Source organism: Salvia hispanica, chromosome 3 (genome assembly GCF_029641045.1).
Source record: "Salvia hispanica isolate PSC_SH4W2 chromosome 3, Shi_PSC_v1, whole genome shotgun sequence".
NCBI classification, from domain to species: Eukaryota; Viridiplantae; Streptophyta; class Magnoliopsida; order Lamiales; family Lamiaceae; genus Salvia; species Salvia hispanica.
This window is the reverse complement of record NC_142694.1, coordinates 21,953,634-22,015,728: the sequence shown is the minus strand read 5'-3', so window position 1 is coordinate 22,015,728 and position 62,095 is coordinate 21,953,634. Positions and strand designations below refer to the sequence as shown.

At 37.0% G+C, this 62,095-nt stretch overlaps 4 protein-coding genes and 1 non-coding gene across 6 annotated transcripts; all 5 read right to left on the bottom strand.

Moving 5' to 3' along the window:
* Positions 1–22,014: 22,014 nt before the first annotated feature.
* LOC148930373 (uncharacterized) lies at positions 22,015–23,187 on the bottom strand. The gene is made up of 2 exons (XM_089067303.1): positions 22,612–23,187; positions 22,015–22,052 (listed from the first exon to the last, which is right to left on the bottom strand). Exons 1-2 carry the CDS (start codon positions 23,150–23,152, stop codon positions 22,015–22,017), a joined length of 579 nt encoding a protein of 192 aa, XP_088923429.1. The 5' UTR covers positions 23,153–23,187.
* Positions 23,188–27,036: 3,849 nt separating this feature from the next.
* Positions 27,037–34,918, bottom strand: LOC125213555 (flowering time control protein FPA). Of its 2 annotated transcripts, XM_048114169.2 has the most exons (5): positions 34,735–34,918; positions 33,692–34,003; positions 28,457–29,676; positions 27,662–28,308; positions 27,037–27,580 (listed from the first exon to the last, which is right to left on the bottom strand). In XM_048114169.2, the coding sequence occupies exons 1-5, from the start codon at positions 34,735–34,737 to the stop codon at positions 27,195–27,197; spliced, it is 2,568 nt and encodes an 855-aa protein (XP_047970126.1). In that variant the 5' UTR covers positions 34,738–34,918; the 3' UTR covers positions 27,037–27,194. The 2 variants fall into 2 exon arrangements, with proteins under 2 accessions (XP_047970126.1, XP_047970125.1); XM_048114168.2 differs by having other exon boundaries at positions 27,037–28,308; positions 34,735–34,917.
* Positions 34,919–37,265: 2,347 nt separating this feature from the next.
* Positions 37,266–40,324, bottom strand: LOC125212312 (putative amino acid permease 7). The gene is made up of 7 exons (XM_048112439.2): positions 40,107–40,324; positions 39,621–39,857; positions 39,280–39,373; positions 38,622–38,836; positions 38,318–38,451; positions 38,006–38,233; positions 37,266–37,821 (listed from the first exon to the last, which is right to left on the bottom strand). The coding sequence occupies exons 1-7, from the start codon at positions 40,228–40,230 to the stop codon at positions 37,420–37,422; spliced, it is 1,434 nt and encodes a 477-aa protein (XP_047968396.1). The 5' UTR covers positions 40,231–40,324; the 3' UTR covers positions 37,266–37,419.
* Positions 40,325–48,779: 8,455 nt separating this feature from the next.
* On the bottom strand, positions 48,780–50,143 carry LOC125212878 (myosin-G heavy chain-like protein). The gene is made up of 2 exons (XM_048113162.2): positions 49,886–50,143; positions 48,780–49,215 (listed from the first exon to the last, which is right to left on the bottom strand). Exons 1-2 carry the CDS (start codon positions 50,076–50,078, stop codon positions 48,851–48,853), a joined length of 558 nt encoding a protein of 185 aa, XP_047969119.1. The 5' UTR covers positions 50,079–50,143; the 3' UTR covers positions 48,780–48,850.
* Positions 50,144–55,920: 5,777 nt separating this feature from the next.
* LOC125217207 (small nucleolar RNA Z247) lies at positions 55,921–56,056 on the bottom strand. Its single transcript, XR_007175626.1, has one exon. It is a non-coding gene; the product is annotated as a small nucleolar RNA Z247 (small nucleolar RNA).
* Positions 56,057–62,095: the final 6,039 nt, after the last annotated feature.

Here is a 62,095-nt window from a genome sequence, read left to right as displayed (position 1 = left end):
ATTTAATGTAAATAATATAAAAGTTTTAAAGCAACTGTTAAGAGTATCTCCAATGGCGGCTAGCGGACCAGCTAGCGGCTCCGCGCGCGCTTGCCGGTCCGCTAGCCGACCATTGGGAGCGGCTAGCGACATATCGGCTAGCGAATCGCTGATTCGCTAGCCGATCCGCTGGCCGCCATTGTAGGCTCCCGATCGGCTAGTGGTTGGTGAGTGAAATTTTTTTTTTGTTATTTTCGAAACTCTATATATACGCGCTTTTAACGTCATTTTCATTCGCACCTCTTGTGTTAACGAGTATCTCTCTCTCTTAATTTCTGTACAAAAGCAATATCGCTAAATGGAGAACAACAACGACTCCACTCAGGGACGGATGTACATGCATCCTACAAGGGGCAAATGCCCCACCTCAAAAAAATTCACTAGTGCTATTTTGATCATTATTTTTAAATTTTTTTTGAAATACCATTATAAATGCCACTTCTAAAATCCTTGAAATGTTTTTGTATGGAATTTTGCCCCACCTATACAGAATTTCTGGCTCCATCCCTGACTCCACTCCAACTACTCCAGTGACGTCCGGGTCGCAAACTCCCACGGTACCCGTGGGAAGTGGATGGAACCCGATGAGCAGGTTCTACAATATGTACCCTTGGCCACAGATGATGCCGGGAATGGCAGCCGGGGGTAGTAGTATGCCGGTGTGGCAGGGCGGACAGGGGATGCCGGGGGTTCCAGTGATGCAAGGGTGGCAGCCGGGGATGATGGGGGTGCAGCCCGGGATTCAGGGGATGCCAGGGGGGTGCCGGTGGTGCAGCCCGGGGGGGACAATGTCTATCGCACCAGTCTTGACTTTTTGACTGTGTCTTCCCACACATCGACCTCAGTGGAGACTCAATTCACTGGAGATGACGACGGTATACGGAGGAAGTGGACGGATGACGAGAACGTCGAGCTGTCCAAGGCTTGGGTGGCTGTTTGTGATGATCCTCTCCAGTCGAACAATCATAGGATCGTCAACTTGTAGGTTAAGATTGCAGCAGCCTACAAGACACATTGCCCGCATGGGAAGACACACAGCGGGGAGGAGTGCCGGAAGTAGTGGGAGCGAATCAGGGTTGCGGTCTCCCGATTTGCGGGGTTGTACGCCAACAACCTCCGCATGAATACCAGCGGTCAGAAGGATCGCGGAGACGCAGTTCCCCTTGAAAGGGGTTTATAAGGAGTTCACCTTCTGGAATGCTACGTGGTGTTGATGGATTCTGAGAAGTTCCGGGCAGGTATCGATGCGTCTGAACTATGCCGGTGACTACAGCAGCAGCGGTGGTTCCCACGAGCTCCCCGACGATGCTCTGGAGTTCCCGTCCCCTCCATCATTTACTCCCCGCACCCGCCGGTTGGTCAAAGGACAGCGCAACGGGCTCGTTCTAGGGGAGTCGCCCAGGTCCCTGGAGGTCTAGTCGGCATCCCCCCCTACTGGCAAGTCGACAGGCGAGGCTTGTTGTGTCATCCTTGTTGTGTTGCAAAATCACATAGGCTTCCTTATACTCCTTATGTTTCCAGCATATTGTTCCTTTGTCTCTAATTCACTGTGATCTTTGGGGACGCTCCCATGAACTCTAGAAATGGTTTTTTCCTATTATGTAACATTCATTGACCACTTTAGCAGATTTACATGGTTATACCTTTTGAAATCCAAGGGAGAAGTTCTTTCTGTTTTTGAATCATTCAAAGCTATGGTGGAAAATCTCCCCTCTTGCAAGATTAAAACATTACAATCTGACTGGGGAGGAGAATACCAAGGTCTAACTTCTTTTTTGCAAGAATCTGGTATTGCTCATAGGGTGTCTTGACCCTACACACCTCAACAAAATGGACTTGCGGAAAGGAAACATAGACATGTGGTCGAGATGGGATTGGCCCTGATGTCTCAAGCAGGATTGCCTCCAAAATTTTGGGATGATGCATTCACTACAACTTCCTTTATTATCAATAGAATTCTTGCTAAAACCATCTCATACAGCTCTCCTTTTGAGTTGCTGTTTAAATCCAAGCCTGACTACATCCAATTGAAGGTCTTTGATTGCTTGTGTTACCCGTTCTTGCAGCCCTATAACAAGCACAAACTGCAAAACAGATCCGAAGCTGCTACTTTTATTGGTTATAGTCCATCTCATAAAGGGATCAAAGCCCTCCTTCCCACCGGAAAAATTATTGTTACTCGAGACATTATATTTGATGAATCATCTTTTCCATATTCTTCCATTGCTACTAATCCTCAATCCCCCTCTCTCACTCATTTTATACATGTATCTTCTGTTCCACAGTTCCCTATATCACAAAACTCCCCTGTCATTTCTAATTCCCAAAATTCTATACACCCTTCATCAACTCATTCCCCACCACAATCTCCTATCTTTAGCACTCCACCAAACTCACATAGCAGCCCCTCTGATCCTCCTTTATCACTTCCTAACCACACACCTTTCATCATTTCTGATCATGCTGCAGTAAATTTCAGTAATGATCAAAATCATTCTCCTATTCCTACATCACCCATCGAAGCTTCACCATCTTCTATTCAATCAATTCCTCTTATCATAAATCAACATCATATGATCACTCGTGCCAAATGAGGGATTTTTAAACCAAAAGCATACACTATATCTCTAAACACCCTTCCTAGATCCATTTTGGCAGCTCTTCTCATTGCAGTTTGGAAAGAAGCAATGCTAGCTGAGTTTTTGGCCATTCTCCGCAACAAAACATGGACTCTTACTGTTCTTCATCCCGGCAAGAATCTGATAGGTTGCACTTGGATTTTCAAAATAAAAAGGCATGCGGATGGGTCCATTGCAAGGCACAAAGCAAGGCTTGTAGCTCAAGGTTTTTCACAACAACCGGGATTTGACTTTACAGAAACATTTAGCCCGGTTGTTAAACCTACAACCATCAGAATTATACTTAGTCTTGCAGCTTCTTTCCAATGGAAAGTCACCCACCTTGACGTGAACAATGCCTTCTTGCATGGTGAATTACATGAAGATATATATATATATATATATATATATATATATATATATATATGAGGCAGCCTCCTAGTTTTGAACAAGGCAATCCTCAATTGGTGTGCAAACTAAACAAAGCCATTTATGGGTTGAAACAAGCATCAAGGGCTTGGTTTTTCACCCTACACACTGTTCTTCTTTCCATGAGTTTCTCTCAGTCTAAGGCTAATGCATCATTGTTCTATAAGATCCACAAGTCCGAGGTAACATATCTTCTCATCTATGTGGGTGATATTTTGATAACTGGTTCTAATTCATTGGATATTCGGCATGTCATTGATCAATTAAGTGATCATTTCTCACTAAAAGATCTAGGGGAAGTGAAACACTTTCTAGGTGTTGAGGTTTCTAAAACAGGAGAAGGTCTTCACCTAAATCAGGCCACCTACATCAAGGAGCTGCTGAATAAGTTAAATATGCAAGAAGCCAAAGGGGCTGCCACACCAATGATCTCTAATTCTCAACTCAGTAAATCAGATGGAGATCCCATGGCCGATGGAAAGTTGTACAGAAGTACAGTTGGAGCGTTGCAATATGCGACAATCACAAGGCCTGAAATCAGTTTCAGTGTGAATAATGTCAGTCAGTTTATGTCTTGTCCTCTTGAGACTCATTGGAAGGCTGTAAAACAAATTCTTAGATATCTTGCTGGGACCTTGGACTATGGTCTGCATATTCAAGCTTTAAATACAACTATTACTGCCTTTTCAGATTCTGATTGGGTGGTCGATCTTGATGACAGAAAATCAGTGAGTGGTTATTGTTGTTACCTGGGAAGACCTTGGTATCTTGGAAATCAAAGAAACAGTCCGTGGTTTCGAGATCAAGCACGGAAGCAGAATATCGCAGTTTGGCTCAAGCTGCGTGTGAAGTCACATGGATAAATTCAATCATGGAGGAGCTGAAGATAAAAAGAAAGGATACTCCCACAATCTGGGTAGATAATCTGAGCGTTACAGCCCTTGCATCTAACCCCGTTCTTCATGCTAGGACGAAACATGTGGAAATCGACTTGCACTTCATCCGTGATAAGGTGGTCAAGAAAGAAGTGGACTTGCGGCATGTTCCCACCTTGGATCAAGTTGCGGACATCATGACTAAACCGCTTAGTCACCAATTCTTCACGAGATTCAGGAACAAACTTGAAGTGTGTCCCCTCTCCTCGCTTGAATTGAGGGGAAGTGTTAACATTGCAATCAAACAGCTTGATTCACAAGCTGAGCTTGATTCACAAGCTGATGATGTGAATGGAATACATGATACTGCAATGAATAAAGTAAAGATCCTAGAATGCAAGAATGGTATGCCTCTAGTGCACAACACAAATCCTAGCTGGAAAGACATCCTTGTTGGTACTAGAGTGAAATGAGGGACCACAAACACAGCTGTTGAACAGCACCTAAGAAGACAGAGAACGTTACCTAGTTACTGTTACAACAGTTCGTCTGTAGTGATCTTTGTTGTGTAGCTAACTAGGTCAAAACTCATCTAGTCTAGATGATTCCATTGCATAGTAGATAAGTAATGCATCAGCAGCTGAAAACACAATTCGAAAAACATTATCAATTCATTGCATCTTCTTCGTGATAGTTTTCACAGTTGCATTATTTTCAACTACACAAATGAGTTCTCAGCCTTTCATTTACTACCCAGCACGATTTGACACCCTTAACATATATGATCTATTTATGGGATCAATTAATTATACAATCAATTGCATACAAGAACGCACATAATTCATGCTCAAGTAATTAAAACCATAATTCATGAATTCCTACGGTTTAGAAATTACCGATTTGATTCTTCAAAGAATAGTCGATTGTTTTGGCCTTCTCCACATGATGTTTTCCATACTCAACCACGAATCTTCTAATATGTATCCCGTACTAAAATAATGACCTTTGGATGGGCAAATCTTGTCAGAATCGAAAGGACTTGACTAAAAAAAGACAAACTTCAGTTCTGCTAAATTTTTTCTCCACCGGTCAAAAGTAGGCCACGAAATTTGCAAGTAAAATTAGGTCACCAATCTTCTTTCTAATCTCCTTTTATATAGAGTTATAGTAGGCCAAATTAGGGATCCATAGAGGTTACACTTGGACAAATATTTTGGTCTTATACAAATTAAATTGAGCCCCAATTTAATACTCCCTTCATTCCATAATAGTGGAGTCATTTTTCTATTTTGTTCTGTTGCATAATAGTGGAGATATTTTCACTTTTTAGTAAAAGTCAACACATTTCTTCTCACTTACTTTATTCTCTCTTCATCTCTTTACCTTTTTCTTTTCCTACTTTATTCTTTCTTTACTCAACTTACTTAACACAATTTTTCTTAATCTTCATGCCGAAAAGAAATCCATCCACTACTATGGAATGGAGGGAGTATAAGCCCAACTATATATTAGCATCAGCCACTATAGTAAAATAATATTGATTGTCCGTCCAATCCCAAATTACGAGTAATTCGGCTTTGCTACTTTAATTTATTATTTCCTGTGTTTAAGATATAAATATCCATTAATTAATTTAAATATGTTATTTGAATTTAATTAATTAATACTATATTTTTTCAATAGTTCTCTAGTTTGAAATCTTTATTTATTATTCTGAAATAAATTCCAACCGGTCTGGTTTTTGAATAATAAAGTCTTTTTCGAACACATCTTGAGGATAATATCAAACTGGACTCTCGCAACTCATGATTCATTGCAGTAACAATACTAACAACTCTAGATATTGATCACCACCCAAGATATGAGTAGACTCATTTTCTATTATAAAACCGATTTATCAAGTGTCACATTCCACTAACTTTTTCAACCCACTTTCCTTCACATTTCTCACAACCTGCACCAAATCAAAATGACACTAAATCATGGATAGAGGAGGTAACTAATAAGGTTTGTGATACGGGCACAACCACGTCACCAACCCGTGACGAGCCTTTGGTGCACGACAAGGACCACAATGAGGAGCAGGATAAGATAGTGCAGCCGGAAGTAGGCATGGAAGAAGAGCCGGGTGTGCAGGAAGTTCTCGAGAAGAGTGGACGTCCAAAAAAAAAACCGTCCAAGAAACTCGGCGAAGTTTAAAGATTATGTTTCACGTTAATTTCAGCTAATTAGTATTTTTATTATTTAATTTCCAGACTACTTAAACATTTATTTTTTGTGTCGAGCATAATTATAAGCTCTGTTTCAGGTTTTCTTTGTTAGCTCTTTCTCGAGACGTAGAGTCGAACCAACCCTAAGTTCCTTAGTTAATAATTTTAGAATTTACCTATTTTCTATACAATTTATCTTTTTCGCAATTTTCCTTTCTCGCCTAACCCTAGTAGGGTGACTTGTTGGTTGCTCGACAGAGGCAGAATACGTGTTGTCCGCCGCGACTTTTCTCTACTCCTTGTTGCCACAGGTGTTTCCGACGGTGTGATTCTGATGCAGGGTGTCATACGCCACCCTCAACAATTTTAACCAAAAATGGTTGTCTGATCGTGTGCCTTTACAGCGGCCACCGTTGGTAGACCCTTCCTCTTGCTAGCCCCTGCCGCTTAATCAACCTCAGTTTGGTACATTCGCCTATGATCAGTAGCAACATAGGGTCAAAATGGATCTGCCACGTTTTGATGGCTCGGAAGTGAATAATTGGATACGGGGAATACAATACTATTTTGATCACGTGGGCACACCTAAAACGCACTGTCTTCACTATGTGATACTATGTGATCATGCTCTTCGAACCATCCGTGGCGGATTGGATTTGGAACTATTGCTCGAGCCATGAACATGTCATGTGGTATGAATTTTTAGATGACGTGTGTCAACGCTTCGACCCACACTGTTATACGAGTCATGTTGGACTCCTCAAGAAGTTGATACAGACAGGTACCATTTCTTACTATTACTGGGATTTTGAAAAATTACAATATAATGTTGTCAGAGTTCTAGACCATGTTCTCCTAGATTTGTATGTCGCCGGACTGAGACAACCGATCTAGGCAGAGGTCCTACTGCACAGACCGTCAACCCTAGCGGCGGCTTTCGTCCTGGTTGTTCGGATCGCCTCTTGCCGACTGGAGTTGAATCAAATACTGATCAGTTTTGAACGTCGTCAGACAGGTACTATCTATGACACAGATAAGCACTGTTTCTGACTATTAACTGGCTTTTCAAAAATTACAAAATAATGCTGGCAAGGTCCTGACCATGTTCTCCTTGATTTGTACGTCGTCGAACTAAGACAACCGATCCAGGATGAGGTCCTACTCCACAGACCATCGACCCTAGCAGCGGCTCTCGTCTTGGCTATCCGGATCCCCAAGAGCCTATCAGAATTGAATCAAACACCGAGCAGTTTTCAACGTTTTTAATGGCAGCCTCGGGATGACCGACAGTCTACAACCTCGCTTCTGAGTTCTATAGGCTAGGCATCGCCGCCTCCGGGAGTGCGTGGCCAGAATCCAGCCCCACGAATTATAAGACTTTCGGCAATAGAAAGAGTCGATCGTTCCCGATGTGGTCTATGCTATTATTGTGATGAGAAGTGGGTTTGTAGACATGTTTGCAAGCATATATTTTTTGCTTATATGGGTGCGGATGATGATAAGGACGACATCATTGACGATAATGGTGATGAGTTGCATAATGAGGGGTTCGCCGCAGACTTATCACACCTTCACACGATGGACGGCGCGAGACATTCCAAGTCGCTCACTGGATGGAACCCGCACCGGAGTCCGCTCAACCCGCAACAGACCTCATCAATTGTGACACGAGCTTCCTTATTCGAGATTTACGAGTTGGTACAGATTGAACCCGCGTCGGAGTCCGATCAACCTTCGACAAACCTAGAATTTCCAGAGGCTCTGGCGAAAGTGATCAAGGCCATTTTACGTGCCCATGTATTGGTTTTTCAGCTGCCGGAAGGGCTAGCGCATATACGTCAGTTTGATCACTGTATCCTCCTATTACCGAACTCCAAGCCAGTCTATGTCAGGCCATATCAGTACACCTACTTGCAAAAGAATGAAACTGAAAAAACAGGTGAAGGAGATGTTGGATCAGGGAGTAATTCAATGCAGCCACAACCCGTTTTTGTCTCCAGTCATCCAGGTTCGGAAGAAAGACAACACTTTCCATTTCTGCATCAACTATCGTGCTCTGGACATGGACACAATCTCATATCATTTCCTGATCCCTACTACATATGAATTGTTCTATAAATTGGGAGCGGAGAGATTCTTTACAAAGCTGGACCTTTGTTCGGGTACCATCAGTTAAGAATGCATGAGAGGGAAGTTTATAAAACAGTGTTCCGAATACATGACGGGAATTTTGAGTTCCTTGTGATGTCGTTTTGGTTGACTAATGACCCATCCACCTTCCAGGCTCCATTAACTGTATCTAACAGTCCCTTCTTTCGAAGTCCTTCAGAGTTTTCTTTGTTGATATATTGGTATACAATCCGACTTTGGAGTCTCGCGTTTAGCATTTGGGTAGGGTCCTTTTGATCCTTTAGAATCACAGGTTTTTTGTCTAAGCTGTCCAAATGCACATTTGGTACCACGACCGTTAATTACTTGGGTGACCTAAGCATTGATGGACAGCTCAAGGCGGACCCATAAAAGATTGTTGCAATGGTCGCTGGCCCACCCCGACGACAGTAAGCAGCTCTGCAGTTTTTTGGGCCTAGCAGGATACTTGTCGATTTATAGCACAATATGCAGTGATTGTTTCGCCATTGACTGACTTACCGAAGAAAGATGCTCTTTGTTGGTCATACACGGCGGCCGAGAGCATTAACGCGCTGAAGGGCGCCATGACGGAGTCACTCGTACTCTGGGGTTGTCAGATTTTTCTTGCACATTCTATTTGGAGACGGATACATCTGACTTCGGAGTTGGTGCAGTACTTATGCAGGATGCACACCCACGGGCATTCTTACGAAGAAGTTGGGTCCGCATTGCAGGAGTGCTTCTACATATCACAAGGAGTTGTACGCTATTGTTGAGGCGGTGCAAAAATGGCGCCAATATCTTTTGGGGAGAGATATGTTTAGGTTTAGGATTTAATTAAACATGTTTAGGTTTAGGATTTAATTAAAACTATTATTATTAAATGGCAATGCACTATTAATTTTCTTAAAAGAGAGATTAATGAGCGGAGTGGTTCCAGATCCAGCCGCTTCATTCTCAATTTTCATTCCGTCGGTCTTCTTCTCTCTCTGCTTTAATATCATACCTCTCTCTACAGTCTACACCCACTAATACTCCATGAACAATTATATCTCCATCGATTTCTTCCCAAAAATCTCATATAATCGGTTATGGAGGAGAGAGGAGTTAACTTTCACTATTTCCGATTCTGCAATTCCACGAAGTTTCCAACGGGTATAATCTTAATTGTTCTTTACTAATTTTCCTATAAATATATGTAATTGTATTTTGCATTCCATCTTAAAAATGGAATCCACATTTCTTCTACAGTTATTGTTGTCGAGAATCCAATTGTATTTTCCCTACTCCAATTCTCTTATTCTTATTCTCTGCATCCACAGTCATTGTTGTCGAGAATCCACATTTCTTCTAGCCAACTTTTCATCTGGTGGATTTGGTGTTGTCGATAATCTTCTGATCGAAGTATCATTTGTCTAATATGGTGTTGCTGAACTGCCAACAATCACCTGGTTTGTTTTGATTTTCTATTCCTTTTAATTGTTGATTTATTTGTTTAATTTTGCTATAGCTTCATTGCCTGTTTATTTCTTGGCTATTTTATATCTTAAAAATGAAAAGATTTATGGGAATGTCTACTAGTTCATCCTCTAGAACACCACAAAATGAGTCTGTTCCTCTTTTTTCAGAATCTGCATCACAACCACAACATGTAAACTTAGAGGAAGAACAAACCACTGTTGTTGACACCCAAACTTCTATTGCTCTTAAAAAGCCACCAGTTAGATCTAAGACTAGTAAAGTGTGGAATTATTTTGGCTATGTCAAACCAAATTTGCTTTTAAAATCAATTATGGCACTGGTACTTTAACTATGCAAATGAATAATCATCTCAAGAATTGGGAAGAATTACTTGTTAGATTATAGTAGACAACAAAATTTAGATATTTCATCTAGTGGTGTTGTTATAAATTGTGCATATAAACAAGATGAAGTGAGAATTGAACTTGCTAAACTTGTTATAGGAGCTGAACTTCCATTTAATTTTGTGGAAACTCAATATTTTGCAAATTTTATGACAAAAGCTCAGCCTCGTTTTAAAAAAGTTTGACGAAACACTTGTTACAAAGATGGTTACAAAATAAATGAATTTGAAATTATTGCTATTTGTTTTCTAAATTAAATTCTAAAATTTCTTTAACTACCAGACTTATGGCTTGGTAGAAAAGGTTTGCATTATTTGTGTGTTACATATAAATGAAATTTCATGTTGGAAAAAAGAATACTTGATTTTTTTAATTTTTTGAGCATCCACATGATGGTCTATCTATATATCAAGCTTGTTATGTCTTGTTTGAATTATTGGGAAATAAGTGATAAAATTATGTCTATTACATTAGACAATGTTGCAAATAATGGCAATGCTATAGAGTTTTTTATTGAATTTTTGAAGCCAAATTTTGATGCAAAATTTTTTCACATACGTTTTGTTTGTCATGTCCTACATCTATGTGTATGTGATGGAATGAAAAGTATTAGACCTCATAATTATCTTATACCAAATTGTTTGTTATTTATTACATCATCTCCGGTTAGGTTGCAAAAGTATAGGAGAATGGTTAAAAGTGCGAAAATGGAATTTAAAATTCCTTATACTGATGTAAACACGAGGTGGTCTTCAACTTACAGAATGTTAATAGAAGCTAAACCCTATTCTTCAATAATAATACGCTATATGAAAGAAGAAATAAATTGTAACATTAGTGTTTTTAGTGAGAAGAATTGTGAGATTGTTGACGTATTAATAAATCTTTTACAAACGTTTAGTGATATGACTAATGTTATGTCCGGTAGTTGTTATCCTACTTCCATTATTATCTTGCGTGAAATGGTTAACATTATTAAAAATTTTGAAGAGCATAGAAATATAGAAAATGAATGAAATTATTGAAAAGATGGAGACTAAATGGAAAAAGTTTTTTCAAAATGTTCCTTTTTGTGCTATTTTTTCTTATATTTTTTATCCAAGATGCAAAAAGGATGTTTGTGAAGTTTATCTTGAAGAATATTACTCATGTCTTGGTATTGAAAATCCTATAACAAATGATCAATTGAATGATTTTTTGAATTTGTTAGTTGGTTCAAAATAACGTATTATTATTGAAGAATACGGTTTTGCTTCCATTAGCATTTTATAAGTTTGAAGACCATCTAGTTTTTAATCAATATAAGAAAGTTTGAATTTCATTTTTGCATTTTTCACCATCATCCTATATTTTTGCAATATAATCAATTATGATATAAATATAAAGCAAACAATCTCTTATAAGATCTATATGAGGTCTAACGCTTTTCATTCCATCACATACACAAAGACGTAAGATATGACAAACACAATAAATATGGAAAATTTTTGAATCAAAACATTGCTTCAAAATTTTTATGAAATAGTCTATAGCTTTGCCATTATTTGCAGCATTATCCAATGTAATAGACAAGATCTACACTTATTTCCCAATAATTCAAAGAAGACATAATAGTTTGATATATAGATAGACCATCATGTGGATGCCCAAGTGATGAAAATTCAATTATTCTTTTTTTCTAACATGAAATTTTCATTTAACCAATGAGCCGGAACACATAAATAGTACAAGCCTTGTCTCTCAAGCCATAAGTCCGTAGTTAATGAAATTTTCGAAGTTAATTTAGAAAACAAACTTTTCAAGGTTAAGCTTTTTTCATAAATGGGAGTTCAGCTCCTGTGATCAATTAAGCCAATTCAACCATAACCTCATCTTGTTTATAAGCATGATTTGCAGTTGTGCCACTAGAAACATCTAAAATTTGTTGTCGACTATCGTCTAACAAGTCATTATCCTCCCAATTCTTGTGCCAATTATTTAGATGTCTAGTTAGAGTACCCGTACCACTATTAAGTTTAAAGGAGAAATCTGTTTTGCATATCATGATGCACTTTGCTTTATCATCCTTTAAAACAAAATAGTTCCACACCTTACTAGTCTTAGATCTAATTGGTGGTTTTTTAGCATAAGTGGAAGAAGTTTGAGATCCTACAATGGCTTCTTGTTCATCTTTCTCTTCTTCTACTGTTTCAAGTTGTACCATAGACTCTAAAGATGGCAAAACAACGCACGCTGTTGTGGTATTTTAAAAGATGAATTACTATGTTTTTCCAAAAATCTTCTCATTTTGAAACAATTGTAAACAACAAACTAAGTTCTAATAAAAAAGCAACTAACTGATAATAAAAGTAAATCTAACCGACATACGATGGTGAAGATCGTGGTCGACGATTCAGCAATAGACACGTTGCTCTTCTACAACAAATATTAACAAAAGATTAATTAAAATAAGAAGAAACCATGAAAAGAACGATTATAAACAATAAACTAAGTATTATTTTGAAAGCAACTAATTCAAAACAAAAATAAATCTTACCAACAAAAGATGGTGACGACAACAATAAACTCATTTCCTCCTTTACAATAATCAAATAGTGATCCGAGAACAACCAATATCGAATTGTTTGGACACCACAGGTTCACAACAATTAAATGAGAGTTATCACAATAGAACTTAGAAAATAAGATAGAGTAGGAAGTAGGAGATGAACATGCAGAGAGTAGGGATGTCAATCAGGCCAGCCCAGCGGGTTTCGGGCCAACCTTATTCAGGTTGTGGTTCTATCGGTTGCGGGCTAATCGGATTGTGATTTTTCTGCCCTAAAAGCTTGGGTTTCGGGCTAGCCCAACGGGTTAATCAGGTTGCTACTGATAAAATTAACATGCGATCAATCCAATAAATAACGAGGAAAATTAGTTATATTTATAAAATGTAAAATATTTAATTATGATAAATTTGAGATATATTTGAATTTGTGCAAAATAAAACATAAACGTTAAGAAATTTTAAAGCATGTTTTAGAAATTTAAATATTTTTTCAGTGAATTTGAAGTTTTTAATTTATTTATCTATTATTATGTTAATAAAAAATTAATATATAAAATTGAAAGATATTTTTTTAGTTATCTATAGTACTCCCTCCGTCCCATTGAAGATGACCCACTTTCCTTTTTAGTTTGTCCCAACTAAGATGACCCATTACTTAAAATGGAAACACTTTTATCTCTACTTTATTCCCTCTCTCTTACTTTACTCTCTCCTCTCAACACACAAAATAAATTTGCATAAAATCCCGTGCCGCCCAAGAAAGGGGTCATCTTCCTTGGGACGGAGGGAGTATAAAATAATCAATGAAGTGTCTAATTATGAGTCAAATAAATAGAATAAGATTGCAGTCTAGCGTATTGGATATTGTAGACGGACAAAAATTGCAGTCTAGCGTATTGGATATTGCCGACCGAGAAAATTTACCCTTGAGCATTTTTTATGATTGTCACATATGTGGCAGCTGATTATTCGTCCACGTGTACAAATGATTGGCTAGGAATGGTGGTATGGTGTCACCTTTAAGAGGTGTTGTCATTTTAACGCAAACTTATATACACATATATACATATGCATAAGTTATATTTATATATATACTATTGGGGGAGCATTAGGGTGCCACCATAGTTTAGAGTGACAACATGCCACCAATCTCGTGCTGCCACGTGACACATTATCCAGCAATATTAGGGGCGTATCCAACAATATCATAGTAAGCATTTTAGATGGATTTCTATAGATTGCATGATAGTACTACGTGGATTGCTGTGTGGAGTGATGAATATTGTTGTATTAGTTATACAGCAAAATAACGGTATAAAAAAGCAATCAATCTATATATATACTGCAACTGGAACATTCTATGCCTATACAACAATGCTCAACAATCTACACAGCAATCCACCTATTACTATCATGCAATCTTTAAACGCATACCAAATGAATATTGTTGGATATGCTTCTAATATTGCTGGATAACGTGTCACGTGGAAACACAAGATTGGTGGTACGTTGTCACTTTAAAAAGGGTTGTTATCTTAACATAATCCTATACTATGGGTAAGTTATATACATATATATTATGGGTCCTGTTAAAATGCATATAGTATCCGATCCACAACTAAGACCAATCCTACACCATTAGATCTTAAAATGAGTGGAAGAGATTAAAGCTCACGTATTTCAATAAATAGTAGATAAAATATCAACCAAAGGGTGAAATAGTCAATTTGTTATAACATACTACTCCCTCCGTCCCCAATAATTCGTCACCATTTGACCTGGCACGAGTTTTAAGAAATGTAATAGAAAGTGAGTTGAAAAAGTTGGTGGCATGTAGGTTCTACTTTTATATATTAGTTTTATAATAAAATGTGAGTGTAAAAGAAATAGTGGAATGTAGGGTCCACTACCAAAAATGTTAAATGTGAAAGGTGAAATTTTTAGGGACGAACGAAAAAGGAAATAGGTGACAAATTTTCAAAGACGGATGGAGTAATAATTTTCACAGTTTTAACATAGTGCATACAAATCTCAACACAGTGATATGAAAATATCAACACAAGTACCAGAAAATATCAACACAATTATATTGATATTGTACATGCATTATATTGAGATTGTTTGATGCATTTATTGTTAAAAAATCCGTTTATCAACAAATACGAAAATTAAAACATAAATTATTAAATTTCATCTTCCGATCATTGTCGGTACATATGCAATTGAGATCTCGTTAGAATCCTTATGAAAATACTTTTAATTTGATATATTTTTTACGTAAAAATAATTTAAATCGAGAGAGTTGCGTAAATTTAAAATTTAAGATGATTTTGAGGAGAAAGAAAGTGGTTAGTTTTAACTACCATATATATAAGAATTGCATTAATATCCTTTAAGTTTATTTAATAATTTTTTTAATTTAAAATATAATCCACATGACATTATTTGAATCACTAGATCTCTTAATCTAATGACTATGATTTGGTCTTAATTTGTGACTGGTAATTAGTTAATCACCATATATGCATAATTAGATATGATCTATAATTAACACACGCATAATTAGTTTTATATAATCCCACAAAATCAGTAATTAAGAAAGGTCTACTAAAATACACAAAGACCCCGTTTGTTTGCCAGGAAAGTAAAGTTGATAAGGAAAATGATTCTTGGGAATATGATTTCTGATAACTTTACTTTTCTATTTTGGAAACATGATAATATTTTGAATTTTAGATTTTAGTTTAAAAATTAAAATTAAAAATATAATTGTTAATTTATTATAAATATATGCTATAAATATATATTATCGACATTATTATCATGAAATTAGTTTTATTGTATGATTCTTTCAGTATGTACAAGAAAATAACAGCTTGGTCATCATTAGTTAGATTACTAGTAGGCCTTAGCAAAAAAAGTGCGCACAAACTGTGTATAAAATGGAAGAAACGTACTGATAGATTGATACCATAGCTTGACAAATGAAAATTTAACCCAGAAAAAGGATACTACTTGACATCCAAAGCAAATATACAAAATTGGTTTCGCAATTTGCACAATAAATAATTACAGAAAAAGAAAGGGAAAAGGAAATGAAAACCAAAGGAAGAATTAATTCATCAATATGAATAGCCACGTCAAGAAGCAGACATTCAATCAACCAAAAAAAAATTAAATAAAAAATGAACCAGCCAATTACAGGTTATTACAGAAATATTTTTTTGGTGACAATATACACGCAAAGATGTGGGTGTGTGTGCTTTTTGAGTTTTTGATAGTATCAATTACATTCAATTACACAAACTATACATTTACACATGACAATTTATATGCAGACACCTAATAATAGATCACATACACGATATTTATGAACTGAAAGAATTGAAAAAAAAATCTATGGAGATAGTAATGGATATAACCATGAAATTGAAAGATTTAAAAGGAAAAGATAACTCGGTAGAGCTGAGAAATCGAGATAGGTGAGACACGGTAGAAGAGAAATCGGCAAAAATAAGAGAGATCTTATTTTTATCGCATTTTTTGGCCCTTATTTTTAAAATTCACAATTCAGGGAAAAAGAATAATAGCTTTATGCTGAGGAATCAGAATCCCCATTTTTCCATTAACTTTCCTTGATTTTAGGAATCAGATTACATTCCTTATTTTCTTATTATTGTACAAACGCTAGATTTTAAATTTTCAAGAATCAGATTACTTTCCTAGTTATAATCCTAAATAAACTAGGCCGAACTATAATATGTATAAAAAATTTAATCATGGAACAGTGAATCTCTATATTAATGCAAATATTTTTAGTCTAGAATCCACTATTTTGTCAAGAGATAAATTAGTTAACAATCAATCTCTACAATGGTGGAGATGTTGATTAATTCTAGGAGTATGGATCGAATATTTTTATTAAGAAAAAATTACACCAATCACTAAAATTATGGAAATATTATTTTATAAAGAAAAATTAATTAACAATCCTAGAATCCTAGTTTATACAAATCAATTTGTATCACAAGATCACACTATTTCTATGAGTTATCTCCTTTATTATAGCTATCACATTAGTCAATTAGTTCAAAATCCTCTTTATTTAGCTATAACATCCCATTATAGTTATATTATATCGAGAATAGTGACATTAAATAAAAGAGAATACATACAACAATAATTTAGGAATTAATTTCGAAATTTGAATTGCACCCTAAGTGTCCTATTTCCTTCTTAATCTCAGCCCTTGGATCCTTGAATTGGATGGTTGTGATCAATGCATTATTAGTCTATAATGTTGCATTATTAGCCGATGTGCATTATTAGTCTATAATGTTGCATTATTAGCCGTTGTGCATTATTAGAATGAAAATGTGCATTATTAGTCTATAATGTTGCATTATTAGCCGTTGTGCATTATTAGAATGAAAATGTGTATTATTAAATGACACGTGGCATTAATCTAACCGTCAGATGACAAAATCGTGGGGCTAGGATTAAGAAGGACAAAAGATATGAAAAGGATTTGAATACATCCCTATATATATATATATATAGGGACGTGATCAAATGCAAACTCTAAATATTGTACAAACTCCAAACTATGATCTGGACCGTTAGAAAATATCAACAGATCATGAAATAATAGCAACAAAAAATGTCAACACAATGTCAACGGTTGATGTTGTGTTGAAATTGTATTGAAATTGTATTGAAATTGTGTTGATATCAGAATCTTGAAATTTTATACTGTGTTGACATTACGTTGATATTGTGTTGAAAAAGTTTGGAGTTTGTACAATATATGGGTTTGCATTTTATCACTACCCTATATATATATATATATATATATATATATATATAGGTTTGTGTTAAAATGACAACTCCTCTTAAAATGACAACGTGACAACGCTTATACAGCAATATTATTAACGCTACACAGCAATATTCAATACGGTAGACAGCAATCTATAGATTGCTGTATAGTGTGTCGGATACTGCTGTTCAAGAAAAATTACTGTTTAAAGAACAGCAGATTGCTGCCCGTCTTTTTCCAGAATTTTTTTTTTTTTTTTGCCACGTGGCAGCTTATTATTCGTCCACGTGTACAAATGATTGGCTAGAAATGGTGGTATGGTGTTATTTTAAGGGGTGGTGGCACCCTAACATGCCCCTATATATATATATATATATATATATATATATATATATATATATGGAGAAATGATATGCTACATACCTTATGTGGGCTCCTTATATGAGCACCACTATCGTTTGACACACATTTAGCGTTGTTCGTTTCGATTTATCTATTTGGTTTTACTCTAATACATTAAAAAATGTTATTACAATTTTTAATTTCACAAAACTCATATCAAAGCTCGATTTGCTCGATTTCTCTATAATTTCAAATAAATGAATAAAATAATAAATCAAGCTTTGATTTTTATGAATTTTGTGAAATTAAAAATTGCAATAACATTTTTTAATGTATTAGAATTAAACTAAATAGATAAATCGAAACGAACGACGCCAAACGTGTGTCAAACGAGAGTGGTACTCGCATAAGGAACCCACATAAGGTATGTAACATATCATTCCTCTTATATTTGTACAACAACATTATGGCTTATGGGTGAGGCTAAATTAATTATTTTGGTATATTCAGCAAATTGAAATATTTAAATTAATATGAAAAAACTAAGCATAGATTATTCATAAAATACACTATATTACTAATTTTATAAGAGATATACTGGGCCGGGCTTGGGTCGGGCCTGGACTGGTTCTGGGCCCAGCCGGTCCTGGGTTTATAAAATGGCCCTATTGGAGCCCGATTAAACTATTAAGCCCAGCCCAGGCTCGCGCCATTTCACTACCGGGCCGGCCCATATTGGGCGTAGGCTGGGCTGGCCCGGCGCACTTGACATCTCTAGGTACACTACAATTATGGTCGTTGTGGATCGATTGTCCAAGTATGCCCACTTCGCTCCTTTACCGACCTGCTTTGATGCTATGAGCGTGGCGTGACTATTTATTGAAACTGTGGTCAAGCATCATGGTTTCCCTAAGACTTTGGTATCCAATCGGGATCCTATCTTCATGACTGATGTTTGGAAGGATATGTTGACGTTGAGTGGTACCAAATTGAATTTCTCGACGGCTTATTATTGAACTGGGAATTGTATTTCATTGAACTGAATTGATATTTCTGATACAATGTTGAATCCTATTTATAGGATTAGAAAAGTAAATGTACATGGGAACTATATACTTAGGAACTATAACACCATTAATGTTATATTCCTTGAAACTCTATAGCTACTTTTTCCAACATTCTTGAAACTCTAATACTATTAACAACACTCCCCCTCAAGTTAAGTAACGGGATTCCCGATACTTAACTTGCAAAGTACTTCAGTAAAGTTCCGAGCTCCAACTGCTTTTGTCAGAATGTCGGCCAGTTGGTCTTTAGATCGAACAAATGGGAACTCAATAATTCCCTCCTCGATTTTTTCCTTAATGAAGTGCCTATCTACTTCAACATGTTTTGTTCGATCATGTTGGACTGGATTTTCTGCAATGCTGATTGCGGCTTTGTTGTCACAGAACAGTTGGCAGGTTTTCTGTGTTAAAAAACCCAATTCACTCATCAGTCGCCGGAGCCACAATACTTCAGTTAAGCCATTCCTGATTCCTCTGAATTCTGCCTCTGCACTTGATAGTGCTACAACCTTCTGCTTTTTACTCTTCCAAGTAACTAAGTTTCCTCCAACGAAAGTAAAGTACCCAGAAGTGGACTTTCTGTCTATTGGATTTCCAGCCCAGTCAGCATCAGTATAGCCGTGAATCTCCAAATGCTCACTTTTCTTGAACATAATCCCATGGTCAAAGGTTCCTTTGAGATATCGGACAACCCTTAAAGCTGCTTCAAGGTGGTCGGTTTGGGGTCGGTGCATAAACTGACTTATCACACTTACTGCATATGCGATATCTGGTCTAGTGTGTGACAAGTAGATCAATTTCCCCACCAACCTCTGATAGCTCTCTCGATCGGCTAGCTGGGCTCCTTCTGTTATTTTGAGGCCATGATTGACAACTATCGGCGTGTCTGCTGGCTTACATTCTAGCATGCCAGATTCAGTGAGTAGATCCAAAGTGTATTTCTTCTGATTGATGAAAATTCCCTCTTTTGATCTTAGAACTTCTACTCCCAGAAAATATTTGAGTGGTCCCAAATCCTTCATTTCGAATTCTTTCGCCAAATTCTTCTTTAGCTGCTCTATCTCTTCAGAATCGTCTCCTGTGATGATCATATCATCGACATAGATTATCAGGCACGTGATTTTGTCCCCTCTTTTCTTAGTGAAGAGTGTGTGATCAGCATTACTCTGTTGATACTCGTACTTCTTCATAGCCTCTGTAAACCTTCCAAACCATGCTCTCGGAGATTGTTTTAACCCATATAGGGTTTTCTTTAGCTGACAGACTTCTCCATCTTCAAAGTCTTCTTCAAAGCCCGGAGGAGCTTCCATGTATACTTCCTTCTTTAGTTCACCATGCAAAAAGGCATTAGTTACGTCGAACTGGTGTAGAGGCCAGTCTTTATTTGCTGCAATGGAGAGCAATACTCGAACCGTATTCATCTTTGCCACTGGTGAGAATGTTTCACAGTAATCCACCCCATAGGTCTGAGTATACCCTTTAGCTACAAGGCGCGCTTTGTATCTTTCAATGGTTCCGTCGGGCCTTCGTTTGATGGTGAAGACCCATCTGCAGCCTACTGTTCGTTTCCCTTTCGGCAGTCGACATTTCTTCCATGTTTTGTTCCTCTCCAAAGCCTTTAATTCAATCATCATTGCTTCCCTCCAGTGTTTGATTTTTAAAGCTTCTTTCACTGTCTGTGGGATTTCTTCTTCACCATATAGTGCTGCTTCAAATGCCTTAGCCAATTTTGTTTGATTTGCCTTTGCCACACCGCCCACCGGATATCTTGACTTTCTTCCTATTTTTTCTGGAGAGTATCGTTTAGGTGGAACTCCCCGATTAATCCGATTCGGCAAAATATACTGCCCAGTATCTTCATCAATGATTTCCCGTACTTCTTCTTCTGTAATGACAGGGTCAGTGGTAATAACAACAGAGTTCTCAGTAGAATTGTTTACCTCGGATATCGGAGGGGCTGGCGATGGAGTGTCACCTGGTTCCATGGGTTGATTTGTGTTTGTGACTTGCTCGGCGACAGTATTAGCTGGCTCTGGTGGATCCTCAGAATCAAGGTTTGACATAGGCAACCAACTTATCGAGTCAACATTTTTTTCCCTCTCCCCCTGACTTGTAAGTTGGGTATTATAAAAGAACTCGGTTTCTAAAAAAGTGCAGTTCATTGTGGTGATGACTTGACGTTTTTTTGGGTCGTAACATCGATACCCTTTTTGATGGATCCCATACCCAATAAAAACACATTTAGCAGCACACGGGGAAAGTTTGGAACGTTCATGTTTTGGGATATGAACGAACACCGAGCATCCAAAGACGCGGGGATCAAGGGAGAGAGCGGAAGGGACTGTGGTCATGGTGGATAACATTTGGAGGGGATTTTTTAAGTTGAGGATTTTGGTGGGGAGACGATTGATAAGATAAACAGATGTAGCAATTGCTTCAGGCCAGAAATGGTTAGGTACCTTAGATTCTAAAACGAGAGCCCGAGTCATTTCAAGGATGGTACGATTTTTTCTCTCAGCTACCCCGTTTTGTTCTGGAGTGTAGGCACATGATGTTTGGTGAATAAGACCTCTTTCAGCACAAAATTCTTTCATTTTGGTGTTAACATACTCCCCCCCATTATCCGACCTAAGGATTTTAATTTTGGTTTGGAACTGTGTGAGAATCATGGTATAAAAATCAGAAAATTTGGAAAACACATCGGATTTGTTTTTAAGAAAGTATACCCACGTCATACGAGTACAATCATCAATAAATAAAACAAAAAAACGAAAGCCGTTCCCACCAACAACCGGAGCTGGTCCCCACACATCAGAGTGAATTAAGGAAAAAACAGAATCAACTCTAGTATTACTGAGTTTAAAAGACTGTCTGTGGCTCTTGGCCAAAACACATGTTTCACAATTAAAAACGGAGTTCTTAACGAGATTAGGAAATAAAATGTTTAAATAACTTGAGGACGGATGCCCTAACCGCCTATGCCATAACTTGACTTCATGGTCTGAAGTTCCGTGAGCCAGCATTCCTCTGCCAGTTTGAGCTATCCCATCAACATAATACAACCCTTGGTTTTCAGTGCCACGCCCAATCGTCATCCCCGTCCGGATATCCTGCAGAAGACAAAAATTGGGCTTCATTAGAAGTGTGCAATTAAGTTCTCGTGTCACATGACTGACAGATAACAATTTTTGAGATAAGGTTGGAACATAAAGACAATTGGAAATTTTTAAAGATGGTGATATCTGAATGGTCCCTGCTCCAGCAACCGGAACAAGTTCCCCACCAGCAGTCTCGATACACACCCTTTTAGACTTCGTCAATTCTCCAAAATCTGCCCTATCATATGACATGGTGTCCGTCGCCCCACAATCAAAAATCCATCCCCTCTCATCCACAATATTTATATTTTTAACCGTGAAAGCCACAGGAATATCAGCATTTGGTTCTATATCGGGGTTATTGTCAAGCACAGAAAATCTATTTTGGCAATTTATCGGGGGGTTAACATTGTAATTTAACTGAAAATGGGGCTTATTTCGAGTTAAATCACAACTATTGGGGCAGAATTTGGAAAATTTAGATATTTGGGACTCATTTTGCAAGAATTGGGGGTTATTATATAATAAGATAAATTAGAAGGGTTTGGGGGCAAACTCCCAAACCCTATACCTTCAATTGAACGAGTAAAAGAGGCGGAAGACTTCGGCGCCGCTGCCTCCCCTCGCTCACCACCGCCGCCTGTTCCCCACCACCCGCCTGGAATTAGGAGTTCTCCGGGACGATTCCCGTCGCCCCCAGCGCCGGTGGCCATCTGGTTGCCCGCTGGGGCGACAGCTCCTCCATTCCCGTCAACCTCTTCTCGCCCGATAGCCGTTTTTCCTTTCCCGGCACCGCCCTTGTTCGCCTTATGCCCGTCCTCCCACCATTCGGGGTAGCCGACGAGCTTGAAGCACATCTCCTTAGTGTGCTTTGTCATTCCACAGTGGGAACAATGGAGTTTCGATTTGTCAGGTACCTTTCGGTTCGTGAAGTTTCCGCGTGGGGGCAGCGCCGGTGGAGCAGCGTAGGGCGGTGGTGGTCCGCGTGTCTGCATGTGTGGTGGTGGCAGATGGAACCGGGTACCGAAGCCCGCTCCAATTCCGATTTCTCCAGGGTCGGACAGTCTCGCCGACGGTCTCCACACGGCAGTCCGGCCTTCCTCTTGTTTCATTATTCCGAAAGCTTCCTCAGCTGTAGTGTCGCTGAGTTTGAGAATCTCCCACCGCAGGCCATTGTACTTGTCGTTTAGCCCGGCAAGGAATTGGTATAATCTTTTGGTCTGCGTCTCTTTTTGGTAGATGCCAGGACCTTTGTCGCAACATGTATATGGACAAGGCTTCCTTGAATCTGTGTCCACCCAAAGTTTTTGGAGTTCACTCCAGTAACCTTTGAGGCTGTCATCTCCTTGCATAGTTCTTGTTGTTGTGATTTCGAGGTCGTAGACTTGTACAGGATCAACTCGTGCACCGAAGGTAGTGACAAGGCTTTTCCACATAGCCTTGGCTGTCTGATGTTGGGCGAATTGCACGACGAGTCTCGGCTCCATATTCTGGATAAGCCACGAGAACACCATGTAATCGGCAGCTTGCCATTCCTTGAACTTGGGATCGTCTCGTGCCGGCGGCTCATTTTCCCCCTCTATGTGATCCAGTTTCTCCCTGGATCCAATGTTTACAAGCATCAATTTTGACCAAATAGGGAAGTTTTTTCCGTCAAGTTTGATGCCTATAGAAATTGTTTCAATTGATTTGGCCATTGGGATGTGATCTGACTTGATTTTGGTGGCTGTTTCAGGTTTGAGATTTGGTTGAGATGTTTGTTGCTGGATCTTTGAATTTTGGGTTGGGTCGAAAGATTGAAAGAAGATTTAGGATCGAATTGCTCGTGATACCATATTGAACTGGGAATTGTATTTCATTGAACTGAATTGATATTTCTGATACAATGTTGAATCCTATTTATAGGATTAGAAAAGTAAATGTACATGGGAACTATATACTTAGGAACTATAACACCATTAATGTTATATTCCTTGAAACTCTATAGCTACTCTTTCCAACATTCTTGAAACTCTAATACTATTAACAACACTTATCACCCTCATTCCGACGGACATAGGTCTGCAACCGTGCCCTTGAGCAATTCCTGCGTTCCTTTGCAGCTGATCGCCCGTCGAAATGGGAAAATTTCCTTCCATGGACGGAACTGGCCCTTAATTGCTTCCATCACGAGGCCTTGGGAAGTCCCTCTTTAAAGCACTCTATGGCCGCGAACCGCCGCCGCTGGTAGCCACGCAACCATCGGTTAAGCGCACCAACCCGTCGATCGCGCTCAACAAAAGTTGCGTGCCACAGCTAACCGACACTGTCGAGATATTCAGTTGGAGGTTGGTGATCGAGTTCTTCTCAAGCTGCAACGGTATCGTTAGCATTCAATTGCAAAACTGTTATCGTCCAACCTCGCTAAGCGATTTTTCGGTCCCTTCACGGAGAGGATCGATCCTGTCACGTATTGGTTGCAGCTGCCACCTGGAGCACGCATTCACAGCGTGTTTCACATGAGCTTATTGCGGCCATTCGTTGAGGGCGCAGTATTCGATTGGAGTTGCCTGTGGAATGTTGTCAAGCCAATGAGACTATTGGATCGATGCATAGCGCTTTTGAACGGCCAGCCAACGGAACAGGGACTAATCGAGTGGTCAGAGGACGCGCCTGATACTTTGGACTCTCTTCTAGGAGACCCGAGTTCGATCCTGCCCAAGTACAACTTCGCATATTTTTATACTTCATCCCATCCACACAGCACTTGTTTAAGATTTTCCATTTTGTCCCTTCGGGGACATCCGATAAAATTGGAACAATACAAAGGACGCGCCTGCTTCACCTACCTGGGACCCACTCGATGTGATTGTAGTAGTTTTCCATTTCTCCTTGAGGATAAGGAGCCGCTTATTGGAGGGGGAGTTAGTACAGGCACAACCACGTCACCAGCGAGCCTTTGGTGCACGACGAGGACCAACTGAGGAGCAGGATGAGGTAGTGCAGCCGGAAGTAGGCATGGAGGAAGAGCCGCGTGTGTAGGAAGTTCGCGAGAAGAGTGGACGTCCAAAATGACAGTCCAAGAAACCCGCAAAGTTTAAAGATTATGTTTATCGTTAATTTAAGCTAATTCAGTATTTTTTTTATTTAATTTTCGGACTACTTAACTATTATTTTTATGAGTCGGGCATAATTATAAGTTCCTTTTCAGGTATTCTTTGTTGGTTCTTTCCCGAGACATAGAGTCGAACCAATCCTAGGGTCCTTAGTTAATATAAATAAAGATTCTGTGAATTGAAAACTCTCAATAAAGAATATCGGAATTAACCTATTTTCTCCGCAATTTATCGTTTCCACAATTTTCCTTTCTCGCCTAACCCTAGTAGGGCGGCTTATTGGTTGCTTGACAAGGCTATCTCCGAGAACGGACCCTTGTTCTCCCGCGATTCCTCGCGAATTATCTCTAATACGAGGCTGCTCGTATCAGTTTGACATAGTACCTCACGTTTTAGAAATGAAGAAAAAAGATAAAAATGAAGAAGAAAGGAGAAGAAAATAGAAAAAATGTAATCCAGTCTTCACATCGATTGGAGAGCCAAACGAGAGATTTCAGAAAAAAACTGGATTAATTTCACTGATCTTTCAAAATTGCGTTAGATTCGTTGACCTTTCACGATATGGGATCAGAGATATGCAAATTTCTGCAAAATAAGGGATTTTATTTTTATTTTTTTCCCTTCTCTTTTTCTCTTCTTTTTTCTTATTATTTCCTCGCTAACATATATGAATTGACCAAATTATTACATAAAATTCAAACCCCAATTGTTTAACTCTTCTACCTATCGCATACAAGACAAAACAACTCTTCTATAATTCTGAAAACAAAAAAAAATCACATTTCTTTATTTTATTGAGATTAGATTATTTTCAAAACAGCTGAAAAACATATTCTAAAATAAATGAACTGCGACTCACAAGCTTAAATTTTTATTCAAAAAATGACGACTTAAAAACGTATTACAAGTTAGAAGCAAGAAAAGAAAATCCCACCAAATTTAAGTATGAGAGATAGATTGAAGAATGAACAATAATAGACATGGACAAATAACATTCCCCTGAATACTCAGTTTCAAAGTTGAAATACTTGGTGAATTTTTGTTCTCTATTTTGTATTCAGAATTTTAGAATAGATTTGTTTTGTCTGTACACCATACGTATTAAAGTATTGTGGTTTAAGTTTTATGTGGATAATTTGGTTAATTTATAAATATTGGGAGGGAAATAATAAGAATAAAAATGGAAATTGAAAAAAAAAAAAAAAGCAAAAATCTCTTATTTTGAAGAATTTGCATGCTCTAATCCTATTCTGAAATGTCAACAAATTTAATCTCAAATTCTAAAAGACCAGTAAATTTACAAATTTAATCTCAAATTCCAAAAGACCAGTAAATTTAATCATTTTATCTGAAAGATCATCGATTTTAAAAAGGACAATGCTAATGAAAAATGTTGGATCTACTTACCGCTATCTCATGGGTGATTCAAATGGTCCATAGGAAAAATGTAAATTAGTTTCAAAATTGTATTATGGTTATTTTCAATTAACAACTTACTAGATAAAAAAAAAACCAATCGGTTAGTAGAATAACCAATCGGTTTGGGTAATCAGTTAACTGACAAATTGATTCGGTTATTAACCAATTTGGTCCCCACCTTGAGTTGAGAGAATGAGTAAAGTGTGGTATTGTAAAACGAGGTATGGGCGATTTTAGAAGGCAGCGGAAGTGAATTCTTGGAATTTATCAAAGACCGTTAATCCACTACAAAATCGATTACAGTTGAACAATATCATGTAGATAACTAGCTTTGCAAGGTTGTATAGATTGAATTCGGAAACGTACACAAACACAAAAGGCATTATAGAGATACTCAATTGAATTAAAAATCAACGCTACAGAAAAATTGAGGCATGTAACCTGAATCCTATCTGCTTAAACAAAAAAAACACACAGCCAACTTCAAGAATGAATGTGTAAATCCAGATGCCTTTTATCCACATATTATTCCAATCTAATCTAATGTTATATAACAATCCATGAAAAGTACAAGAGGTAACGCAATGCAGTAAGCCGGTTTTGATATAAACTCTGGAATGTTACAAACAGTTTCAATCTTTCAGGTACCTTTTCCCTGCTGGATTTGCTGAAGAAGAGCTGCAGCGAGATGCAGCGTTGCTTCCAGACGTTTCTGTGGGTCAGCATCGGGATCATCTTGCTCCGCATTTTGAAGTTGTTGCTGCTGCTGGTGAGTTAACTGAGCCTCTCGCTGGGATGCAACTAAGTTTGGCGATTGCTGCTGCAACTGCCGCACTTGATTATTATACTGTGATGGTGGGAAATCAGATGACATCTGATCATTAGGTAATCCGTAATTTTGGGGCATTCTGTGCAGGTATCCAGGTTGATTGAGGTTTCCTCCTGATGGTTTATACTCTCCGGAGCTCGAGTGTCCCTGTTGGCTGAGAAGAGACGACGCCAGCTGAGCCAGTTCCGGTGGGAGACCTGCAACAGGCGATGGTGAAGGAATAGAAGGGTTTTCCTGAATAGGCCACTTTCCATTTCCACTGGGGAGACCAGAGTTACCAGGTGTATAGCTACTGTGAGTTGCTTCCTGCATTTGTCGAGGAACTGAATAGTAGGGATGACCCATGGAACTCATTGGAGGATTGGATGCCTGTGGTGTAATATCTCTAATACTGGAATTCGAGTTCCGATCATAATCATGCCCATGTGCATCACTAGAACGCATATCACTAATTGAAGATGAATTCCCCGGAATCAGAGCTACAGTTCCAGGTTTTTCATATCCAGTAAGAGGTGGTGGAGGCGGCAAGTAAGGCAGCGAGGGTGAGACTTGATTCTGGTATACCGAGTCATTCTGAAACGAGTTGAATGAAGTTTCCCGGTTTTCATTTGGAGGGAGGGATCCATAGCTAGAACCAGAAGGATCTATTCTCAAGACAACACCAGAGATGCTCACTTTACCAGGTACTTTCAGAACTTTTTCAGAGAACTCTGAAGGAGGTATGAGGAATAAGGTGTTCCGTTCATCCAATTTCACGACAGCTGCCCGCTGCTTCTCCCCAAGATAGCTCATGAATTCATTGTAATATGAAATGTCGGGATCGTTTGCTGGGGCAAAAAATACAGCCGAAGCACTAGCCGCCTGATAGTAATGCTTTGCAAGCATGTCTAAGCTGGTCCTCGCTGTACAATCGAGAATTTCAGGCCTGCACCATCCAAGATCATTTCATGAGTAATACAGAAGCACAAGGTGAAATAGGTAATGAAAAGGCTATCGCCAATTGCACAAAAATTCAAGAAATTCTCAGCAGTCGCCATATTCTTTTAACAGGTTTATAATCAGCTACTACTTACAGGACCATGTCTGGCGGTTTACCAACAGGAAAGCAGCGAGCACGGCAAACCATTGTTCCTCCCTTGGCTATCATTCCCTCCCACCTCCACACTTCTTTTGAGGAAGATCCACGTGAGTCAGGAGTCAATTTTCTCCGATCAAGGGGAGGCATCGGTGTAGGAGCAACCTGAAAATCGTCATATGGTGCATTCCAATGATCACCCCTTTCCATAAATGGTTGGCCAGTGTTCATCAAATGCTCAGGAATCGGTCTATAACCTGAATGTCTGGAATTGTCATCATTGTCAAGGAGACCAGACTGAGGAATATTTCGAGAAGGCATTCGTTTTGATTTCTCTAAATCAGATAATGGAAAATCTGGTAGCTCGTTATCAGTAGGAAATGTGATGGTCTTCGGTTTTTTTGTCCCATGCAAGAGAGAGACATCTTCAGGTAAATCCCATGGATCATCATACATAGGACCTTGATGAGGATAACCTTCAGGAGAGAATTCACGAATACGTACTCTCATGTTTCTTGAAGGGCTATGGGGATGATCATAAATATCTGGGGATAACCCTAGCTCAGACCCTTGACCGCTGAATCTTCTCCGATCATGGATATCATTTCTCCCGGACCACGAATTATTATTCCTTATGTTACGATCACGACGATCCATATGTGACACAGAAGGAGATCTGATGCTGGGATCCCCAGATTTATGACCATACTCCCTATCAGATGGGAAGTAATCAAAATATTCAGTCCGTCCATATTTTACAATGTGTGGTGAAGGAGGAGCATTTGAGTTCCTCTCTCTGTTTGATGGCCCCATCTCGTTCTTTGCAAAGCATATATGTACACGAGGATTTCCAAATAACTTACCCTGCAGAGTTTCTTTAGCATTGCAGGCCGCCATCACATCTCTGAATCGAACAAATGCATAAGTGCGGCCTGGAAATGCAGTTATCTTCTCAATGTCACCAAACCGTGAAAAGGCCTTTCTCAAAACAAATTCATCTACTTTAAGTTGGGCAGGAAATCCAATCCACAAGACTTCACTTGGTTCTGCATTTTTGTCATTGGTCTTGGATTTTCTGTGATGTAATGACTCAGGACTAGAGTAACGCATTCTTGCATCCCTCGAGGAGAAGGGAGACCCTCGTCCCCTGGGATGTGAATTGTCCCTCTGTTCCCGCTCAGGGTAGTCTGCATCACGTGGTGGAACTAATGATTTTTCCTGCAAATTTGAACTCCATTACAACTATTGAATCACACTTAAAAAGTCAATGCTTCTTCCGCAACCCTAATCTATAATTAAATTGTTCAAGATGCAACTGCATTAGATGCCTTCCAACCTCTCTCACTCTCTCTCTCTCTCTCTCCCGATCTGTGACAGACACACAAACGCATACACATGTTCTAGCCCCCAGGTCAATGTGCACTGATTCTTCTCGAATAAGACATATCAGGGTTTACTTTAGAAAAGTCAGAAAAAAGAGATTTTACATTCTATACATTTGAGAGTTGAGAGAAACACAATTGGGAAAGTACTGAAAAGAAAAGTCCACCTTACTATTATCCATATCATTTTGGGACCAGAGAAGCAGTGCCTAAATTCTAAGAAAGAAATTTTATTTCACCGTGGCATAAAACAGAAGAAGCAAAAATGAACCATGATACCTTGACACCTTTCCAAATCAAAAAAGTACTAGCAGATAATATATCAAAATGCTGAGAAACACAAAAGAGAGGAAAAGGTCTCAATTATGCAAACAAACAGAAGATTTACATAGTTTCAGCATAATAGCAACATATAAGCCTTCAAGCAGTAGTTTGATACTGAGTTTTGCGACCACAAGTAACAGAGGATTTCACATTGTTTCACTCGCTTGATGGTAGATGAGCTAAGATTCAGGAAAAATCCCTCGAAAGAAATAAAATGGATACACTAAATTTGTACATACATGTGTGAGCTAAGGGTACCAACAAAAAAATCCTGCATACAGCATCTAAACAGGGAGATGCATCCAGCACAAATCTCAAGTGAACAAAAAGATTGAACCAGTGTAATTCACAAAGATCTCCAGCTTCTGAGGTCTAAAAAAGTTAACAAAAGAATTCATCTCCGGGTCACCTATGGCTTTGCTCCTTAACACCAGTATTTAGAATACTCGGCGATGGCCTGAGAACAATACCTGCCCCTAAAACAATCTTTTCCTACCTTAACTGACATTCCTAATAATTTCAAATATACAAATAATGTCTCACCTAACCATAATTATTCACACGTGCTTAAAGTTCAATGAGTTGCACATTTTTAGTGCACCTTGGTTAAGAAGAAATTATAAAGGAACTCAAAAACCTAGGGTCTCCTAGCCTTCATTAAAAAACATGGAAGCAAGTGCAGACCTCAGCCTATACATCAGTCCATGGTTTCAGACTCGATTATCCCCTTATATACAGATATTGGCCAATAAAAGATAAGAAAATCCTAAGTACCCTTCGAAAAGTTTTGTTGATGAGTGTCTAGCAGCTTACATGTGTTTTCTTAGGTTATCTTGATAAAATGACTAGCTGCAGCTATTATATAACCAAGAACTACGTGTCAATGCAGCAACCAACTTCACCATTATCGTCACAGCTGAATATTAATGCTGAGAAAATATTTCAAAAACAGCATTCTGCTTATCGTCAACAGCAGAGAGAATCACACTACTACATTCATGTGTTCTTTCGCCTGACAAGCATGTTATTGAACTAAACCCAGAATGCTAGCCAGTTGGAATAATTAGTAGGAAACGTTTATCAATCAGAGCAAGAATCAGATACATAGGTTTATGGTTAATTCGTTTCAAAATTGCATTTTACATTTCATTCATTGACTCCACATGCTTTTCTTTGACGTTTGCCTGTATGTGATGTTCGTTCTTTTGTTGGAGTTGAGATGCACTAATATGGGGCATGCATTTGATGGTGACTATGTTTTAAAGGTACTTTGCTTTTTGAAACAGAAACTCTTTTGACCCCATCCTGAAGTCTTGGTACATATCACGCATACGACACCAATGCTATATATCAGGAATGGGCAACTGTGGTGACAGTTTAGACCTTCACATTTCTTTGGAGGCATGGATTTCACCAGACAGCTGAACTCATCCAAGGATACATGTGGCTCAACTCATTGACCATGAACAATATATCTTCATCTCTCTAAAAACAGATTAGCATAAAGGATACATGTATCATGGGCCAAATATGTTTCATCACTATGAAATGAACTTAGATATATCGCATCATTAGAGATATGCAGACTGTTTTCTTCATCTTTATTGTTTTCCACTTTCCTGAGGAAAGTGATTTGAGTTTCTAATGCACTCACTGGCTACCAGGAACAACCGTACAAGCTATGGGAAAGCATAATAACGATATGCTTGGTTTGATGCAATGGAATTGCATATGGTACATGGAAAAATACACGATCAGATATTACTTGCGGTGTTTGGTCAGAAGTAACAGTGCCGAACAATAAGTTCAATACGTGAATATACAGCTGTGAGGGTATAAAGTTGCGTATTAGCATTGTGTTGAGATGAAAAGTCCTGCTTGATTTGAATAGCAAGTAGAAGCCAATAAGAGGTTTGCTTGTTGTAACAAGTCTAAGTTAGTTGTGCACATCCACCAAGTTGCAAAATGCTGCTTTTTGTAGCAATGTTTTGATAAACTGAGACCATAAAGTGGGATGTTATGGTTTGGGGAACGGAAACCACAACTCCAGTCATTCTACACATTTCAACTAATTACAACTTTTGGAAACATGCATGGGGATATATGCCTTAGAGAGCCTGCTGATCAATGCTTATCCTATTCATGTGCTGCAAGATCCCAGCAACCAACAAGAATATAAAGTCTGAATTTTCTGGCTACCGGATGCACATATATAAGAAATAGAGCTAGTTTTCCAGCAATAGATATGTTTTATTTAATCCTTAAGTTTTTCTTGGCATAGCTTTCTTCATCTTATGCAGAATTTACTAGACAGGATTTCTGACAAATTATACATGTAACAGTAAAATACACTCTCAAGAACATCCTAGACCCTATTTTAGATAACTTTATCCTGCAAGATCCCGCAAGAAACTACTAAGATAAGACGAGGATGAGGCAAAGTGGTTTCAGGCATTTTCAAGCATGATTTTATGAAGTACAAAATCTAATTTATCTGCCAGCATAAGTTCATGAATGACATCATTTATGGATACCAAAATCCAATTTATAATTTTTGCTACAAATATACTATAACTTAGAGGAAATTTATCCGCCTAAAAACTGTCAAATTTGGTGTAATGGACAAGACAAAAGAAGGCTTTGCACCAAATATGTCCCTTTTAATCCTCTTGGATGGATTTCTAGAATGATGCGTGCATGAATAATTTGTTTCCCTCCAAACTCTTAACTGAAATCAACACTATTGTAGAATCATCTTACGTCCTCCTAATCCCTGTTTAGTGCAAAAGTGCAATCACTAAAATTATCTGGTTTCACATTATTTCCAAACCTATCAAATATGTTTTGCAGTTTTCTAATGGAGAGGTAGTTTGAATTTGTCTAGTCAAATATGGGTCGTGACAAATTATTGATTTTCTGGTCTATAATGGTGTTTCACCTTTTTCAGTACAACTGAAAATTTTGTTGGGTGAATTAGAGTACTTCGCTGCAACTGTTCCACATGTTAAATTGTGTGCTCTTTCAATTGCAATATTGCATCTATGATAAACAGAGCAGTAACAGGTAAAACTTAGGCATGTTTCCACTTAAGAAGAGTTGCACAAAGAATCCGTATTTTGATGGCAAGATCACGTGTAAAAAGGAGGCATTGATTCAGCACCTTGGAATGGATTGATGTAAGATGTTTTTCAAGAGCTACCTAAACTTGTTCTGAGTAATTCCACACCGGATCAGCATCTTAATCAATTAAAAGTGAGCCTAATGAAGTGTCTATTTTTCGGCGTCCCCTTTGATGTTGCAATGGAAGATAAGAAGAGTGGAACCTTTTGAATAATGAATAGTAACTGATATGCAAATAATGAGATAGAATTGATTGTGCAATGAGTCGAATCTCCATGTGTGTTTTTTTTTGGGATCTTCAGCAGTATAACAAACACCCTAACTTGAACGGGGGTTAATGAATAGCAGAACAGGAAAGGCATCAATACAGTACCAGAAGAAATAAGACAAAGATTGGCAAAACTAACCGCCTTGGCATACTCAATTCTAAGTGGATTGCCTTCGATACCAAAACCTTGAAGCTCTTTAAAGGCAGCATAGGCATCTTCTTCATTTATATAATTAATAAATGCATAGCTCCTGCCTGGTTGAAATGCAATGCTCTCAAGCTCTCCAAAGTGTAAAAAGTGATGCGCTACATCACTTTCAGTTAAGTTATGAGGAAGATTTCCAACCCAGAGGTGCCTTGAAGGCGGATTACTCCCCCGCCCATGGTAGGATCTATCTTCTGATCTTGAAGGGTAATCCCGATGTGGTCTGCCTCTTCCTTCTCTGAAGCTCTATAGAAGAATGAACAAATAACATAAATCAACCTAAAAGATGAGCATATAGTTTCCAAACGAACACACCATTAACATAATTAGGCTATTTACAGAAGTAAGTTAAATATGGATAGTCCTGCAAACTGGAGTCCAACAAAAAATGCAGAAAGAACAACAAACATTCAGAAAAAAGGAAACACGCCAAATACAGCAATTTGATTTCAATAAAATAAATATATATGCAAGCGCATGGTACAAGCAAAGACTACAATGTGGTGAATAAAATAAGACGGTAAACAAAGTAGATAATAAAGGAGGCAATACAGATTTAAACGGAAAATCCTTTCAAAGAAAAGCATTAGCCAAAACAAATAGGATCTAAAGACGAAGCTCCATGCAGAGCAGGAGCATCCACAATATGAAGTTAAGGATAGCATTTTATGTGTACATTACAGTAAAACCAATATTAACATCTATCAAAAGCAAAAGCAAAAGCAAAAGCAGAATATAAAAACCTAACGAATTTTACAATGACAACGGATAAATGGAGGTGAAAATTCACTAAACCTAAGACCTGATCGCATAAATATTCAGGCACTAGAAATTTCCAATAAAACTAAAATCAAGCCAATTCTAAGCAATTGAACATTGGAGAAATCAGTTTAAGATGTAATTCGATAGATACACATACGGTTCAAACAAAACGACGACAAAAAATAAAGATTAAATTGGAGATTAAGAAGTACTACCATTCTACTTTGGTCGACAAACTTCAATCGGAGAGAAGTCTTGAAGACTGACGGTGAATCCGGGAGAAGGTCGCCTCCAAATATACTGGCGGCAGAATTACGTGTCTGTGTATCAATGATACGCAAGCATCACCAGAATTAGGGCTGAAGACAGAAAGGGGTAAAATGAATTTGGGTTGGGAATGTGTGTGAAGGAGGTTAAATAGGATGCAAGGCAGGTTAACTTTTACAATGGGAAAATGCACAAAACTTTTATCTATCTCAATTTTCCACTTATTATCATATGAGTACTATTTATATTAAAATTACATTGTCATAATTTAAAAATATTAAAATTATAATATAATATGTTAATAATTGATAAATATCTTAATGCTAAGTTTGAAAATCCAATATTGTAAATGTGAATTGATATATGTATAATATAATTTTATATAATATCATTCGTTAAACTAAAATGAAATTGACTTTTTTGAGAAAATAACATAAATTTGAGTTGAAAAATACTATAATATTAAATTTAAGGTTGTATTAAATTATATTGTTCAGCCCAAAACAATAAAAAGTTAAATATCGTTAAAATTGTATCACTTGAAAAATAAAGATGAGAGAGAAGTTGTGTGAGAGAGGAAATAGAGAAGAAATTATAGAAAATGACTAAAGAAAGTGTTTTATGCTCTTCTTGGGAATCAATATGATACTCTAATTCAGAGATTTGTTACGATATGTTTATGTGCAAAGTATATTTCCAGTGACTAAATTTGAATTTAATTCTTTCATAAAATATTATGACTCTTTCATAAAATATACTCCCTCCGTCCCAGAAAGATTGTCCTATTTCTGTTTTCACACCCGTTTTACAAAAATAATAATAAATACTCCCTCCGTCCGCGAATAGGAGTCCCGTTTTTCCATTTTGGTCCGTCCACGAATAGGAGTCCCGGTTCATAATTACCATAAATGGTAAAGAGGCCCCACATTCCACCAACACATTCCACTCACATATCATTTAAAACTAATATATACAAGTGGGACCCATATTCCACTAACTTTCTTCCATTCACTTTTCTTAACATTTCTTAAAACCCGCACCGATAAGAAATGGGACTCCTATTGTTGGACGGAGGGAGTAATTAAAGTAGAGAGAGAGTAAAGTAAAAAAGAGAATAATGTAGAGAATAGTCTTACCTACATTATTCTTTCTCTTATTTTACTCTCTTTCAACTTTACCTATTTATTATTATTTTTGCAAAACGAGTGCAAAAAATGAACTGGGACAATCTTTCTGGTACGGAGGAAGTCCGTCTCTAAATAAGAATCATGTTTTGTTATAACATTAATTTTTATTAAAATATTTGTTATGTCAATATGTCACTTTAGAGTACTTATATGTGACGAACTTAAACAAAAAAGAAAAAAAATGATTTACGTGAAATAATATTTGAAATGCCGCATTACTCTGTTTTGATAAGCTACTTCGAAGGGCATTCAGCAAAAACAATTAATTTGGAAAGAGTATCCATTCCTAAGCACCAAAAGTGCTCAGACAAAAAAAAAACATAGTCCAAACAAATTTGGTTGTGAATCCAACACATATATATTGGTTGTTAGATACGTAAGATTGTATTTCAATTAAATACTTATTATATTTGGTTCATGAGTTTGAATCCAACAATTCAATCTTAAATGAATAAATATGGGATAATTAGTCATAGTCAATATCTTCCAACTAAAATAGTCATACAACTCAATTTTAAATTATATCTTGGTACTATTTTATCTAGAAAACCAAACACCACCAAAGTATAAAATGTGATCGGAAAAACGAATATTCTTGGTGGTATTATGTTTCAAATAGAAATAATAATGTTTCGTAAATAAATAACTAGCACTATTGTGCTTGGCTATACGTATTAAAATAATGTTAACAATGTTTTTGAGAATGTTGTTGTATAGGTACTCAGTCCGTCCCTTAAATTTTATTACATTTTTCTATTTTCGTATGTCCCATAAAAATTTGCCACATTTCACTTTTTACTTTTTTTAGTAGTGGACCTCATATTCCACTAACTCATTTCAACTCACATTTTATTATAAAACTAATATACAAGAGTATCACCCACTCTCCACTAATTTTTTCAACTCATTTTTCATTACAGTTTTTAAAACTCGTGCTCGGTAAAAGTGTGACACAATTTACGGGACATAAGGAGTAGATTTTGTTGGTGTGGTGAATAAATAATTAATAGCCCATATGCATCATTTGTTGTTGGTGGAATATTAATGAATTAAGTACATCCTATGAACATGTGATTTTTAATACGTACATGTAAATGTGATTTCGAATTTTAACATGTTTTTACATGAAATAGTCCACACAAAAGGTAATCCCATGTTCGTAAAACTTGAGGTCGATAAGCATAATCATTGATCATACATAGTGAATCACTAAAATTTCTCATGATTACCCTATTTTCATCAACGGCACTACCTAAGATATTCAATTCCACTATCAAACCCATATTTGGAAATATTCAAATACAGATTTATATCGATTGATATATTCTGTTGATGTTCTACAAAACACTTCCCAAATACTCACTACAAAACAGCACATGTTATTTCAGTAATTACAGTCACAAAATATGAGTTCAAAGCTCCAATACAAGAGAATCATGGTGGCACTCATTTTAATTTGTTGGATATAAGGCCTTCTACCGAGCCGATAAACGCGAAAATGGTGCAGAGCAAGCAGAAGATCTTGAATGCTTGGAGAAGTATCCATATACATGTCCAAGCTCTCACCCTATTCTGTACCAGGTACATTTCCACTGGAAAATATATCACCAACGGCCAGAAATTCAATGCCCCGAGCACTCCCAACACTTGGTTAAAGTAGGGGAAGAGTAGCGCTAGTCCAGTCGTGGCTGCAACGTACACACTTCTGAAGCACAGCCGGAGAAGGTTCAGCTTGAAACTAGGCACCAGTGGGATCTTCACTGTGTACTCTTTGTGCACAAACCCGCTATCCGGGTATTTCCTCCCCACCTCTGCTTCAGCTACTGCAAACAATGGCTGGCTGAATATCTGCAAATATACAACCCCTTTGCATATGTAAGCATTCTTTTAGTAGCTTTTCTTGAAACAATTGCACGAAGAATTCGATGCATCCACCCTTGTTAAATCCATGTATGAATACGACATAAACACTGTGGTTCTAATCTTTCGAGTAGCAAATAAACAATAGAGAGAATTGAGGGATAGGATATACCTGATAACCTCCCACGAGGTGAAGAACAATACACACGTTAGCAAGGTCAACGAGCCAGTAGGGCTCATAGAATCCGAAGCCTGTCAAAAGATTTCCTGGAGCTTCATCTCCAAAAGCAGCATACCCGAAGCATCCGCAGGTGAGGAAGAAGAAGGACGTGATAAGTATGGCTGAAGATGACGCCTTCTTCATCGTCTTGTTTTCTTCAAGAGGTCCCTTGAGAGTGTCCTTCATTTGCAAGTTTGTCTTTTCAGTATTTAAGATTCTCGGAAATTTCTCACGAAATAATCAAGACTAGAAAGGGCGTCTAACCTGAATGTTCAAAAGAATTATGTTGTAGTTAAACGAAAAGGCTATGTCTCCAAATGCTTGTGACGAGAGCCACAGTTTTTGAATAGCACTACTTGCCGTTACACCATGAATATCGCCTTTGATCTGTCCATTTCCTGCATTGATCAAAGCCACCCGGTTAAACCGGAGTCCAAAATCTAGATACATCGATTAATGATGAACATAGATGCAAAAAGAAGTTTTAGCGGCTCCATTGGTGCCATAGATTAACACAAGATTTGAAAAACATGATGTAACAAGGCATCAAAATGAATTGAAAGGGTACCTATTACTTTCGCAATACCAAGACCCAGACCGATGAAGGTGTAAGCAAAAGACATGACAGCAGCCATTATCGAGAGCCCCTCCATGTTATGGAAGTTGGGTATCTGAGAGAATACTAGCTGAACGGCTCCGAACAAGAGAATAAACAAACTGTCTCCATATTCACATGGAGCATCGTGCCCCTCCTTGTGGTAACAGTTTGATATCAGAATAGCCCTGAAACAGCAAAACTCGGAAACTAAATAATCCATGATCATAAAGATAATTCAGAACTACGGATACAAAAAGATGTGTAATACATATAAGGCATTAGAGGTTGTGGGAAATCAGGTTCTTGGAATTTATATTTTCTTGAAATTTATATTTTCTAAAGCCTTATAAATCGAAAAGTGAAAGTTAGAAAAGATAATACATAACTATGTTAGAACAGTTGGTGACAACTTCCACTAACTGCAGGATTTCGAAACTAACTAAGCACGTATGATCAGGGAGATCTTTGAGGAGAACTAAGAAACATAATTTCCAAGTGACACTCAACGATATACAAACCACAAGCGCTAACTTGCTAAATATTACTCTGAAACCTCATCAATACGATTAGATTGCAGAATATCGAACAAACTAATATCAAAATCAGATCTAATGGCACTATGAAATACCTCATACTGACTGCAGATGTTATGGTATATGCAATTCCAAATCCAAAATAACTTTCGTGAAGAAATATTCCAATCACCCACATACACTTCTTCCCTGCCATGAACATTTTACTTAGGGCTGTTCAAAACTTTCATTCATCTCAAAAAACAAGAGAACATAACATGGTCTCTCCAAATCCATCAATTAAACAACTTGGTCAAGAAAAGGAAATGTGAACTTCTCCAATCCTTGCAATTCCTCATTAGCAGCAGTTTAGCATTATCTATCAATATCATTGGCAATAGGCAAGCTCTCGTTGAGATATCTAGTAATAACAACGAAACGCAGGATTATAGTATACCTAGATAAGAACCCACAGCTTCAGCATAGGACTTATTTCTGATGTGGCCATCCTCAGGATGAGGATATCTATAACAATCACAAAGAATATTGGAAGAAATAATAGTGACAATTGCAAACACCACCATACTGAGAGGGCCTGCAATCCACCCCAACTGAGCCACACTCCATGCCAATGACAGCACTCCTGAGCCAATCACCCCTGTTATAATATGGGCAATTGCCGTCCAAACAGTCCCTTCACATCCAAAACAACAAAAGCCATCAACACAAACCCCAAAAATCCAGTCTTTTTCCAATAAAATCAAAGTAGCAGAAAAAACATCATTCAATTTCAAGAAGCTCCCATTTTTCAATCTACTTCACATTCCTCAAATGGTCTACAATTTGAAATTTAAAAAGAAAGAAAAACACACACACACACACACCATAAAGAGCTCATTTCGCAATAAATTGAGATAATTGAAGGAAATTAAATTGGAGTGACCTGTTCTTTTGATGGAAGCATTGGAATCTGTTCTTTTGATGGAAGCATTGGAATCTGATGATGAAGATTCAACATCTCTGAGGAGAGCATCTGATAATTTATCTTTATCTTCAAACTCAACCATTTTTATGAAGAATGGAGGTGTGTCTCTACAACTTCAAGTTGAGCTTTGCGAAATGTTGGGGAATAAATAAACGTTTGCAGATTCTAATAATATTGCTAGCGTTTTCGTATGCCGCATTTTATAGCTTCACACTCATTTTTTGTTCTTATTATTTGTTTTTTTCTAGAGATGTGTTTTTGTTTTTACTAATATTTTAATATAAGCTATGAATAATTGCCAATTGCGATGCTTTTATATCTTTATTAAATTAGACTTATGATTGATGAATTTTAGTACACGAATCTATAAAATTATGATCATATACTAGATTTTTTTTCACTAACTATAATTTACTAGTGCAACAATGTCGACTATGATATAAATACACACAAATTTGTAACGGGGCATGAAATTTCATTTATGCATAATATTTATATTTGATAAAAAAAAAGCAACTATTTTATTCAGTGGTACATTTATCCATACGACATCATAGGTAGATGCGTGTTCTAGATACTTCAAAATTTTGTCACATCATTTTACAGTAAGTGACCACTTACTAACATATTTTTTTACATACCCATTTTTGAAAAAAATGGCGTTTAGTGAATATGTAAATAGGAAATAAAGTACTAGTAGATAAACTAAGAGAGATTAGAAATTGTTATTTACCCGAAAAATGAGTCAATAATTATAACGAAATTGTTAAAATGTAATTCGACTCCAATACAATAAAATTGAAAAAATATGAAAAGGTTATTATTATTATTATAGTGATATTGTGGGATGAATTCGACTGAAATCGAGAACACTCTATCGCAAAATATTTGGACCAATCCAAAATCAAATTCAATCACGAAAATAGACGGTAGATGATACAGAAATAGTAAAATGAATTTCATGTTTCATTTCCTTGTTATTCAATATGGTCCTCATGTTTAAAGTATGCGACAGATGGAGTATTTTTAATAGTTTAGTACCTTCTCATTTCCTACTTACACCTGTAAGAATAAATTAAATCCACCATATCCACAAGCTTATAGAGATCAATAAGAAATAGACAGGTGGGTAATAAATAAATGGATTACGTGTATTATTTGAATAAAACACATCATTTCATTTTGAAAGAGTTTGATTATATAAAAGGATCGTGGATATATATTAAAGTTACGTTAAGCAGGCTAAAAAAATGCAAGCTTCATTAACTATATTAGAATAGTTGTTATAAGCAAAATTTGTGACCACTCTTAATTTATATTGAAAGATCAATCTAATCTGGTGTGGTTGTGGATGACACGTAACAAACCGGATAGTTCCAAAAATTTGATAAACTTGAACCAAACCATATTGAAATTACCTAAGAGCAGACTAAAGCACGGACTAGCGGTTAGGACGTGGGGATATCTACTGTTGCGTTAGGCTACCGCGACGGACGTCCCGAAATAGGACGAGCGCTCATCCGCGACCTAGCACCGTTAGCTGATCGCTAGCCGATCGTTAGTCCCCTATTGCGCAGATACCGATCCGATTTTTTTATTTTTTTATTTATATTCTATATTTACAACTCATTGCACTTCATTTTTTTAATATTTGATAAACACCAACAATTAAAATGAATTAATCGTATTTGTCAATTTGTTTTATTGGTCAGAGCGTCGGCTAGTCCTAGTGCTAGGCTGTTATTGTGTTGTGGTTAGTTCTAGCGATGTGGCAGGAGGTGTTTGTGGTTAGTCTTATTGCTAGGCTATATTGGTTAGTTCGCATTATTATGGATGCTATAAAAACTGAAGTAATTGATTTGATAAATTTAACAATTATTTTATTTTCATATTTATTATGTGCCATTGGTGATATTATCTAATCCAACAGAAATTATGTAGTTTTTGCTATAATTTCTTCAACTATACGTGTAACGTGTCACCATTAAAACTAGGCAGATTAAAGATTATTTTTAATTCCAAACTGATCAGCTATTTATTAATCCTTAATAGTGAATATACAGTGAATTTAGTTTTCAGTCATTTTTTATATTCTAGTATAGTTTTGCGATTGATAATAAGGGTTCACTGAACCATGTCAGTATTTATAATTATTTCTATATTTAATTTATATTTTTTTAGGTATTACATATTTACTTGGATTGATTCTTCCTAAATGATTAAATTGAGTTGATTACATCTAAACAATGGTGTGCGATTTTTTTAGTTAGTCAAAGAGATCATAGGGATGTGTTATATTGCTGACTATTTAAATTGCTAATTCGGTTAACTCATCAATATAGTGTATTAAAAATGTCAATATGGTAACATCAAAATGTCAACACATAATATCAGCACATTATATTGAAGTTCAACAAAATTATGTGTTGACATTTTAATGTCATCGTGTTGACATTTTTAATACACTGCGTTGATGAGTTAGCAACTTAAGAAAGTTAGCAATTGATCACACCCCTATTCAATTGCTAACTCATCATTTAATTGCTAACTACAACTAATTTAAGGCCATTGGATTTTAGAAAACGTGTGGTCTACAATTTGCCACGTGTAATTTTCGTTTTTATTAATAAAATAAAAAAGATAAAAAAAAAAACTCCAAATTAGGGTTTTGGATGAAAATGTCAATATAGTGTTTCGAAAATATCAACACAATGCTTTGAAAATGTCAACACAATGTTTTAAGAATGTTAACTCATTGCTTATATTGACATTCTACATGTATTATATTGACATATTTTATATAGTATGATGACATTTCTGCTTGTACGAAAAAATTAAAAAATTTTGAATTTTTTTTCAAATTTTGACGTTGGAACATATGCATGTAGGATATCGTTGGAATCCTTATGAAATTATCTTTAATTTGATATATGTTATATGAATTTAAAGTTTTGGGATTTCATTTAAAAGTTAGTTATAAATAAACAGGTAGTTGATTGACATTAATACCCCTATTGATATTTTTGGAATTAATCCTATGGTGTTATTGACATTTTTCGTTGATCGTATTTACATTTAGAGATTAATGATCTAAGCTCTTAGTTTGAAAATTTAATGGCTATTATTTAGTTGTAGTTAACAATTAAGTTATGAGTTAGTAATATAACACTCCCCTCACGTTTGATCCACATTATAATCCCTAGCTGGGATAATCTATAATACATTAGAACTAATTCTGAAATTAAGGTGGACAACGAGATATTAACATTTGTAAGCTACTATTTCTGTTTTTTAAAAACAAAAACTTTTGAAATTATATAAATTTTAATACATAGTTGATAAAATAAAAAGGATAGTAAGAAAAAATGACTGCGAGAATAGGTAGAGATTCTTAGTCTACAATTCCAAGTGAAGAATATACTACTATTGTGAACTAAAATGAAGTGTAAAATAATTTTTTTTTATTTTATCAAAATTTTAATTTTGTTATTGTTTAGATTCATGAGAACAAATGTTTCGTGTTGGTTTTTATGTCAACTTTTATCTAATCATTTGATTGAATAGTTGACATATAGCCCTTTGTAGCCCTTTGTTGTTTGAAGAAACTCTCCACTTTAATTTAAGTGGTATTTTTTTTACGAAAAGTGGACATGAGATTATTTATATATGATATTTTTGTTATAGAAAAATAATTCGAATTAGATTCATATAAATATTCACCCATATGGTATTTTATTGTACCATATATATATACTCCATTCGTCTCATAGAAATAGACCATTTTTTTTTTCGTCCGTCCCATACAATTAATCCATATCTATTTATGGTAAACATTTTTCTTCTTCTCTTTTACTTTATTATTTATGGTCCCACCACCCACTACACAATTTCAACTACTTTTTCTTCATCTCTCTTATTTTACTAATTACACATTAAAATTCGTGTCAATCCTAAAAAGCTTATTTCCATAGGATAGAGAGAGTATATAAGATCCATATATATAGATATCATATTTTGAGGAGATAGTGCACAAACTGGTTAATTTAGTGTGGATAAAAGTCATATGGTCGTAGACTCGTAGGAGTGCAAACTGATCAAAAAGGTGACCAAGTGGACACATCTCCGGTGGATAGCTGACACCACATAGAGTTATCAAGAAATAAACTTTTAGAAGGGAACCTCTGCAAGGACACAAATGTCAAGACATAATAGAGCAACCTTAGGAATAGGAGCCTCAACCGTCCTATAATAGGGAGTGTCCCACATGAAAGATGGGGGACTTTTGCGAAAGATGACTCGCATCACTCTCAAAGCTCTGTGTCCATAGTCCATACCTGGAGGAGGGGGAATCCATCGTTTAGTCACCATTGATGCTTGATCCTAGTTTGAAGTCGTGTGCCACCGCTCTTAGGAGTGAAGAAACCATCTCTTTACATTTATGTATATTTAAATTACATTTGCATTTTCAAGTATTTAGATTTCTCTAGTATTTTGATCGTAGTTCGCATGTTGCTATTTGTGTTGGAATGTCATTTAGGCCATGAAATGTTTTAGAGCATCCGCATCGCGTCTCGATGCGGGCTCTATCTCGTCTCGAAGAGACGAGACCGCATCGAGACGACGATGAGGCCTCCATCTCGTCTCGACGAGACGGGACATCTCGTCGCGTGTCGCGCGTGGAAGAGGCCGGCCTCGAGACAGCTCGTCACGCGCCTTGGCGACGTGGCGTGCTCCGGTTCGTGCATTCGTTTATATCCGTTTAAAACGTTTTTTTTTGTTTTTTTTAAAAATCAGGAAAATTCGAAAATAAAATAAATTAAAATATTATAATTTTTAATTTTTGTATTTTTCAATATTGTAATAAAAATCGAAAATTAAAAAGTTAAAATTAAAATTAAAAATACTCCATAGGATTTCAATTATGTATTTTTCGTATTTTCAGATGTTGTAATTTTTGTGGTTTTTAATGATTTAATGAATTATTAGTATTAATTTAATATTTCAATGAAATATTAATTGAATTTGTTGGAAATAAAAATAAAATATGAAATTGAATGAATAGTTAAAGGATGATATGGTTAAGAGATGGAGGGATGCTGATGCTGTCTCTTAGTTAAGACATGAGGTGAAAAGTACAGTGGGGCCCATGAATAGTGAAGAGATGAGACGGTTAAGAGACGGATAAGAGACAGCATATGGACTTAGATCTTGCTAATATTTGGAAGTTAAGAAAGTTTGTGTTGTTATCGGGATATCTTAATTCCTTTCCATCGTGTTGGATGCTTGTGGCAGTTGAATTTTCTTTGGAAGTGTCAAATTTAGAGTTATTTTGAGTGGATCGCATAAATGATGGTAATGATAAGGATCTAGGCCTGTTCTATTTCATTACTTATACAAAATGGTCAGTCCACGTGGATCCTAAGTTAATGTTTTAAATATTCATCATGTTTCTCGCTGAACTTTCAAAGCTCTGTTTCATTCGTCTAAATTTCATCCATGGTTAATAAGGCTTTTTTCATTAGTTACTCGGAGATGAAATAGTACAGAATCGTTTTAGGAATCAAATCTGATTTGTTCCCGCAGCTTTGCTGCACTACATGTTTACCTTTTCAGCTTTTGTCCTTTTCAATTAGTTAGGAAATTGTGGTCCGAAATTACTTTTCGGTTTGCCTAGTCCGTTTAGTTAATTAGTGGCAGGTCTCTCATATTTTTAATGCATTTTCCGTAGATCCGTATAGTTAAATTGTCTTGTTCTTCATTTCGTCTTGGCCAACTGGCTAGTTTAGTTAGTGTCCCCTGTTTTCAATCTAAGGTGTAATTAAACTCTTAACCCACTTGTATGCATGTAGTAGCCAATCTGATACAAACCAAACATGAGAATTCAGTTCAACAGACTAGTTTGTTAGGAGAGAGAGCTCACCCCACACCAGTTGTGAGTTTGTTAGGAGAGAGAGCTCACCCCACACCAGTTGTTCTCACAACCGATGTGGAAATTGAGTCCGTAACATACTGTTGGAAATATTGTAGCCTTTACACAGGTAAACTCTTGCTATTACAAAATCTTGCTATTACAAAAGAACCAAAACTAGAAAGTAAATATATCAAAGTAAATACAATGAAAGTAACAAGAATGCAAACTATTATCTTCTTCGAGTCGAGTCCAGGTATCCCTCTCTCCGCAAGGCAAGATACGCCTCGCCTAGTGCTCACGGATTGGCGCAGCATCTCCAAAGATGAAACGACTTTCCTCCTACCGAGTTCAAGCACCTCAAACTTGTAGGGACTGACGAACTTGAATTGGAGGTGAGAACGAGCAATGCAATGCTCCTAAATGCGAACTAGAATGCTTGAGAGCTAGATAGAAGAGAGAATGATTTGTTGGTTGGTGTTTCTCATCTCTCAAAAGCACCTATTTATAGGATATGAGTGACCACATGAGAGGTCTTGGCATTAAGACACCTCATAAACATTTTAGAGGTTACATTAGGAGTGAAAAGCCAAAAGACTTAGAAAATGAAGGCTTAAGCCTTTTCTAATTTCTCACGTGTTCCAACACATTCGACCCTCCTTTAACGGCCAACGTCCTTGTTGGTCACGACTGGTTCGTTGCTAGGTCACCACTCCGAGTTCTCGCTGGTCACAGTGGATTCTTTGCACGGCCACCACTCCTAGTCGGGCCTAAACGTAGTCGTTGGTCACGGCGAGTTCGTTGCCCGGCCTCCACTCCGAGTCGTTTGGGCTCTCAATGAAACCAATTGATACAGACCAAACGGATGAACGCAACCCAAAAGGCTAGTCTATTAGGAGGGAGAGCCCATTTTAATCTATATACCCCACACCAGTTGTTCTCACAACCAATGTGGGAATTGAGTTCGTAACATAATCCCTTTCCAAGACGCCGAACATGTCAAATTGCCTTGTTTCAGGATGTATCGTTATTGCCTGATACCAATTAATATTGTGTGGATTAAGGTTTTTGAAACGAGAATTGATTGTCCAATGACTGAGTCTAGGTTTGAGTCATAAATGGATATGGACTCTTTCTATGAGACGGACGAAAAAGGAAATTCATCCTATTTATATGAGACAAAAGGAGTATTAATATCAAAAAAATATTACAAATATTTACAAAAATAAATAATTTTATGAAAAAAATAGAATTTACAATTTTCTGAAATGAAAATTTCAGCCAATTTCTATGGCACGGGACTGCCGTGCTCGCAAATATTTCATGTAGAATAGAATTATTTTCAAGCACAACAGATGGCTGAATTTCCCACTAAATTGAGGAGATTTTCGAGCACAATTGGGGTGCTCGCAGCACTTTGTGATGAGGCTGATGGAGAGCACACTTGCTGCTCACAAAGTTTATTGAAAGTTTCATAAGGCATATGCTACATTATAATACTATAGTTGTCTGAACATTGTGGGATTATCAGAAGATAATGTTACACTATAAAACGTTTTGTAGACCACTACAGAATCTCAAATTTCTCAAGTGTTGAAATCCTCTTCATTTCAAAAATGATTTCTTTACAGAAGTTGTTATCTTTTGCTATACATGTAGGTCTCAACATTCTTGATCTCCAACCATCAATCGCCTCATTGTTAGAACTTTCAACCATTCTAGCAACAGATGCAAGCAACATTTTTGAGTACTAGAATCTATATCTCTTTTCAAAGTTGGAGTTTTAACGACGGGTTTTTAAGAACCGGGGCCAGCTGTGTGTGCGTGTGATTTTCAGCTGACTCCAGAACGTCATTCGAGATCAAGCTCCATGGATTTCTCCTACATATGATTATTGATGGAAAACTTCTCAACAGTATCAAAAATCACTTATCATTTTTCAAAAAGTCACTTATCATTATGTGTTCTTGGTGCAAATCATCTTTAATCGGGGAATTACTCTACCAATATTTAACATCAACAACAAATCTTATATCAGGTAGTTTCAGGCAAACATGCTACAGCAGCAGCTGTAATGCCAATAAAATACTTCGACAACGTTCACCAGAGTAGGCCTACCCGTTTATGTCATCATGTGGTTACAACTTACAAGCACAGGTAAAGATTCTACCTTAATGCACTAAAAAATGTATGCATACAAGCACAGACATATATTTAGGTGAGTATGACAATGTGTGTTTTTATGATATTCTTTGATTGCATGGGAAGCAAAATCAAGAATATTTGGTTTATTTTTTGACTGGCTAGTTGGAAATATTGTTTCTTTACTTGGAATTTTCAAAATATACATGCCTACAAGCCTATCACAAGAGAAGCTTAAAGAATGTGAGGATTTGGACAATTCTTTTCACTATGCCAGATATCTCTCACACTCTTCCTCTACATCCACTAAGACAAATGGCACCATATTCAGAAACAAAGGTAAAAATCCTAGGAAATAAACCGGTGCAATCTATCGGTGAGTGAGAGATGTTTCCAACATGCCAGCAGAAAGAAACAAACAAAGAACAATGTTGATGATACATGTGATTTTTTCTAGTAACATAACCATATTTGAATTTGTTATTGGATTTCAATTCATTTTCTGACTTCATATCCGTAAAATCTAACTAACTAGACACGACGTCTCATGCTTCCTCTAGGTCATAAGAAACACCAAGAAAGAACAACAACCAAGATTTATCAGATGAAGTAGAGAAATTTACAAGGCAAAAGCAATTTCACTATAATATGTTTATGGGAAAAGTTGCACATAACCTGTTGCAATTGCTATTCCTAAAATGACAATAGGCGGGAGGATAACGAAGGCACCAATAGTGGCAAAGAAGACTGAGTCATTCCTCCGAGATACTTCGTTCAGATAACTCTGCCTCCTAATGTTTCTCTTTTGTGATGTGGTTAGGAACTTGGCAGTCACCTTCTTCAGATTTTTACCTAATGGGATAGTGAAATCGTCATCGCGGTCTCCAACCAAATTAGCAAGCTGTTCGCGTATGGTCGGTCCACCATCACTCTCATAGCCTTGGGCAGAGGCTCCTCCACCAGATGTGAGTTGATCCAACAGATCCATCTGAATCCGAGCTGAAGTCGATGACGACCCTATAATCAGCGAGCAAGGATACAAAAATCAGTTAAAATTACATCTCAAAACACTTGACTCAGGCTCTGTTTGGTACCATTGACTTGGAGTGTAGATAATCATCACAAAATACTTTTTTTTACTTATAACAAGGCCTTAAATGCCATCAAAGTTGCCTATGCTTTAAATTTAGGAGAAACACTAATTGAAGCTCATCCTTGCCTAATTTAAGATATTCCTTAATACTCTCTCCGTCCTCTATAGCTGAATCGTATTCCTTTTTAAGTTGTCCTACTGTAGCTGAATCATTTCGTATTTTTTTACTTTATTCTCTCTTTATCTCTCTATTTTTTTCCTTTCCAGCTTTATTATCCATTTACTTAACTCACTTAACACAATTTTTCTTAAATCTGGTGTCGAAAGAAAACGTCCCTACTACATAGGGACAGAGGAAGTACTATTAGAGCACTATTAACATGATTTAGGGATTTATAAAATTTGGATAATTTGAAGAACATAACATAATCAAAACAACCATTTTCATGAATAGCAATTTGCCTTGGCACCACCACAAAAACAGTTTAGTTTTCAATCAATCTCAAAACTAAGATGAAAATGTGCCCAATATAAATTTGGAACAACTCAATTCATTAGTATAAAATATATTAGGAAGATAATGAAAGTGATTACCAGAAAAAGTAGGTGAGTCTTCTTCCTCCGCAAGTTTGCTCTCAGTTCCTTCAGACAGCGCAGCCGCCGACTTCAGACAAGATGGAGAGGGAGTGTGGTGGAGCTTCAGCCCAATTTTATGCCTTGAAATCTTGGGAGAAATTAAGAGTCTTGGACGGAGAGCAGTGGAAGCACTTCCAAGATTCAGCGCCATAGCGAAAAAGTATTCTTTGTTGAATGTGGAAAATGAGCTTCTTGTGCCATCGTAGGCTTAGGTGGCTACAAATTAGTTAAATTTAACGACCACCTCAATTTAAATGCCGGTTGCCAAAATTAGCTCGTCCACAAAAAATAATTTTTGTGGGTCAACAATAATGCTATATGCTACACAAGAAATAGGAGACGGTAATTCACCCCGTTCCATTAATGGTCCTATTTTATAAGTGCAGGTTTAAGAATATATTTGACGTTATATATTAATTCTATAATAATAGTGCGTATAATGATTAATAAGAAGTTTACTCACCAAAAATTATAAAAGTAAATGGGATACTTCCTCGATAATTGAATAAATGTCTAATTTTTTATCAGCTCAGATTATGATATTGTTTAACTTTGTAAAAGGAAGTGAATGAAAAAATTAGTGAATATAAATTCTTCTTTTATACTTCCTTCGTCCCACTCTAAGTGGATTATTTCTAATTCTTTACGAGATTTTATGTAGTGTTGTTTTATGAGTAAAGTGAAGAGAATAAAGTAAGAGAGAAGAAAAAAGTATATAAGGTAATGTTTCTATATTTAGATATGTGACATTAAGAGTGGGAAATCTCAAAAAATAAAATGTGTCACTTAGAGTGAGATGGATGGAGTATATTGGTTTATACTCCCTCCGTTTGCGAATAACAGTCCCGTTTTTTAGTTCGTCCACGAATAGGAGTCTCGGTTCACTTTTACCATAAATAGTAATAGAGTCCTACATTCCACTAACTTATTTCACTCACATTTCATTTAAAAATAATATATACAAGTGGGACCAACATTTTACTAACTTTTTTCCTCTCACTTTTTCTAACATTTCTTAAAACCCATGCCGCCAAGAAATGAAACTTCTAATGATGGATGGAGGGAGTAATAAAATGTGAGTGCAGTGGGTTAGTGGAATAGTCCAATTGATAAATATAGTAAAAGTGAAATAATATATTGAGAGTGTAAAACTATTAGGAAGTGGAAAAAAAATGAAATAATTAATAGGGACTAAAGAAATACTTTTTTTTTTCCATGATAAATGTTATACTTAGGTAAAGTAAGAAATTTTAGGAAATGGAGGGAGTATATTTTAATTGATGGACGTGACTTTGGATTGAACTTGTTAACGTGGTTTGTAAACTTGGTTTATAAATTTTGGGGAAATCGGGGCTTGTGAACGTGGATTGAATTTGTGGGTTGTGAAAGAGAGAATTGTGTATTTTAAATCTTAAATTCTGCATATTGTAGTTCTCGTAGAAGTTTTCTATATGGTCCAAGAGACCCTTCGATCGTGTATTTGCAAAACAAACATGTTTCGAGTAATTCATAGGCCGGAGAAAACCCAGGCCATAAGATATACTCCCTCCCTCCATTTCTTATAGGTGGTTTGATTGCTCTGTATGGGGGTCTAGGAATAAAATACTCCCTCCGTGTCAACCTTGGTGGGTCGTATTCCTTTTTGTAATATTCCAACTAAGTTGAGTCATTTCTTTTTTACGAAAAAACAAAACATCTAATGATTCATACTTTATTCCTCGTCTATTTTATTCTCTTTTATCTATCCAACTTTATTCTCTCCTATTTCATTTTATCTTCTCTTAACTCATTTCTAAATCTTTGTGCCCAAATAAAATGTCTCTAAGCTGGGATAGAGGGAGTACCATTTCTACGTAACTGAAAAAAAAGGGAAGATGACAAAAGGAAGAGTATAGAGGGAGTACCATTTCTACGTAACTGAAAGAAATTATAGAAAAGCCATGATAAAGAAGAAGAAGAAAAGCTTTCCAGAAGTATACGTTGTATTTCACGTCTTGACATAAGCAAGTAAGACCATTATATAGATGCAAAGGAAGAGTCTAGAATGCATGCTATAATCCTAGCAGAGAGTGCAATAAATGATAGGAAGATGATGAGTTGTTTGTAACTGAAAAATCTTCATAGCTCATCGAATCCTAAAGGTCTTCATCAATGTGTTGCTTCAACTGGAGTGAAGGAATTTCATCCGATGACTTGCCATTTATTTGTATCTTGTTGCTATTTTTTTTCTTATTTTCATGTAGATGAGATTGTTGAATAATTGCAGCTTCATTTAGATATGATAAGTTAACACCGCCCCGCAATTCGAGCGACGACTTCGAACATAGGCCAAGCTTATTTCGAAGTCTTGAGAAGAATTGGTTTGATAACGGCTTCATAAATAAGTCTGCAATCTGATCCAATGAGGGAACATAGCGAAAATCAACAGCATGATTCGCAACCAAGTCACGGACAAAATGCATGTCAAGTTCAATATGTTTGGCTCTAGCATGTAAGACGGGGTTGGAAGCAAGAGCAATAGTGCTCAGATTATCAACCCAAATGACAGGAGTTGTCTGAGCTTTAATGCCAAGTTCTGATATAAGGGAGCTGAGCCATGAAACTTCCGAAACAAACTGGGCAAGACTCCGATACTCAGCCTCGGTGCTCGAGCGAGAAACAACCTTTTGTTTCTTGGAAGACCATGAGATGAGATTATCACCAAAATAGACACAATATCCAGATACTGATCGGCGATCATCAGGGTCCGAAGCCCAATCGGAGTCAGAGAAGCCAGTTATTATTGGCTTTGAAGGACGAATATGTAAACCATAGTCAAGAGTACCAGCCAAATATCTCAAAATCCTCTTCACAGCTTTCCAATGACTATCCAAAGGACATGACATAAATTGGCTAACTTTGTTAACACTAAAACAAATCTCTGGCCGAGTTATGGTAGCATATTGTAAGGCTCCGATTACACTTCTGTAGAGCCTGCCATCAACCATGGGATCCCCTTCATACTTGTTGAGTTTGGAGTTGGAGAGCATGGGTGTTGGATATGATTTGGCATCTCGCATTTGCACCTTATTCAACAGCTCAAGCAAGTAGGAAGCTTGACTGAGATGAAGTCCTTGAGTAGTTTTAGTTACTTCAACACCCAAAAAATGTGTGACTTCACCAAGATCTTTGAGAGAGAAATGACTATTTAACTGCTGAATAACAAGCTTGATGGCAGAAGGAGAGGAACCTGTAATGAGCATGTCGTCAACGTACAATAAAAGATAGATTAGCTCAGATTTCCGTGCGAAAAAATAGAGATGTATCAGCTTTTGATTGAGAAAACCCAAGAGACAACAACACTGATCTTATGGCAAGAAACCAGGAACGGGAGGCTTGCTTTAAACCATATATTGCTTTATTCAACTTACAAACCATCATAGGAGAACCTTGTTCAAAACCTTGGGGCTGCTTCATGTAAATTTCCTCTTGGAGATCACCATTTAAGAAAGCATTATTCACATCCAAATGGGTGATCTTCCAGCCCATAGTCACAGCAATGCTGAGTATAAGTCGAATAGTTGTAGGCTTTACAACTGGACTGAACGTCTCCTGGAAGTCAAAGCCTGGCTCTTGAGAGAAGCCTTGAGCAACTAGACGAGCCTTATGCCGAGCAATGGAACCATCTGCTTGCTTTTTGATCCTGAAAATCCAAGTACAACCAATTAAATTTTTACCCGGAGGGAGAAAAGTGAGGGTCCAGGTATTGTTTCTGAGGAAAGCAAGGAACTCTTCGGTCATTGCCCGCTTCCATACTAGCATGCTTCATGCAATGTCAATGGATTTTGGAAGCTGAAAGCAAGAGGCATCAGGGGAATATGAAATGGATACATATGCTTTGGGTTTGAAAATCCCATTTTTGGATCGAGTTATCATGTGATAGCGAGAAGGAATATGAGCAGCATCAGCAGGAGTGGGGGAGGGAGCAATATCAGATGATTGAGAAGGGGAAAAATTAGAAGATGAATTGGAGGAAGAATCTGATGCAGAGGAAATAGGAGTGGCTGGATGTAGTAGAGTATCTGAAATATTAGTAGGAGAAATGGAATTTGTAGAATCTGCAGAGGATTGACAGTTAGGTGTTGTAGAAACTGTAGGAGGTGCAGGAGAGTGATGCAGGCGAGTGTGTGCTGGTGTGACAGGAAGAAAGTGTGTGGGACTCACAGGAATAGCAGAATGTTGAGTAGGGCAGGAGACATGAGAATTAACTGGAGTATTGTGGTGAGGAAATGTCAGCTCATCAAAAACAATATCCCTAGTAATGACCACTTTTCCAGATGGTAGAAGGGCTTTATATCCTTTGTGAGAGCCACTGTAACCCATAAATGTAGCAGCAACGGATCTAAATTCCAACTTGTTATTGTTGTAAGGCCGAAGATGAGGATAACAAAGGCAGCCAAAAGCTTTCATTTCAAGATAGTTTGGCTTGGAACTCAAGAGCTTTTCATGAGGGGAAATGAACTTTAACACAGCTGAAGGAATTCTGTTAATGGTGTAGGTGGCAGTAGCGAATGCATCATCCCAAAAGCACATAGGCAAACCTGACTGATGAAGAAGAGCCAAATCCATCTCAATTACATGTCGATTTTTTCTCTCTGCCAAGCCATTTTGCTGGGGAGTGTAAGGACATGAAACTCGGTGAGAAATACCAGAATCATGAAGGAAAGAAGTTAAAGATCTGAACTCTCCACCCCAATCAGATTGAAAAGCTTTAATGTGACAGTCAAATTGATTCTCAACAAAGGCTTTTGAACTTGATAAAAACATCATGGACTTCACTCTTGGCTTTCAGAAAATATAGCCAAGTATATCTGTTGTAATCATCAATAAAGACAACATAATAACGGAAACCATTGCGAGATGGGACAGGTGCAGGACCCACAAGTCGCTGTGGATTAGTTGAAGTGGATGTGTTGAGTGAGAAGAAGGAAAGTAGGGGAGTTTGTGGCTTTTAGCAGCACAACATGAGTGACACAAATCAGTAGACTTTATTGCATTAAAGGGAATATTACAATGTTGCAAAGCCTTTTGAACTACAGGAAAAGCACAATGGCCAAGTCTTTTGTGCCAAATATCAAGACTAGAAATAGAGCTAGAAACAGAATGTAAAGAGTGACGACTTGAAGTGGGGGAGGAAACGCTGCTCTTATTGACTTGGAGGGTGGAGGTAGGCGGAGGATGATGGAGGTCAAATCTGTAGAGACCATTGTCAAGGATGCCCCGAAGCAAGATTTCCTTGGTTACCTGATCTCGTACAAGGCAATGAGAAGAATGAAACTCAAAGAACACGTTATTGTCCCTAGCAAAGTGAGAGACGCTAAGGAGATTCTTAGAAACTATAGGGACGTGTAGAAGATTATTTAAGAAGAAAGATCGTGCAGAGGGAGATGGGGAATAAGTGAAGCAAGAATTACCAACATGTGTGATCCTTACACCTCTGCCATCACCAAGATGTAAAAGATTACCTCCATTATATTCCGTAGAGGAGTTGACATTAGAGAGATCATTAGTGACATGATTATAAGCACCGGAATCTGGGTACCACGAGGCTACCGACGATGCATCCATGTTGTACTCCGAAGGAGCATGAAATCCCGGAGGACCCCTAGCTTGAGCAACATTAGCAGGAGGAGCATGCTTGGAAGGAGTCGGCAAAAGACCATAGTGAGACAGAGGCTGTTGCTGAGGATTTCGTTGAATGGATGGTCGGGGCATGAAATTTTGCTCAAAACGATGCCAACATCGGTCAGCCATATGACCGGGCTTTTGACAAAGTTGACAAACAGGACGATTACCAGTAGACTTGCCTTTGGAACCCCCGCGACCACCACGACCCCCTCGACCGGAGTTGGAAGAATAATCGAATCTGCTTCCTGATGATGGTTGGGCAAGATTCAGCGAAGGCTGAGAGCCATCAGAATTAATGAGAGGACTCTTATGAGCTTCCAATCTGGACTCAAAGCTCAAAAGAAGAGCTCCAACATCTTGGACAGTCCAGCCATCTGATTTTGAAGTTATAGTTACCATTACAGGATTATACTCATCCCCGAGGCCACTAAGAATATAAAGGATTTGATCCTCATCAAGGATCCTACAACCAGCAGCACCAAGGAGATCACAATAGGATTTCACCTTGTTCAAATACTCCCTCATAGAAAGAGTCTCCCTCTTGACGGTCTGCAAAAGAAGTTTGTATTGCATGACCTTAGCCTTAGATTGGCTAGCAAAATTTGTCTCCAGAGCCTTCCATATCTCAGCACTCGTGCTCAGGCCAACGACAGTAACCATGGAGCTCTCAGAAAGTGAGGATTGGATCCAGGAGGCAAGAAGCTGATCCTGCCGGTGCCAGGCCAGATATCCCGGATTTGGCACCATCTCGGACGATTCTTTGAGGTAATTGTTGAGGGAGGGATAGAGATGCTCCCATCGAGAAAAGACTCCAAACCGTAGCCATTGACGATTGCCAAAATTTGTTGTTTCCAAAAGAGATGATTATTTTCATTGAGTTTGATAGAGACAGAGTTATTATTGAGGAGGATGAGGGAAGTAGGATTTGAAGACTCCATGTATGAAGCAGATGAAAAAAAAAAGGGAAGATGACAAAAGGCAAGACTACTTTAGGCTCTAGATACCATGAAAGAAATTATTGAAAAGCCATGATAAAGAAGAAGAAGAAGAAAAGCTTTCCAAAAGTATACATTGTATTTCACGTCTTGACATAAGCAAGTAAGACCATTATATAGATGTAAAGGAAGAGTCTAGAATGCATGCTATAATCCTAGCAGAGAGTGCAATAAATGATAGGAAGATGATGAGTTGTTTGTAACTGAAAAATCTTTGTAGCTCATCAAATCCTAAAGGTCTTCATCAATGTGTTGCTTCAACTGGAGTGAAGGAATCTCATCCGATGACTTGCCATTTATTTGTATCTTCTTGCTATTCTTTTTCTTATTTTCATGTAGATCCAACTTTATTCTCTCCTATTTCATTTTATCTTCTCTTAACTCATTTCTAAATCTTTGTGCCCAAATAAAATGTCTCTAAACTGGGATAGAGGGAGTACCATTTCTAAGTATAATACATCATATGTAATTTTAGTGTTCTCAGTAAGTTGGGGTAAGTCTTGCTTGCTATGTGTTTTGAGGGTCAGACTTGTTGGTCGTTGGCAACTCGCCTAGTATTTTTGGAATATGGTTGAGCCTCATTTCCACATAGACTTTTGCAACATTTTGGGTGTTCAAAGCCCCTTTCCGGCCACCAGAATCGAATCCATGAAGCTACAACTTCACATAGCTTTGTAGTAATATGTAAAACTACTTTTTAAGTTAATACTCACCTCGTCCTACTATCAATGAGTCACTTTCCTTTTTGGGATTCCACCATAAGTGAGTCATTTCTCTTTTAAGCAAAAAATCATCTCTTTTACTTTATTTTTCCACCTACTTTATTCTTTTCACTCCTCTACTTTTCACTCCTCTACTTGTCCCTCTCTCATACTTTAACTCTTTAAATATCAATTTCTTAAATACCGTGCCTAAAGAAGTGGCTTGCTTGTGGTGAAACGGAGGGAGTATGTTTTTTTCAAGTGCAATATTCAATGAAATTATGATAATATATATATATGTAGCAATCCTACACTATATATGCCATTTCGTAAGGGGAAGAGATCTCACATTTTAGCTCGATATTTGCAAGGTTTTGGAGATCCTCGAGGACGGTCTTCAAGTATGTGGGAGGGTAACTTAATGGATTTGGAGCCATCTCAACGTACAAAGTTGGATGTCACTATGCACGTTAAGTGTAAATAAAATATTTGGGAAATAACAAATCCAATAGAGAGAGTCGTCTTTGAGGATGGATGTGAGGTTGGGAGGTACTCTCTGTCCGCGAATAGGAGTCCCGTTTTTCTATTTTAGTCCGTCCATGAATAGGAGTCTCAGTTCATAATTATCATAAATGGTAAAGAGAGATCATATTCCACTAACTCATTCCACTCACTTATCATTTAAAACTACTATATACAAGTGGGACCCCTATTCCACTAATTTTCTTCCACCCATTTTTCTTAATATTTCTTAAAACTCGTGCCGGATAGAAATGAGACTTCTATTCGCGGACGAAGGGAGTACTTCCCAATGATATGGGTGTCTGAGTGGATTGAACACACCGCAAAATTGATGCATTGCATGCTTTTGCGCTAAACACTATTGACAAGACCCAACATATTGTCCCTTGTCTATATCTACCGTCGCTGCTATGAACACAAGAGTCTCAACATCTGCCATTTGCCACATGTGCATTTCTTCTTTAAATGCTTCACTCTATGAATGCTTCGACATTTGCTACAAGGGCGCTTTCTTGTTCGAATCTCATAAATCACTTACAGTTTGTTATAAGGTCTCACAACATGTAATTGAGCCCTTGCATCATTGTCACTCACCTTTTTATTTGCCCATGATGTAAGATTTGTTGGAGGTTGTGCCGATTCTGTTGCTCGTGCATTGAACCATTTGACAATCGTCCAAAATCGTCCAAAATGTCCTGTCAATGACAATCGTCCAAACTCCAAAATGTCTTGCACCCATCAAGACATTGTTGTAAGAGGAAAAAAATATTAGTAGTTGTCTCACCCTATCTACGACGTTTACATACATTAAAGCCTACTTTGTTATTTCCATATCTTTGAGGTATATTATTACACAGCTCCATCAGTGGCATTTTGTGGTGACTGGCGCCTTTTGATAAACTTATGCGTAGACAAATTTTTCTCACTCTGATGCCTTTGTGTTTTTGCAAAATATTTTATTCTTATTATAGGGATTTGAAGCCCCTTGTACAGCGGAAGTCTTGTACAAAACAAATAAATCAGACATAGGATCTATTTGACATATTATGGGATTACTCAATTCTCATGTTAACACAGAGTTGCATGCTAAAACGCAAATAATTCATGCTTAAAGAATATAAATATTAAAACATGAACACAACAGTTTAGGGTTAACGATTTGATTATCCAAAGAATCGTCGATTGCTCGCGCCTTCTCCATGGGATGAGCTTTGGAACTCGACCACAAATCTTCTAATCTGTTTCGAACTCAAGTTATGATCTTTGGGTTGGCAAAGCTTATCAAAACTGAAAGGACTAGACTAGAAAGAAGACAAAAGCTACTCTTAGAAGAAGAGAGAAAATTCGAAAATCTCCAGAGAGGAATTTTCGAAAATTATTATGAATAATAAAGATGTCTTCTGTCTAGTCTTCTTTATATAGAGTTATGTTGGGCCAGATTAGGAATTCATGGAGGTTGAACTTGGGCTATATGCCTGTTTGACTTTTAATTAAATTGTGCCCCAATTTAATTCAAGCCCAAAAGGAATATTATAATCAGCCACTCCACTGATATAATATTGACCTCCCGTCCAATCCTAAATTATTAGTAATTCTGGGCATTCCTCTTTAATACGTTATTTCTCGCGCTTAAGATATAAATTTCCATTAATTAATTAAAGTATGCTATTGACTCAAGTAATTAATACTATCTTATTTATTCCAAGAGTGGACTTAGTTTGAAATTCTTATTTATTATTCATGGAATAAATTCCAACTGGCCAGTTCCTAAATGATAAAACTTTATTTCAAACTCCTCTCTAGGACATTATCAAACTAGACTCTCCTAGCGCATGATTCATTGCAATAACAATACTAGCACCTCCAGACATTGATCACCACTACCCAAAATATCAAGATTCTTGGTTGCAAAAAAATCGCACCATTTGATAAGTCAAAATAATGCATAACCATTAACGTATGCTCAATGTTATATCAACAATGATTAAGAAATAACAATTACGTAGACCTCGTCTTTCAGTAAATAGCAATAAAGATTTATCTCACCGTTAGACCCGTTCAGTGCTATACTACACCAATGTCATCTTATTTAGTAAAACTTAGAAATATGCAGACTGACATTGCAACATTTCCCTATAGGTAGTCAAAGTCTATCTAGATTGTAAAATTCTGTTTTTCCTTTATTTAGAACTAACCGTATTACCTTAAAGTGAATGACGCCCACAACCGGTCTACTAAAACATAGACTTTGACTTGTTTGCTTCTTATACATTTAAATGTTTGTAAAACATCTTATAAATGCTCAAGCAAACACAATGTAATAATAATACTGATTCAAACTTCTTCAAATCTTCTAGAATCGGGTTAAAGTGGATTGTAGAGTTTTTGTATATAAGCAAGCTCGAAACATGCTTTTTAGTATATCAAATCTAACACTCACGTGCACCAAGCAAAATTGGTGATGATCTAGTGCTTATTTCCATTTTGGAAAATTGATTATATTATACTCCTTCTGTCCCCTAAAAATAGAAACTCTTTCCTTTTTGATACGTCCCCTGAAAATAGAAACTTTCTATTTACGGGAAAAAAATTCTCTCTAATGAGGTGAGACCCATTTTCCATTAATACATTTTTCTTTTTATCTCTTTCTTACTTTCCCAATTTTGTATTAAAATCCGTGTCATTTCAAAAGTTTATATTTTCTGAGGACGAGAGAGTATATTTCAAGATGCCGAGTTTTCGATACATGGCTTCTTTTGTGTTCCATTAAACAATCCAATTGTCTTTGGTTTCTAAATCAACGATGGCATATGCAACATGCATAATACTTCTTCGCAGTGCCAAATCCAATAGCAATAAGAAGTTTATCTTGAAGTCGTCACCGTAAATAAGTTCCATCAATAGTCAATAAAGGTTTGTTAAATCGAAAAGCAGCTGGTCCAAAAGCCCATAACACATACTTCAAAACCATACTCATCTTGTGGCTTAATCTTTCATCATGCAACCATTCAACAATCGTACAAGGATTTTGTCATTGCATTTCACCCATATAAAACGGAAAATCTTTGGTCTACCATTCCCACCCACCATATAAAAAATCAATAACTTTCCTTCTAACCAGACTTTCTCGCATCGCAACAATGGCCAAAAGCTTGTAATCAAGATCATTCTCTATTTTAAGTCATATGGAAGTTATTCTTGATATCTATTACAATGACCAAAAGCTTGTAATCAAGATCATTCTCTATTTTTATACCAAAACGAGTACATTGTATTTGGTATATTCTTATTTTAGTTATCATCTTGTTATTGCATCTCAAATTTGAAGATCTACATTAGATAGAGGGAGAGAGAACAAATTCATAATCTGGCAATGCATTTTTCTTAAAATCAATAATTCTACAATTATATCGATATCATACTACTACACATGAATTTATCACACAAATCAATGGATTAATTAACAATAAAATTAGACAAATCGTAGTCATACTCACAAATCTGGTGCTGATTATCAAGATCTTGCTGAAATATGTGATCATAGTCACATGCAATATCATAATTATCACACGAGTCCGAATCCATCTCCATCAGCATCGCCTCTAAACCCTTATAAATTTCCATCTCACGCTTCAGAGTTGGTGTGACGCTCATACCCTCCTCGGAATTATGATGATGGTGATGGTGTGAATCTTGATGATATTTGCCGTTTCCGGTGAGTTGTTGGACGAGGCTTTTGAAGTTGTGAGTATCTATGATGTACACTTTTGGCCGCAAAATCTTCATCAAATTGGTGAGTTGTGGTTTCTTTACATATGATTTCATGGGAGTTGATCCATTTGATTTCTTTTTTCCCATTATTTTTATTTTTGGGAGATCACGCGTTGCTTGTAATTCGAGAGATGTGTATTATTATGAAGAGAAAATTTTTGGAGATGGATAAATATAGTGGGAAGAATTAATTAATTAATTAAGTAATTAATTAAGACGTCGTATATGGCTATGGATGGTGAAAATGATGTTTAATTGCGCAAGGCTATGAAAATTGTAGTCCATGCACACCTACAACAACGACTATAAATCATATTAACTCAATGTAGAAATGTGTATGGTATATATGCCAAGATTTGTATTTTATGGATGTGTCGGTTCCATAGTATTTTCTTGTTTTCCCATAATTCTTTGTAACTTATAATTATTTTTTTAGGAAAAACGGTTATAAAAACCATGATTTTTCACTAAAATATGGTATTTCGTACTATCATTAAAACTGGTCTTAAAAA

Excerpts from the sequence above, each read along its gene's own strand:
- LOC148930373 (XM_089067303.1), bottom strand. The coding sequence starts at position 23,152 with ATGAAACAAGAGGAAGGCCGGACTGCCGTGTGGAGACCGTCGGCGAGA. Across the intron at positions 22,053-22,611 it reads TTTTACTCGTTCAATTGAAG|GATATCCGGACGGGGATGAC; the intron begins GTATAGGGTTTG and ends TGTCTTCTGCAG.
- LOC125213555 (XM_048114168.2), bottom strand. Across the intron at positions 29,677-33,691 it reads GAATTGAGTATGCCAAGGCG|GAAAAATCATTAGTTCCACC; the intron begins GTTAGTTTTGCC and ends TCAAATTTGCAG. Across the intron at positions 28,309-28,456 it reads AAACCGCCAGACATGGTCCT|GCCTGAAATTCTCGATTGTA; the intron begins GTAAGTAGTAGC and ends TGGATGGTGCAG.
- LOC125212312 (XM_048112439.2), bottom strand. The coding sequence starts at position 40,230 with ATGGTTGAGTTTGAAGATAAAGATAAATTATCAGATGCTCTCCTCAGA. Across the intron at positions 39,858-40,106 it reads TGCTTCCATCAAAAGAACAG|GGACTGTTTGGACGGCAATT; the intron begins GTCACTCCAATT and ends TTGGATGTGAAG. Across the intron at positions 38,452-38,621 it reads TGGTATTGCGAAAGTAATAG|GAAATGGACAGATCAAAGGC; the intron begins GTACCCTTTCAA and ends TGATCAATGCAG.
- LOC125212878 (XM_048113162.2), bottom strand. The coding sequence starts at position 50,078 with ATGGCGCTGAATCTTGGAAGTGCTTCCACTGCTCTCCGTCCAAGACTC. Across the intron at positions 49,216-49,885 it reads AGACTCACCTACTTTTTCTG|GGTCGTCATCGACTTCAGCT; the intron begins GTAATCACTTTC and ends CGCTGATTATAG.